Source organism: Dendropsophus ebraccatus, chromosome 1 (genome assembly GCF_027789765.1).
Source record: "Dendropsophus ebraccatus isolate aDenEbr1 chromosome 1, aDenEbr1.pat, whole genome shotgun sequence".
In the NCBI taxonomy this organism is placed as follows: domain Eukaryota; kingdom Metazoa; phylum Chordata; class Amphibia; order Anura; family Hylidae; genus Dendropsophus; species Dendropsophus ebraccatus.
The window spans coordinates 63,548,465-63,620,553 of NC_091454.1; the positions used below are offsets into that span (position 1 = coordinate 63,548,465).

Consider the following 72,089-nt stretch of genomic DNA (forward strand, 5'->3'; position numbering starts at 1 on the left):
AAAAGGGTATCTACAAAGAGTAGGTAGAAGTGGTAGGAACAGTGAACCCTAATGCTTGGCCCACCCAACTGTCCCTACCTGCTTCCCTCAGCTACCCTAAGGCTGCATTCACATGTTCGGTGAAGTTATCCATGCACACGGACAAATTTATAGCCCATTGCTTTGCATTTGGCAATGGACGTGTTCAGTGCTCTCACGGATCTCATATACGTTCCTTTTAGAAATAGGACTTTCATAACTATGAATGGAAGCACGGCATTGATATGGCATCCGTGTTCACCCATGTGATGTAATTAATGTAATTTAAAATGCTCTAATCAGATCCATAAAAACATGGATGTTAAATGAATGTAAACACGGATGGTTATGCGTGGATCCTAACGGACTGTATTCACGGACCAGGAAAAACACTTAACGTGTGACTGCAGCCTACGTGACCTATCACACGGCCCGATGAAGGCCCGAACAATACAGTAAACAAGCTCCAATCGGCTAGATTGGAGCAAGTTCACTGGGCCTATTACACGACATAATAATCGTTTAGCAAGGGCTGCATGGACATAGTTAGCAATGTCTGTGCAGCCCTTGCCAAAAACAGTTAATACTTTACCTCTCCACGCTCCCAGTCTTCTCCTTCGCTCTGTATGCCCCCGGCCAGTGATTGGCTGAGCGTCTGTCACTTAAGAGTATCAGCTCCTGCAAAAGATTTTCTATTGGGCTCAGGTCTGAAGACTGGCTAGATAACTCCAGGACCTTGAAATGCTTCTTATGGAGTCACTCCTTAGTGGCCCTGGCTGTGTGTTTCAGGTCATTGCCATGCTGGAAGACCCAGCCACAACCCATCTTTAATTTTTTTTACTCGAAAGTGTATTGGCAGTCAGCAAAATGGTCACCAAGACCCAGTCATTTGGCGGGATCTAACCTGACATATCTAAGTAAATGACCATAAATTTAGTGAAATGCTCCTTTATCTTTTCTAGTCATTCAACAAAAGAAAAGAGCATTTGAATATATTTATTGTATGAGGGCATGAATCCCTATCTGCATGTTCATTTCTACAGACACTTCTTATTACGATCTGTTCAATTCAATATAATGTCAACATAATAGAAGAATGTCTCTTTATCTACTGCTGTACTTTGGAGCATTAGAGATCCCAGAGGCACAAGCATGATTGCTAGAGGCACAATGAAAGCATCCATGCCTAACACTTCCCTGGTCCATGCTCCCAAATGTCACTGTAATGAGCGCCTGCAAATGCACTTGCTGGCACAAGTTGCATATATTCTGGCTAGATTCCCCTCTGTTTTACTCTCTGTAACAGAACCTGACACTGCTCAGTAAGTTGCACTTGCTGTCTGAACAACAGAGATGTCTTTTATCTCCTGGTCTTTAGAGGGAACGCTAGACGTTATCATGCACCGGAAATAGAGTCATGTGATCTGTTACTTTGGATGCTCCATTATATAAGTACTACTCCATACTGATATAACAGATGTATAAGTCTATTACTGCACCATGTATTAACCCTTAAAGGACCAGGCCAATTTAAATTTTTGAGTTTTCGTTTTTTCCCATAGCCATAGCAGTTGCATTTTTTCACCTAGAAACCCACATGAGCCCTTATTTTTTGCGCCACTAATTGTACTTTGCAATGACAGCCTGAATTTTTTCATAAAGTACACTGCAAAACCAGAAGCAAATTCAATGTGTGGTGAAATTAAAAAAAAAAAAAACGCACTTCTTTTATTTGGAGGGCGTTTTTTTTACGCCGCTCGCCCTGGGGTAAAACTGAATTGTTTTATATGTTCCTCAAGTTGTTACGATTACAACGATATGTAACATCTAAAACCTTTATATTATATGATGGCTTGTAAAAAATTCAAACCATTGTTGAAATATATGTTCCTTAAAATTGCTCTATTCCCAGGCTTATAGCGCTTTTATCCTTTGGTCTATGGGGCTGTGTGAGGTGTCATTTCTTGCGCCATGATGTGTTCTTTCTATCGGTACCTTGATTGCGCATATGCGGCTTTTTGATCACTTTTTATTACAATTTTTCTGGATTTGATGCGACAAAAAATGCACAATTTTGCACTTTGGGATTTTTTTTGCGTTTACGCTGTTTACCATGTGAGATCATGAATGTGATAAATTAATAGTTCAGACAATTACGCATGCGGCGATACCAAACATGTTTATTTATTTTTTTTATTTTTATTTATAACATGGGAAAAGGGGGGTGATTCAAACTTTTTTTTTTTTTTTTTATTAATAATGACACTTTTTTTTTTTTACACTCATACTAGAAGCCCCCCTGGCATTAGGGTAATCCCCCTGGGGGACTTCTAGTATAAGCACACTGATCTCTCATTGAGATCTATGCTGTATAGTTATACAGCATAGATCAATGAGATAGGTACTGAATTGCTTCCGGCTGCTGCAGCAGGAAGCAATCGAGTGCCGAGTCGGGATCAGCGCCATTACGGTGAAGACCCCGGGCCAGGGTGGATTTGATTTAAATCTAACTGATTTAAATCACAATTTAAAACACTAGTCAGTAAGGCTTGATTTAAATCAAAGTTTCTACCTAAACTAGTTCTTGCTATTTTAACATGCAAGTAGATGAAGATTTTTAGAATCACTTTTTATATTACTTTTTTCTCCCCAGTTTAATGGGTTAATCATTCATATTTGGACACCACTGTTCTGTTGTACTTAGGAAGGAGAAAAATAATCCTGACCTTAATAACAATTTAAAGGGGTTGTCCGGCGATAAAAAATTATTCACAGAATAACACACATACAAAGTTATACAACTTTGTAATGTATGTTATGTCTGTGAATGGCCCCCTTCCCCGTGTTTCCCCCCACCCACGCTAGACCCGGAAGTGTGGTGCATTATACTCACCGCATCTCGTGTCGTCCACGGTCTCCGATCCTCAGCAGTGACGTCTTCTTCGGGAGGCCGGTGGATCTTCCCGAGTGCCGGCCGCCCTCTGCAGCGTCATCAGCCGCGATTGGCTGAGCACAGTTATGCTCAGCCAATCGCGGCTGAGCTTCGGATGACGCTGCAGAGGGCGGCCGGCACTCGGGAAGATCCGCCGGCCTCCCGAAGAAGACGTCACTGCTGAGGATCGGAGACCGTGGTCGGCACGTGACAGGTAATGTATAGCGCACCACACTTCCGGGTACACGCGTGGGGGTGGTGGGACACGGGGAAGGGGGCCATTCACATACATAACATACATTACAAAGTTGTATAACTTTGTAATGTGTGTTATTCTGTGAATAATTTTTTATCGCCGGACAACCCCTTTAAATAGATTTATTCAACTGAAACAATAACAACATTACAGCATAAGTTATTTGCTTAAACAAACATCCATGTTTGTTAACTAATTCGGCTAAACAAAATATATATTTTAAGAACACATGAAAAACTTAAATACTACTGTCCCTGCTGTCCTCTGTAGCTCACTTGTCATCTTCATCATCATCTCCTCCTCACACTAGTGGTGCGTTTACACAGACAGATTTATCTGACAGATCTTTGAAGCCAAAACCAGGAACAGACTATAAACAGGGATCAGGTCATAAAGGAAAGACTGGGATCAGTCCTCTTTACAAATCCATTCCTGGCTTTGGCTTCCAAAATCTGTCAGATAAATCTTTCTGTGTAAACGCACCCTTAGATTCACATTCTTCTTGTGTTGTGCAGATCTATTCCACTCCAAGCAATCAGAAACATATTGTCTAACTTCTTGGATTTGGCACTGAAGGGGTTGTTTCTGTATTCATAGGTTTGTAGAACAATAGGATTAAGGTATTTTTCTCAACTCTGTTCATGTTTTAACATTTTTGCTGTGAAGAAGAGGCTGAGACCTCTGCGGAGTCAAATTCAGTTTTGAGAACTGCGTAAGTAAAGCGAGCGTCTGTGATAATATAGGAGAGAAACTGCCCACTAATCCTACAGAAACCTCTGGAAGAGCATGGCATTGTGAATGTTACACATATACAGCCTTTATTCTACTGAGTTAAACAACTCAATCCACCCCACTAGACACCAGGGATGGGCTGCAGTAAGTAATCGGATGCAGCTGTCAACTTTGACAGCTGCATCCAATTACTTAATTAGCGGGCATGGCGATCGGACCATGCCCACTAATAGCCGAGGTCCCGGGCTACAAGCGGCACCCAGGACCGCAGCGGTTCAGAGCGGTATGCCCAGGGTCGCCTAGGGGATGTGCATGGAAGCTGTCTATTCCCAGCAGCCTCTGAGCTTGTTCAGCACTTGCCTCAATGCGCATGTGCTGCTAAGCCAGGAAAAGGTTCTTAAAAAAAACCCTGCCTTTTAGAGCCTTTTTTCTTTACTGTTGTATTGTAATAGCAACTTATTCAGGTATGCCAATGAAAAAAAGGTAATGGCATGTAGCCTAGACCTCCATGATAACCCAAACATTAAAAGAGAAGTCCGGCTAAATATTTTATTAAAGTATTGTATATCCCCCCAAAAGTTATACAAATCGCCAATATACACTTATTATGGGAAATGCACATAAAGTGTTTTTTTCCCTGCACTTACTACTGCATCAAGGCTTCACTTCCTGGATAAAATGGTGTTGTCATGACCCGACTCCCAGAGCTGTGCGGGCTGTGGCTGCTGGAGAGGATGATGGCAGAGGGATGTTCAGTGTCCCTCCAGTGCCCTGTGTCCCTCAGTGTCCCCCTGCCATCATCCTCTCCAGCAGCCACAGCCCTCACAGCTCTGGGAGTCGGGTCGTGACATCACCATTTTATCCAGGAAGTGAAGCCTTGATGCAGTAGTAAGTACAGGGAAAAAAGCACTTTATGTGCATTTCCCATAATAAGTGTATATTGGTAATTTGTATAACTTTTGGGGGGATATACAATACATTAATAAAATATTTCACTGGACTTCTCTTTTAATGTTTGGGTTATCATGGAGGTGTTAGCTACATGCCATTACCTTTTTTTATTGGCATACCTGAACAAGTTGCTATTACAATACAACAGTAAAGAAAAAAGGCTCTAAAAGGCTGTTTTTTTTAAGAACCTTTTCCTTTAAGAACCTTTTCCTGGCTTAGCAGCACATGCGCATTGAGGCAAGTGCTGAACAAGCTCAGAGGCTGCTGGGAATAGACAGCTTCCATGCGCATGCAGCACAATGCCAGGAGAAGGCGCTTACTGAACACTTCCCTACACAAAAAAGAGTGGGCAGTTACAAGGGCTAAACGATACTAAGTGATACTGAGCCCGGGCTCTTGCAGGCCTCTCTCCTGCACATAGCACTAGCAAAGCCTGCCCCACTTACTGGTCACATTGTCACTAGATATAGACTTGGCCTAACAAGAGGCAATGTACAGCAGATCGCAGAGAAATGAATAACTAGTAGCCAAGATTTTAGATGTTTATTTCTAGGGTAAGTAGTAATTTTTTTTGGTGAATGCTATTATTTACAAATACTAGGAATCACATAAAACAGATGACACTGCAGGAATAATAGTGATGTGGTGCATTATATGCAAAAAAATAAAAAGACTAAAAATAAAAGAAATCCGGAAGTGCTTTGTAAACTAGACCTGCCAGCATGGATTTGCAAACCCATGTGAGTCCACGGGCAGATTGGTCATGTGAACAGGATTCTGGGCATACCTTTGGTTGAGTCATTGACCAATCCAATATCGCAATCAGACTGGTTTAAGGCTGCATACACATATCCGCAACTACAGGGCCGGTCTCTGAAGCGACAGGCCGCTCAGCCAAATACTGGCTGCAGCGTAGAAGCAAAAGGACCAGGGAGTGGGCAGAGGTCATGTATGAGTCATCCACTGTCCACTGTAATAGCCACACATTGCTATTACATGTAGTGATGCGCGCCTGGTGGACGATGATTTTAGGTCAGGGCCAAAAGACATGATCAGCCAATGATCACTGTTATCAGCTGATTGTTGTCTTTATTACCCAGAGTGATGATCTGCCAAATTGGTTTGATTCAGCAGATTATCGCTCCATGTAATAGGGCCCTTAGTTGTACTGAGCTGAGCTCTTTTGGCCATGGGAACACCTTCCTGGGCACTTCCATCTAATTTGCACACATATAAAATGGCTAGATGGCAGTGCTGGAGGGGGTCAATGCCCAGAATCCTGTTCACAGGGCCTATCTGCCCGTGGGCTTACTTTAGCATACAAATCTGTCACTTTAAAGAAGCATGCCCAGATATTTAATTTTTTGCATATAATGCACTCACCCCCACTATTCCTGCAGTGTCATCTGTTTCATCCCAGCTTTGATGCAACCATACATTAGTACTGCTGTAGCAGAGTCATGACTGCTGATTAGTCACTATCTGGAATTTCAGATGTCAAATTGTATTTTCTCACTTGGAAATCTGCTACCAATTCTATGATGCATCAGCATAGCATCACATGGGCAGCTAGAGCCAGAGCCACCCCTGCCTTCTGCAAGGACAGTGTGATAACCCTTTTCTAGCTATCTCTGAATACGCTAAGATACTATGCAATTAGTTATGGCGCATTTACATAGACAGATTTATCTGACAGATTTATTTTTTTTTATACTAAAGCCAGGAACAGACTATTTGGGGGGTTGTATTTAGCAGGGTCTGGTGTCTTTATTTGGGGGGTTGTATTTAGGAGGGTCTCGCCTGTGGTCTTTATTTAACAGGGTCTGGTATAAGGTCTTTATTTAGGGGGTCTGTATTTAGTAGGGTCTAGGGTCTTTATTTAAGGGGGGTCTGTATCTAGCAGGGTCTGGGGTCTTTATTTGGGGGTCTGCTCTGTGTTTAGCGGGGTCTGGGGTCTTTATTTAGGGGGGGTCTGTATCTAGCAGGGTCTAGGGTCTTTAGGGGGGGTCTGTATTTAGCACGGTCTAGGGTCTTTATTTGGGGGTCTGCTCTATATTTAGCAGGGTCTAGGGTCTTTATTTAGGGGGGGTCTGTATCTAGCAGGGTCTGGGGTATTTATTTAGGGGGGCTCTGTATTTAGCAGGGTCTGGGGTCTTTATTTGGGGGGGGTCTGTATCTAGCAGGGTCTAGGGTCTTTAGGGGGGTCTGTATTTAGCACGGTCTAGGGTCTTTATTTGGGGGTCTGCTCTATATTTAGCAGGGTCTAGGGTCTAGGGTCTTTATTTAGGGGGGGGTCTGTATCTAGCAGGGTCTGGGGTATTTATTTAGGGGGGCTCTGTATTTAGCAGGGTCTAGGGTCTTTATTTAGGGGGGGTCTGTATCTAGCAGGGTCTGGGGTCTTTATTTAGGGGGGCTCTGTATTTAGCAGGGTCTAGGGTCTTTATTTAGGGGGGTCTGTATCTAGCAGGGTCTGGGGTCTTTATTTGGGGGTCTGCTCTGTATTCATTGATGGATGTGACACGTGGGTCCTAGGTCCTATGCTTTATTTGAAAGCCACGTGCTGCGTTTAGGGGGCGTGTCCTGTGTAAGTGGGCGGGGTATGAGGTCAGACCTGTTGCTTTCTACGTGTCCCTGATATTGATTGTCGCACTTGTTTGCTCAGTGTAGTCCGTGAAGCTGATGTGTACAGAGCCCACCATGAAATAACCGCATACATCAGACGCCATGTACTATCAGCATTCACCATACCTGCAGGGTGATGGAGCCAGTATGGCAGTGCAGGTGGCATAACTCCATGTCAGGACGTATGCGCTGCACAGAACATTAGCGCCAGGCTTGATACACTCTGCCCTCTGCATGTCCCGCACACCTTTCCTCACCTATCATCTTGCATAACGCCGATCTACAAAACACGCAACAAAAGAAGCAAAGGCGGCTTCTGCGCATGCGCTATACAGCCGTCAGCAGAGGGCGCTATATCGCGCACTCATGTGTAACTCGCAGCGCGTATCCTGTCCTTTCTCTCCCGGAAATTGCCGTCCGCTTTAACCCGGAACTTGAAGTGATTGACGTCTGCGTCAGCCAATGGCAGTGGGCGTATGTCAGTCAGGTGGTTTGTCTGTATGTGGGTGGAGAAGCTGTGAGGTTGTCGGTTGTTCCTGTAATGGCGGAACGCGGGGACTCCGATGCCGAGCGATACAATAACGATATTAGGTATGCAGTGCGGGGCGGACCTTGTGTGCTATCAGCCTGCGGCTTGTGGTATACAGCACGTGTATAGGGGCACATGTGTGTATAGTACAGGACTGGCTGTCGTCTGAGCCGGGCACAGGCCGCCACTAACATGCTGTGTGCGGTAATGCAGCCAGTCTGTACTCTGCTCTATGTGCTCGGTGTTATCCAGCTGTCTGTGCAGGGAGTGATGGCGGGTGACATAGGGGACTGTAGATCACTGGAGGCTCCGGGGGAGTGATGGGCAGGCCAGCCTCCTGCAGTCACCCACTGCTTACACTGGGATAGGCCACCCCCATACATGTGCCAGTCATCTCTCTGAGCCATGAAGGACAATGATGGAGATATGTCTGTAATATCCATACAGTCTCAGTGTGGGGGCTGTGCGGAGAGCCCTGCTCATAGCTGCCTGCACAGCCTGGCACAGGTGGCATCCCTACCATAGTGGTCTGCCATGCTGTGTGCCCGCATTTATACATAGTCGTATTCAGTGCAGGTATAAGCAGTGAGCTCCCTCTCTTATTCTTATAGAGGTTGTGCAGCAGCTCAGATGTGTTTAATAACAGACTAGATGGACCATGTGGGCAAAAAAAAAAGATGCCTTAAAGGGGTTATCCAGCGCTACAAAAACATGGCCACTTCCCCCCCCCCCCTTCTCTTGTCTTCAGTTCAGGTGTGGTTTGCAATTAAGTTCCATTTACTTCAATGGAACCAAGTTTCAAACCCCAACATAAAGAATATTGCACACATTAAAGGGGTAGTGCCGCAATAAAGAATTATTGATAGAATAACACACATTACAAAGTTATACAACTTTGTAATGTATGTTATGTCTGTGAATGGCCCCCTTCCCCGTGTTCCACCACCCCCACCCGTGTACCCGGAAGTGTGGTGTGCTATACATTACCTGTCACGTGCCGACACCCGTCTCCGATCTTCAGTCTGCGATGTCGTCTTCGGGCGGCCGGGCCGAATCCCCCCGATCGTCCTGAGTGCCGGCCGCCCTCTTCAGCGTCATCGGCTGCTCAGCCGCGATTGGCTGAGCCAAACTGTGCTCAGCCAATTGCAGCTGAGCATCTGATGACGCTGAAGAGGGCGGCCGGCACTCAGGACGCTCGGAGGGATTCGGCCCGGCCGCCCGAAGACGACATCGCAGACTGAAGATCGGAGACGAGTCGGCACGTGACAGGTATGTATAGCGCACCACACTTCCAGGTACACGGGTGGGGGTGGTGGGACACAGGGAAGGGGGCCATTCACAGACATAACATACATTACAAAGTTGTATAACTTTGTAATGTGTGTTATTCTGTCAATAATTCTTTACCGCCGCACTACCCCTTTAACAGCAAATCCACAATCAAACTGTTTGCTGTAGAAATGCTGTGGGAAAAATGTAGCGTATATGCCCTGTATAGATATATACTATGGCCACATTCACAACTTTGGAACCCCCGGCATCATCATTCATGGAGATGCCATGAGCTCTAAATCTGTTAGATCTCTGCGCTACTGTACTGACTGGAAGTACCCGCTCAGCCAGTCAGTGACTGTATAGTTCTCTCACCACAGTCACTGACTGGCTGAGCGGGCTTTTCTGAGCTGGGTTGTGAAGTCACAGGATCGGGGGACCATGAGCAGTGGTACTGTAGGGGACAGGTAAGTGTCTTTTAATTCTGTTACCACCACCCCCTGCCCTCTGATTCTTTATTTTTATTTTTTTAACCCATTAAAGTGTCAAAGAGGTGTGGCCTAGGGTCTTCTGTGCCTCCTGCTTATTGATATGCAGGCAAGGCTTGACTTACAAACAATCTCTCTCCTATAAGCTGTATTTCTGGCAACACACTTGCAGTGAGTCTGACAAGCTACGCATCTGCTTTATTAGTTCAGCATGCCTACTCTGCTATGGGACACTAGAGCCCGTGTGTGGGGCTTCTACTGGGGTTGGAGTAGGGCTGGGCGATATTGGCCTAAATCAATATCGCGGTTTATCGCACATGTAGTTGCGGTAACGATAATTGGACGATAAATATGACACGCCCCTTTGCAAGCCACACCCACTTAAGGTTAAAAAAAAATGGAACTCACTGAGCAGCAACTCAAGGCAGTGAATTTAGTCTATCATCATTATTATTATTATTTGTCCTTATTAGGGGGTCTCAGCAGAGTTATACAGCTACATACACACAGGAGGGGGACAGATCTCTACATATACACACACACACACACAGGAGGGGGGCAGGTCTCTGTATATACACACAGGAGGGGACAGGTCCCTATATATATATATATATATATATATATATATATAATACACACACACACACACACACGAGGAAGAGGGACAGGCTGCTATATATACACACACAGAGGGGGACAGGTCGCTATATATACACACAGGAGAAAGGGGGACAGGTTGCTATATATACACTATGTACACACAGGATGGGACAGGTCCCCCTTCCTCCTGTGTGTACATAATATATATAAATATATATATATATATATATATATATATATATATATATATATATATATATATGGACCTGTCCTCCATATATATATATGGGCCTGTCCTCCTTCCTCGTGTGTGTGTATAGGGACCTGTCCCCCTTCCTCGTGTGTGTGTATAGGGACCTGTCCCCCTTCCTCCTGTGTGTATAGGGACCTGTCCCCCTTCCTCCTGTGTGTATAGGGACCTGTCCCCCTTCCCCCTGTGTGTATAGGGACCTGTCCCCCTTCCTCCTGTGTGACAGTTCTGCTATTCCAGGTACAGACAGCCTGTGTGCACATGGGGAAACCACTTTCTCCTTTAGCCTCTGCCTGTCAGTGATAAGATCTGGAGCAGCAGAGACGAGTAAGCGGCTCCTCCGTGCAGTAGCTGCCGCTAGTCAGACACTGTCTCTTTCTCTGGCTACAATGCTGCGGCTGCAGAGTGTTGTCTCCTGGAGAGCGGTGCCGGCCAGTTACGGGGGGGGGCTGTGTGAGGCAGAAGCACACAGTAGTAGCTTACCTCCTGAACGCTTCTGCTGTTACACGGAGGGAGATATCTGTGGCAGCGTGACAGTGACTGGAGCCTGGGAACCGCTCTGGCTCCAGGTCACTGCTCTGCGTGCCCTGTTTGAATGGACGGCCCGGCAGTGACTGGAGGGGGAGGGGCAGAGCGGTCACCCCAGCAGAAGCTGTCCGGTCTGTGCTGCGCGCGCTGCCCGGGTAGGGGAGAGCAGGACACCCCGAGGCTGCGGGGCTCAGTGTCTGCCTCTTGGGGGGTCCTGAGAGAGATCAGCCAGATCCCTGGACTGTAGTGTCGGAGCTCAGTGATCCCCCTCCTGTCTGGGGCCTGGGATAAGACTCCTCTCTTCCGCTGCAGCCACGTCCTGCCTGGCTCTGGCATCCCTGCGTCTCTGCACATAAAGCACCCAAAACTGTGAAATACCGCAGATACCGTCCTGGCAAAGTTGAGGTCGGTTAACCGACGCCAGAGACGGTATCGGTATTTTCACGGTATACCGCCCAGCCCTAGGTTGGAGCTTCAAACTGAGTCTTGCTTGCATGTGAGTGAAGGTATCCTGTGCAGATACAGGATGTGAGCACTGAAGAGCACAAGGTTTGAGGTGTCTGCTGCTCTCTGGAAAATTCCTTCAAAGGTATTGTCTGATTGCTGGATGGGCCACTGCAGTAACCCCGAGCCTGACAGCTAAAGGAGTACTGTACTCAGATACCTCTGTCAGTTCCATACAGTTTATAGGGGCAGTGCTGATGCCTGGCATCCTCTCCATTTTAACATTAGACACGGTAGGATGGTGTTTCAAGATTGGTCCCAATGGTGGGGTACACAGCAATCACACTGTACAAAGGTGATGAGTGTTGGTGGGAATTACCATTAAGGCAGGAGCCTTAGGGTTTGTACAAACTACAGAATTTCTGCGGAGAATCCAAATGCATTTCGCCATGCGGCCTCCACTTGAAGTTCCACCCGTCGCATAGACTCAATCATATTTACCAACGAATTCACATGTCAATTCTTTGGGTGGACGGCAGAATCCGCCAGTAAATATCATTGAGTCTAAGGAATGGGCGGAACTTCAAATGGAGGCTGCCAGTTGGAATCCACTTGAAGTCTCCGGAAATTTCATAGTATGCACATACCCTTCCATTATAACCGCTAATAACTGAGAAGAATTCTCTACATACACACTTGCTTCAGCCCTTGCTAAAAAAATATCTGTAGTTGTTGACAAGGATGAGCAGAGACTTTTACATTCATGGTAAAATAGGAGGATTGCAGCAACTTTATTCTTTAGCATCAATATAATAGCTGAAAGAAGGGCTGTACACAGTGCAGTACTTATAAATGTTAGCATCCAGACTATTATAAGGAAGTTAAATATATACAGCTGGTAGCTTTTTAAACATGAAACTGTCAATACTAAATTTACAATGTGTTTTTTCAGGATGGCACAGCAGCAGCCAGCGCTGCGGTTTCGTGGCCCCACACCACCACCTGCTGCTGTTTTGAGGGGTCCTCCTCCTCTTCTGCGCCCACCACCACCTTTTGGCATGATGAGAGGGCCTCCACCGCCTCCACGTCCCCCATTTGGGAGACCTCCCTTTGACCCTAATATGCCACCAATTCCACCACCAGGTGGTATTCCTCCTCCCATGGGGCCTCCGCATCTTCAGGTAAACAAAATCTATAACAATTCATTAAGCAGTTTGAACCAATAAGTAAGTATCTCTGCTTATTGGAAAATAAAAAATAATTTTGATTTTTTTTTTTCACCCAGCGACCCCCCTTTATGCCCCCACATATTGGTGGTATGCCACCACCTGGAATGCTTTTTCCACCTGGAATGCCACCTGTGTCTTCACCTGCCACTGTATCTAATCCCAGTCCAAACACTGCTCCTACGCAAGCCCCAACTTTGCCTCCAACTGAGGAAATATGGGTGGAGAATAAGACACCGGATGGAAAGGTAAGTAAACTAGTTATAATGTTTAAATGGTCAAGTGAATGGAAATGTGGGACTGAGCTGCAGTACAAGGCACAGCAACCACATGATATGTAGAGCTGTGTCTGGTACACATTGTAGATGTGGTGCGGGCTAGAATGTCTTGACTCGATATCATATTCAATTTCATAGTCATAGGAAACCCCTTAAAGTTTATGCCCAGTGTTTTTAGCAGACATGACTCATGCAGCACTCTGCAACACTTTAATTCCTGCATGTTATTTTTAGGCTTATTTCTACAATGCTCGTACCCGTGAATCCGCATGGACAAAGCCTGATGGTGTTAAAGTCATCCAGCAGTCAGAATTGACTCCACTGATGACTGCTCAAGTTCAGACTCAAGCTCAAGTAGTCCAGGCACAAGTGGTTCAAGTGCAAGCAGCTCAAATTCAGGGACAAGGTCAAGTGCAGACCCAGGCTACTCATGCACAGGCTGTCTCAGGTGCCTCTCCAACAACAAGTAGTCCGTCATTAATGGTGTCTTCATCAGCTTCTTCTAGTCAGTCTTCTACAACCAATACTAGCACATCCACTTCCATCTCACAAGTTGTGTCTAGTAAGTATCACTTTAGACTTTTAGGGAGACATTTATCATTCTGTTTGCACTATTTTCTTACTTTGATTTTGAGCATCTCCTAAAAATACACCCGATTTATTAATGGGTTTGCGTTAGTTTTCACCGTTTTTTGTTTTTTTTTTGCACTGGGAGGGGCTGTGGCTTTCTATTAGCTACTTTTTCATTTGATTTATCATCTGTGAATTTTCCCTTTTGTACAAACAATTGCGCAGCAGTACTCTATTTCTACCCTGGTGTAGTTTATTAGCCAAAATGTATCTTTGAGCTGCAGAGTCTTTTTTTTTTTTTAAACTGCACAGAATTTATGATGGCCCGTGCGCCTTTTGATAAATTTTGTGCAGTGTCATACTTCCACCTGTGCAAAATTGTGCAGATGATAATCCCCCCTTAGTTTACTTCTCTTATGGTAGATTTTTATTACAGTATAAAGACACATTTATTTTCAAGTGATTATTCTGAAATGCAGTAGTTGCATACATTTTTCTCAAGAATACAGTACTACTTAATGTGAGCTAAATGGTTTTATTGGGCCAAGTGTTCAGGGCAACTGAACAGGCACAATAATTGTGAAGTGCTAAATGTACTCACTATGAAAGTGTACCACATTGCTTGTGTACATGCTGTTCCATGTGGCCACTATATCACAATAGAGGAATTAACAGTAATGCTAGTATGCATGGTCACCTGTAGGAGGGGGCTCTTTCTGTAGTTGGCTCACAACCAAAGGCTGTTTTAACTTGAGGTCTGTTAGCTGAAGAGAATGGGAAGGCAGATGATGTTTTAGAATAATTCTAAAATAGTTATTGCAGTCTTTACTGACTATTACTAGATGCAAATGAGATTCATTTGTGAAAAGCCAGATCCTAAAAAGTATCCACTCTTTCCTCCATGTAGGTTCTTCAGCAGCTGATCAGTCCCAGAGTATTACTGTGACCTCAACATCCGCTGTCAGTATTGCAGCTTCTCTGCCCACTGTTTCTTCAGTGCAGACTCTTCCTCAGCAGCTGACCCAGACATTGCCACCCACTGTTCCTCATGCTTTGCCACAACCCACAGCAGCAATTCCAGCTTTCCCTCCAGTCATGGTACCCCCGTTTCGTGTTCCTCTTCCTGGCATGCCTATACCACTACCAGGTAATATATTGAATTTGTTTTTATTTAGTGTTAATGTTTGGTGCACTGATCATCTATGTGAACTTCTACGAAGGTAACCTTGTGTCTATTGGAAACTAGGGAAGGAGTGTTAATCAGGAGAGCTTATAATTAAAGCGGTAGTGCGGCGTCTAACTTTTATTTACTAAATAACACACATTACAAAGTTATACAACTTTGTAATGTTTGTTATTTAAGTGAATGGCCCCCTTCCCTGTGTTCCCCCCCCCCCCCCCCCGCCCTGGAAGTGTTGGTGCATTATACTTACGTGTTCGCTGTCGACTCCGTCCCCCATCTTGTGTCGACGACGTCATCTTCAGGAGGCCTGCCGAACCGCTCCAGCCAACCCTCATGCCGGCCCCCCTCTGCCGCGTCATCAGCTGCTCAACCAAGATTGCCTGAGCACAGTTATGCTCAGCCAATCGCGGCTGAGTAGCTGATGACGCGGCAGAGGGCGGCCGGCACTAGGGACGGTCGGAGCGGTTCGGCCGTCCGTCCGAAGATGACATCATTGGCACAAGATGGGGGACGGGGATCGGCAAGAGGCAGGTATGTATAGAGCACTACACTTCCGGGTCTGGTGTGGGTGGGGGGAATCATGGGGAAGGGGGCAATTCACTAACATAACATACATTACAAAGTTGTATAACTTTGTAATATGTGTTATTTAGTGAATAATTGTTTAGCGCCCACTACCCCTTTAACTGTAGGGATATGCAGCATAGGTATACATGGGAAGATAGAAGTAGTCCAGTAGTTAGGGCACAGGTTTAGGGATATAGGCAGTAACAGGAAATTTGACTTGGCATAAAGCAAATCATAAAGATTATGATCAGATATATACTATAGTTTTTCTTCTCAATGTTTTACTGTGGATTGTAGTACTTAAAACATACCTGCAGATGGCAGCGTTGTAAGGTTTGTACTTGCTCAAGAAATCGTGTCCAATATACTGTGGACGTTTCTCTTCACTTTTGTTTTTGACTAGGGGACAGGACCACAGTTGTCTCATCTTAAGGGATCCAAACAGTGTAATCACTGTATTTAGTCCCTTCCTACTAGTGGATATTCCACAATTTTCATTCAGTGAAATATATTGGTGGTTTAATTTAGCCTTCAGTGTATGGACTTATTTGTCTTTAGTATGTCCTTAGTCATACTAGTATGTATGTCCTTAGAGGCAAGTTATCTAGATAGACTGTGAAAAATGATGGATGTTATTCATGTGCATTATGTTCATGTAAAATGGCTCTAGGAAAGTGTTGTTGCCTTTGCATGTGACCCGAGAGTCCATCTCCTTATTGCCTCTTCATAGTTGTTTCTGCCTGGTGGTGTCTGACATAGAAACAATGTGGTCACCTCTTCATATGTTAGTACATCTTGTACATGTAAATGCTGGGAGCTGGAAAAGAGTTCTGAACCTGACTCTTCAGCATGTGAGCTATTGTACTGCAAAACCAAACTAGTCAAGTATATGCTGAAGCTGTCGAGCTGTATATAGCTGTCAGTGAGAGGCATCATTTTTGACCCATGTAGGACTGTATTTCCCTATGGTATCATACAGAATGCTGTTTTTCTATTGCAATAATGCTAAAGCAGTGTCCGCCCCAGTGCTAGCTGACAGTCATAGTCATGTTCAAATCTGTTTACATATCCATTTTACAGGTGTAGCAATGATGCAAATAGTAAGCTGCCCGTATGTAAAGACAGTGGCTACTACCAAAACCGGTAACTTTCTAATACTGTTTCAGTTTGTTCTTGTTTGGCATGGTAGTGAATGCTGCAACATTTTTTTTTATTATTTTTTTTTGATTTCTCACAACCCTTCCCCCATCCAACAGTTGATCAGTATGTTGATTTACAGCCAGATTACACAGACAGATTCATCTGACAGATTTTTGCAGCCAAGGCCAGGAATGGATTTGAAAAGAGGAGAAATCTCAGTCTTTCCTTTATGACCTGTTCTCTGTTTATAGTCTGTTCCTGGCTTTGGCTTCAATGATCTGTCCAATAAATCTGTGTGTGTAATTGGGCCCTTAGGGTCCATTTACACAGAAAGATTATCTGCCAAAGATTTGAAGTCAAAGCCAGGACTGGATTTGAAAAGAGGCGAAATATCAGGCTTTCCTTTATGACCTGTTCCCTGTTTATTGTCTGTTCCTGGCTTTGGCTTCAATTCTTTGGCAGATAATCTGTCAGATAATCTTTCTGTGTAAACGGACCCTTAGTGTGCCTTTACACAGATTATTCTGACAGATCTTTGAAGCCAAAGCCAAGAACAGACTATAAACAGAGAACAGGTCATAAAGAAAAGACTGAGATGTCTCCTCTTTCAAATCCATTCCTGGCTTTGGCTTCAAAAATCTGTCAGATAAATCTGTCTGTGTAAACACACAATTAGATTAGGGGTGTCAAACTCCCAGATCTCCAGCTGTTGCAAAACTAAAATTCCCATTATGTTTGGGCAGCCAAAGCTTGATGGTAATTGTTGTTTTGCAACAGCTGGAGATTTGCGAGTTTCACGCCTGTGACTTAGATCATAGACATTTGTAGATGTTAAAAGGTTCACCTTTTTTAAGCCTTAAGTATTAAAGGTTTAATGTGTATTTGTTATTGCAACACTGCTTAAAGGGGTTATCCAATAAGTGCAGAAAAAATAAAAATGCTCCAAAAGCACGCTTGTGCCCTTGCCAACCCGTCTATTCATGCCCATGTCAGTAATAGATTTTTTTTCCCGCTGCTGCGGTGGGCACAGGTAATATTTTTTTTTTGTCCCAAAAGGAAACTGCAGCTCCCAGCGTTTTAGGCTGCCTACATCACATTCTGGTAACCTCCCTCTCTGCACAGCGTATCTCCTATTGGCTTGAGACCTGTGATGTCAGTGGGGGGCCAGACTTCCTATTACCAAGATATAGCAAGCCATGCTAATTTAGGAGACTTGAGATCACATGTGCCTCATCTCCGATGGGAGGGAGGAACAGAGGAGACTGAGACAAGAGTAGTACTGATGTGGCTGCAGTTCCACAGTATCAGTGGGTGGTTGTCATATGACTGCTTGCAAACGGTGCAGTTATCCTTACTACATCACATCATAAACCAGTGTAATTTGGGATATTAAATTCAGTGCCCCACAATTTTATTTATCTGGATAACCCCTTTAAGTTTTCTTCTAGATTACTTGTAAATGTTGTGGCTTTTCTCCTGCATGTATGTGTTTGTTGACTTAAGAGATCATTCCACTTTCTGAAAGGAATTGAAGATCTGTCATAATCCGGCGAACACTCTATGGTGCCTGGTGGCCACGTGGTCCAATTGCTACCATGGTCTATCCATGAAACTCTTACAACATATGTTGATGGGACAGTCTTACTTATTTTATTTAGAAAGTGGTCTTGACCTTGAGCCAATGTGTCGTTTTATACCTGCCGGCACCATTGTAACTGTAGTAGTAGTCCTGTACAGTGCATTAGTTGTACTAATATTAGTCTGTATATTAACCATGTGTTTTTTCTGTCATACTGGTGTTTTAGTAATGCAGTGACATTGCCATTTATTTAAAAATGCAATCTAGCTACACTTTCATCTTAAAGGAACACTGTCTTTTTATACTTTCTATGTCAAAGTTGAGCCTATATCCTATGATCCAAAAATCAAACAACTGCCACATTTACTTTACGGCTGAGTTTTGTCAGTAAGTCCTTACAGCATTATTACTATACATTGGCATCCAGTCAGAAAGGCATGTCAAAGATAACTATGGCGCACTGCAGTGGGCCCATTTACCTTAATTGTCCTGAAGTGAACCTAGTTAGCAAGTAGGAGAAACAGATTGCTGAACTCAGGGAGACCAGCCAAACGGCAACACTGCCGGCTGCTAGTGAAAGCGCTCAATGCAGTGAAGTCCTAGGTGCATTGCCCCCTTGGAAACATGAGTCTCAAAACACAGGACTAGCCAGATATCCCTCCGGGAAGGACCCAGCCAGGGGGCAGCTCCTGTTAGGAAACCACCAAAACCACCATATTAAGTGGCCCTATAAGTCAGTGTAATGACAAGGGATAAACCCAGGCTAGGTAACCATTCACATACAGCTGTTTCGGGGTGTTGCCCCTCATCAGTGTGGAGCAGGATTCTGGCTAGGTGGGAGGTGTTGTCGTTTGGCTGGTCTCCCTGAGTTCAGCAATCTGTTTTTCTAATGGCTCTACTAGGCATTGCTCCCACCTAGCCAGAATCCTGCTCCACACTGATGAGGGGCAATACCCCGAAACAGCTGTATGTGGATGGTTACCTAGCCTTGGTTTAAAATTGTAACCTGATCAGAACCTTAGATACATGCTACTTATACCTATGTGTGCCGACACTGCATGTTGTTGACATATTCACCACAACTAAGTAACCCAAATATCTCCATGATCCAAATGGCAATAAACTTTTGAGTCAGAGTTGACAATTAAAAGTACTGATTAGATGTGTTACAGGTCATCTTCTCACCCCTTCAGAGGAAACAAAACACCTTTGTTTAGGAGAAAGGGCTAAATAAGTCCCATCCAAATTTGTCAATGTCCCTGCATACTATGTTTTTTCTTTTTGTACAGATGCCTAGCACCAAGTTCACTAACAAAAATCTTGTGTCTACTAATATTTTATATGAAAATTTGCCTAAACTTTTGAAAATATCTCTAGGTGTTTTACCAGGAATTGCCCCTCCAATTGTTCCAATGATTCACCCTCAAGTGGCCCTTGCTGCTTCTCCTGCGACTTTAGCTGGAGCAACCATCGTGTCAGAGTGGTCTGAATATAAAACTGCTGATGGCAAAACGTACTACTATAATAACCGCACTTTGGAATCCACGTGGGACAAACCTCAGGAACTGAAAGAAAAGGGTAAGTGTTGTGATTAAATTTCTCATAAATGGTTAATTGGGTTTAATCCTAACTTATCCTAGTTTGCTTGTTTTCTTTACATAGTGAAATATTCTGCATGTTATATTTGTAGGGTAGAGCAGAGCAAAGCTACAATAAGCTTCACCAAACACACATCTAAAGAATTGATTCCTTAAAAGGGTTATCCAGTGTTAGAAAATCATGGCCACTTTCTTCCCGAGACAGCACCACTCGTCTCCAGTTTGGATGGAGTTTTGCAACTCACTTCCATTAAAGGGAATGGAGCTTAATTGCAAACCAAAGCTGAAGTGGAGACAAGAGTGGGGGTGTCTCGGGAAGAAAGTGGCCGTGTTTTTGTAGCGCTAGATAACCCCTTTAGGGTTTGTTCACACTCACCGGATACGCAGCGTATTTTCTGCTGCGGATCCGCAGCAGATCCGCAGCAGATTTAATTTAAATAACTGAACACAGCATCAAATCTGCACAATCAAATCTGCTGCAGATCTGCTGCGGATCCTGTAGGTGTGAACGCACCCTCAAGGTTATGTTTACACTGAACAAATGGGGCAGAATCCCCACCTACTTCAGTGTCAAATGGCGTCTCTATGGGAGGGCTCGCGTGCCTCAGCTCAAAGAATTGACGTCGAGAGCGGAGGCGCGCGAGCCCTCCCATAGAGACGCTGTTTGACACGGAAGCAGGCGGAGATTTCGCCCCATTTGCTCAGTGTGAACATACCCTTAGACTCAAAAAAAAGTTTCCCCATAGCAGTCTAGAATGTGATTGTGTCTCATTCCCGACTTGTATGGGATTTAGGAATACTAGAAGGAAATTGGTCAGATGTTTTCACATAGTGTAACTTTGCTTAAACCTTGAAGATTTCTGAACTTCTGCTTCTGAATGGGACAATTAGCATTTTATGCAAATGAAAAGCAAGTGCCCATAGGGCGGGGTTGATTACCCCAAATGCCCAGGGTTCCCTACCCGCTATCGCCACTGGCCCCTTTTTCTGCTGCTTTTAGCAATTGCACATTGCCAGTTTATGAACATAATTTACAATAAAGGGAACCAATTGTCTCCAAAGGCTATTAACCTATGTATATACTGTAATAAAGCATGCAGCACTGTAATTGGCCATCGTAATTGGCTTTCCTGGTCTACTCTGTAAGTAAATTTCCTGCACCTTTTGTAAATTACCTTATCTAGGCGTGTGGGCAGTCCTCAGCTCCAAACTAGTCACCGAATCTCTATTCAGGAGTTTGCTGATGGGACCGGTCACAGAAGGACCATCCAGTACATTTCGCTCAGTACCAGTGTCTTCTCTGGGCTGGTACAAGAAACAGCATGCAGAGGCAAATGCACTGTGCATGTCCAGTTCAGAGAATATGCCCAGAGGTGGCATTCCAGATAAATCTTTGTGCCATCGGTGACTACTTGGAAGTTAAGGACTGGCTACATGCCTAGATAAGGATAATTTATATAAGGCAAAGGAAATGTATTAAAGGGGTAGTGCGGCGGTATACAATTATTCACAGAATAACACACATTACAAAGTTATACAACTTTGTAATGTATGTTATGTCTGTGAATGGCCCCCTTCCCCATGTCCCACCACCCCCACCCCTGTACCCGGAAGTGCTCTACGGTGGTGCGCTATACATACCTGTCACGTGCCGACTCGTCTCCGATCTTCAGTCTGCGATGTCGTCTTCGGACGGCCCGGACGCATCCCTCCGAGCGTCCTGAGTACCGGCCGCCCTCTTCAGTGTCATCAGATGCTCAGCCGCGATTGGCTGAGCACAGTTTGGCTCAGCCAATCGCGGCTGAGCAGCTGATGACGCAGCCACGTCATCGGCTGCTCAGCCGCGATTGGCTGAGCACAGTTATGCTCAGCCAATCGCGGCTGAGCAGCCGAAGACGCAGCAGTGGGCGGCCGGCACTCAGGAAGCTCGGAGGGGTTCGGCCGAAGACGACATCGCTGACTGAAGATCGGAGACGAGTCGGCATGTGACAGGTATGTATAGCGCACCACACGGGTGTGGGGGTGGTGGGACATGGGGAAGGGGGCCATTCACAGACATAACATACATTACAAAGTTGTATAACTTTGTAATGTGTGTTATTCTGTGAATAATTGTTTACCGCCGCACTACCCCTTTAAGTTGTTTTTTGGGGTTGATGAGGAAAGCTGATTATGATCACTTTTATGTTTGCAAACCGTGCTACATGCTTTATTACAGTGTATACATGGGTTATGGAGGTGATTGCTTCCCTCTAATATGTTTTTACCTGTGGAGTCTGTGATAAGTTGTTGCAGAACAATATAGATTGATATCCACACTTCATCTATGTCATACGTTTTCTGTAGATAAGGAAGTGGAGAAACTTAAAGAACCTGTTAAGACGGAACCAGCGGCGGAAGAACCCCAACCAATGGAGGCTGAGGAAGAAGTGCCAAAGGAAGAACCTCCCAAGGAAATAAAGGAGGTAAAAGTCTACAACCAAGTCACTTGGTACTGTGCTTTTTAATTACTTTTTGGAGGGGTTGGGGAGTGTGCAGTGTGACTTTCTTGCATGTAGTTGATGTATAGCATTTATATTAGTTGTGGGGTTATCAGCTTAGTGTGCTGTGATCTTTTTCACTTCAGTGTACTGCTTAAGGGGAAACTAACATCAGGTTAGTAGAATAATCTAACCTACCTGCTGGTATGTTCCCTTAGGGCCAAGGATGCTAAGGAAGAAGGTAGTACTCCGTCCTTCATCCTCAGCAACGTTTTCCTGCCAGTTAGGCAGTTCATGTACGTGTGTGGTACTTGACTTGGTGCACCTATCCTCCCGTCCCTCTTTATGAATATTCAGGTGGCTAAAAAGAAGCAACATGAGAAAATATTACTTTACTGAAAGAGTAGTAGATGCTTGAAACAAACTTCCAGCAGTAAATCTACCAACTTAAACATGCCTGGAATAAACGCACATCTATCTTAAAATAATATAAGGGCAGACTAGATGGGCCAGGTGTTCTTTATCTGCCGATAATCTCTTTTTCTGCCGATAATCTGTGGCTCCATGCAGTAATAGGTGACCAGAGTGATGTCACTGCGGAGTTCTGCCCCTATATTCATGAAGAGGGAGCGGATGGGTTGGATCAGTAATTGGGGCGGAGTAATAAAGCATGGAGTTGAAGGAAAACTGTGCTACCTTTGTCATAGCATCCCCGTCTCTATGGGAACATAACAGCAAGTTAAATTCTTTTAACCTCCTGTTAGTTTCCCTTTAAAAAAGCCAAGCAGAAAATGGTATCCTGTGGGCCAAGAACCACAACCACAGTAAGTATGCTTTGTTTACACAAAAATCCTGACTGTAAACACTGCTAACACATCCTGTAGGTGACCTAAGTATTATCTTTGTATCTGTAAAAATCAAGCATTTTTTCAGTCATGTTTTGAATGTTGATAGACACTGGAAATACTGGAAAAAGGGATCATCAAAACCTGTTTAGAATCACAGGATTCACATTCATGAGTAATTAAAGTATCCTCCTGCGCTGGCACCCATATTCTGCTGCCTTAAAGGAGAAGTCCGGCCAAAATTAATTTTTGATATGTTGTTACTTATGGAAAGTTATACAAATTTCTAATGTACATTAATTATGGGAAATGCACATATAGGGCTATTTCCCTTAATTTAGTAGATCAGGAAGTGTTAGAATTCTCTCAGATCCAGTGACGTCACGACGAAAGGTGTAATTCCTATGGAGTGTCCAGCAGGGGGCGCTCTCTATATAGAAGTGTATGGGACTTTATTGTTTCTATGGATTTCAATGTAATGTAGTGTAGTGTACAGTGCTTTATTGAATGAATACATCTATGGAATACTTTGGGGAGCAAGTGTCCCTGCTCCCCAAAGTATTGTATAAATGTATTAATTCAATACATTAGGATATTACAGTAAGCCCGCCGATCCGCCGCATATACACTGAACTACAGCCCCCATCATCTGCTTATAGTATGAACAGGTGATGAGAGCTGTAGCTGGGTAATGGATATCACTTGCCTGCGATGCCACTGCTTATGCCACCGGGCGCAGGGGGGTGCCGTCATTCAGTACACAGGAGCGCTCCTCCTTCTTCCGGGAACCTTCCCCCTATATCACTGCTGACTCCCTGCCTGGCCGTACCGGCTCCCGATGCATCCTGGTGTCCGCACTGAAGCATCGGGAGCCGGTATATGAGAGCGGCGGCCAGGCGGGGAGTCAGCAGTGCTATAGGGGGAAGGTTCCCGGAAGGAGGAGGAGGGGGAAGCGCTCCTGTGTACTGAGCGGCTCCCCCCTGCGCCCGGCGGCATGAGCAGTGGCATCAGCGGCGGCAGGCAAGTCATCCATAACCCAGCTACAGCTCCCATCACCTGTTCATACTATAAGCAGATGATGGGAGCGGTAGTTCAGTGTATATGCGGCGGATCGGCGGGCTTACTGTGATATCCTAATGTATTGAATGAATTCATTTATGCAATACTTTGGGGAGCAGGGACACTTGCTCCCCAAAGTATTCCATAGATGTATTCATTCAATAAAGCACTGTACACTACACTACATTACATTACATAGAAATCCATAGAAACAATAAAGTCCCATAGACTTCTATATAGAGAGCGCCCCCTGCTGGACACTCTATAGGAATTACACCTTTCGTCATGACGTCACTGGATCTGAGAGAATTCTAACACTTCCTGATCTACTAAATTAAGGGAAATAGCCCTATATGTGCATTTCCCATAATTAATGTACATTAGAAATTTGTATAACTTTTCATAAGTAACAACATATCAAAAATTAATTTTGGCCGTACTTCTTTAATATGTGCGTCCGCTTCTCTCTACCACTGAAAGGCTGAGCAGACCTGCTACTTCTCGTCTCAAGGCCAAGAAGCGGTCACACACTGGGGACCGCAATGGCAGAATGCGCATACCAGGGAGATGGATGTTTTTTTTTTTACCTACCTCTTCCCTGAGAATTACCGGAATAGGGGTCCTGGCGGAATACCACTTTTAATGTCTTGAAAAGGATATCTATGATTTATAAAAACTATTTATATTTAATAGTGATATATCAGAAGTTTTGATATGTGAAGATCTGAAGCCGAATCCTTACTGATTGCTAAAATGAATGCACAGAACCCCACCTTGAGCACTGTGCCCACTTACCACCACTCATCTCTCCTCAAAGTGGCACAAGCAACAGAGCTCAAAGTAAAAAAAAAACAGGCACAGAGCTCCGCTTAGCACTTCTGCTCATTTATTTTAGTGACCTCTATAGATCAGAACTTCACATTACTATCAAATATAAAAAGTTGAAAAAAATAACAGGCAAACTGTACTGTATTTTGTAAATGTGTTTACAATGAAAACTTCCCAGAAGGCCACCTCTTTCAGAGGTTTTCTGTGCCCGCCACATCGTTTTTAATCATGGATAACCCCTTTAACGTGTTGAGGAAGGAACCATTAATTACAGATCCTTACTAGAGATGAGCGAACCTCGAGCATGCTCGAGTCCATCCGAACCCGAGCGTTCGGCATTTGATTAGCTGGGGCTGCTGAAGTTGGATAAAGCTCTAAGGTTGTCTGGAAAACATGGATACAGCCAATGACTATATCCATGTTTTCCACATAGCCTTAGGGCTTTATCCAACTTCAGCAGCCACCGCTAATCAAATGCCGAACGTTCGGGTTCTCTCATCTCTAATCCTTACCCTTCAAGCCCTGACCTTGAGAAAACTGTTTATTCCAGGGAATAAGAAAGGGAAGCCGTGCTGGTGTGCCACACTGTAGAGAGCTATGAGGGCAAAAAAGAGTTTTAGCTGTGTCTACAGTATTAACCAGATATATGGAGGATATGGACAATGCCATATGCAAACAGAGTCATTGATGTGACTTAAAGGGGTTATCCAGTTTTAGAAAAATATGGCCACTTTCTTCCAGAGAGCCATAGTATTGTCTACAATTTGGGTGAGGTTTTGCAACTCATTGAAGTTCCGTTGAAGTGAATGGAGGTTAATTGAAAGCCACACCTTAACCCTTAGGGGACACAGCCAGTTTTCATTTTTGCGTTTTCGTTTTTCCCTCCTCGTGTATATAAGGCCATAGCGCCTGCATTTTTCCACCTAGAGACCCAAATGAGCCCTTATTTTTTGCGCAACTAATTGTACTTTGCTAAGGCAGATGTAATTTGTGCCTAAAATGTGCCGGGAAACCAGAAAAAAATTATATGTGTGGTGAAATTGAAAAAAAAAACGCATTTCTTTTATTTGGGGGAAATGTGTTTTTACGCCATTCGCCCTGGGGTAAAACTGACTTGTTATGCATGTTCCTCAAGTCGTTACGATTAAAACGATATGTAACATGTATAACTTATATTGTATCTGATGGCCTGTATAAAATTCAAACCGTTGTTAACCAATATACGTTCCTTAAAATCGCTCCATTCCCGGGCTTATAGCGCTTTTATCCTTTGGTCTATGGGTCTGTGTGAGGTGTCATTTTTTGCGCCATGATGTGATCTTTCTATCGGTACCTTGATTGCGCATATATGACTTTTTGATCGCTTTTTATTACAATTATTCTGGATTTGATGCGACCAAAAATGCGCAATTTTGCAATTTGGGATTTTTTTGTGCTGACGCCGTTTACCGTGTGAGATCAGGAATGTGATTAATTAATAGTTCGGGCGATTACGCACGCGGCGATAGCAAACATGTTTGTTTATTAATTTATTTATTTATTTTTATTTATAAAATGGGGAAAGGGGGGTGATTCAGACTTTTATTAGGGGAGGGGGCTTTGTGTTATTAAAAATACATTTTTCTTTTACTTTACACATATACTAGAAGCCCCCCTGGGGGGCTTCTAGTATATGCACTCTGATCTCTCATAGAGATCCATGCAGTATAGTTATACTGCATGAATCCATGAGATCGGTGTTCTATTACTTTTGGCTGCTGCAGCCAAAAGCAATAGAATGCCGAGCCGGGATCAGCGCCATTACGGAGCAGACCCCGGCCCGGTATGGATGCAGGGATCGCCCCCCCGCAATCGCGCCGCAGGGGAGCGATCCCCCCACTAGACCACCAGGCATGTATAACCGCAAGTATTTAGAAGCAGCTGTCAACTTTGACAGCTGCTTCTAAGTACTTAATTAGCGGGCACGGCGATCGGACCGTGCCCGCTAATAGCCGCGAGCCCGGGCTACTCGCGGCACCCGGGATCGCGGCAGTTCAGAGGGTGGTCGCCGCGCGACCCCCCTCTGAACTCCCATAGCGGCACGAGGACGTTAAATAACGTCCTGGTGCAGCTATGGGTTAACTGAGTGGTATTGTCTGGAAGAAAGTGGCCATGTGTTTCTAATGCTGGATAACATTCCATGATTGCATCAAACAAGCTTTGTGTATTTTATTTTTGTGGTGCAATTTTGGGTGGTCTTCTTTAAGAAGGGTTTCCCTGGCAAAATTAACTTTCCCCTATCCACAGGGTAGGGTACAAGTAAGAGATCCAGGGGGGCCAGACCTCCGTACCCCCCACTGATGTTCATATCAGGCCCCGGCTTCTTTGTTATGAATAGAGCCGCAAGTACAGCATGTGACCTAGGAAGAGCCGTGTAAGCACTTTGGCAGTGCCATAGAAATGAATAAAACCGCAGTTCATGTGCTGTACCCTTGGCTGTATTTGTAACAGGGAAGTAGGGGGCCCCATACGAGGGGGGGGGGGGCTTCAGAGGTCAGACCCCCCTCGATCTCATACTTGTCCCCCTCCTGTGGATAGGGGACAAGTTAATTTTGTGCAGACAACCTCTTTAATGGAAACTCTTAAACTAAAGTCATAAAATTAATACAAATATTAGTATTGCATTAGAACTGCCCAGCAACCATATACAGCTGCAAAATATTCAGTACCTAAAGATGTCCAATTTAGATTTCTAATTCTTTGTCCCATTATTGTTTTAGTATGTGTGATTATGAGAGCTCCTGATTTATAGCCTGTTTTTTATCAATGCTGTTTTGTTTTATATATCAGGAGCCAAAAGAAGAAGAAATGACAGAGGAGGAAAAAGCTGCCCAAAAAGCCCGGCCAGTGGCTACAACCCCAATTCCTGGCACTCCATGGTACTTATGCCCCAAAGCCTGTTTTCTTGCCAATGTTTGCAGGGACTTTTGTGTTAGTCCTGGATTTTACATCTATACAGGCAAGGGCTTTCATTTTGTTACATTATTTGCTTGTTTGGTAAGAAGCTTGTTATATCTGATGGGTAACACCTTTCCTCGGATTCATCAACTTTCATGATATCACTACAAACATATTTATAAAAAAAACTTTTATTGACCTTAAGCTCCATTCACGTCATGTTTCCACACTACATCACTGATGTAAATCTGAATACTGGCAAAAAGGTACTCGACGTATACTGTGGTGCAACCATGGTTGACTTTACTAGATCAGATGTAGTCTGTGAACACATTGCGATAATGCTGTAGATTTTCTGTATAACACCTTCCTTTATATTTCGTATACCTTTTTTTTTTTTCTTTTTCTTTTTTTTTTTTGTGTATGCTCTTTTGGCTTGTTCACAATTTCTGATGTAGATAATCTGTAGCATTTCTGCAACTTGTGTTCTAGCCTGCCACTGATTGTTTTTGGACAGAGATTTCAGGGTACACAACACCTTAGTTCCTACCAATAATTTTACCTGTTGAGTTGCATGCAAACATGCTATATTTTATTGTTGGGTGCAGAAGGAAACAGATTAGTATTAGTAGTGTTGTGGGTCATCTGTACTCTGCACACGTGAGGTGTCCAACCATTATCTGCCATCTCTGCTTTATGGAAAATTCCCCCTGCAGCTACTCCTCTTTGTTTGAGCAAAACAAAGTAAAACTGGCAGTGTGAATTTAATGAACGTCAGACACCAATAGTGTCGGCAGACCTTATTGACCTTTATTGGAGCATTTTCATTAAAACCCGCAATGGGGGCATCTATTGGAACCTCTTCTGCACATGTGAACTTTGCTTTAATTGGAGAAGTATTCTCTTTTTGGAATATAACCAACTGTAGTGTCCACTGCAACAGACTACAAAAGTCTTGGGGTCCTTTTACACACAGATTAATCTGACAGTTTATTGAAGCCAAAGCCATGAACTATAAACAGAGAACAGGCCATAAAAGAAATGCTGAGATTTTACCTCCTTTTTTAATGCTGTCTTTGACAAAAATGTGTATGTACATAGCTTCTGGGTCCTTTTACACACACAGAATTATCTGACAGATTATTGAAGCCAAAACCAGGAATTGATTTGCAAAGAGGAGAAATCTGTCTTTTCTTTATGACCTGTTCTCTTTTTATAGTCTGTTTCTGGCTTTGGCTGAGGGATCAGGTTACACTACTCATAGAAGTCTATGGGGAAGCGAAATTAGGGGAGGGAGTGCAGAAAAAGAGGTGAGAATGCATGAGACACTGTAAGCTGCCTTATCTGACAGTATAGACTGCTCAGGTAGTGGTCTCTAATGTCTTCCAGACTCCACCTTCTTCTGAGGCTTTGCCATAGAATGTTGTTTTTTTCCCATGTATATGTAGTATGGGAGCATTATAGAGCTTATTCTTCAGTAACTCTAAAGCAAAGCTGACACTTGCTGTACACAATATACAGTTGTACGCCATATACACTTTATACAGTGACCAGAAATAGTGCTGCTCCTTATGTACACATACTGGAATGACAGTGACTCTTAAAGGAGAAGTCAAGCAAATTTTTTTTTAAGTATTGTATTGCCCCCCCCAAAAGTTATACAAATCACCAATATACACTTATTATGGGAAATGCACATAAAGTGCTTTTTTCCCTGCCCTTACTACTGCATCAAGTCTTCACTTCCTGGATAACATGGTGATGTCACGACCCGACTCACAGAGCTGTGCGGGCTGTGGCTGCTGTAGAGGATGATGGCAGGGGGACACTGAGGGACACGGCACTGGAGGGACATTGAGAATCCCTCTGCCATTATCCTCTAGCAGCCACAGCCCGCACAGCTCTGGGAGTCAGGTCGTGACATTACCATTTTATCCAGGAAGCCTTGATGCAGTAGTAAGAACAGGAAAAAAAGCACTTTATATGCATTTCCCGTTAAAAGTGTATTTTGGTAATTTGTATAATTTGCAGGGCACCTGCACGTGGTACACAGGGCAATATGGTTTGATCAAATTATATATCAACATCCTGGCATTGGTTTTTAAAATAGGCCTAGCGGCATTAGGATCAGCCATAGGTGGGATGTGCAGCCGCTCCTTTCTCTCCATTTCGTATTGGTAATTTGTATAATTTGTCTATTCTGGGATTAAGGTTTCCTTAAATTAAAAAGAGAGATCATAGTACAGCTTTACAATCGCACAGCTCTGCATTGCAGTCCATAAATTATCTGACCGGTAGTATGCTTCTTAAAGGGCTTATCCCAAGGTTAAAAGTTAGGCTAGGTTCACACTGTATTTTGTGTTTAAATGTTACACGTTCCGTTTCATTATGTTTTAATTAGCTGTACACAAGTATGGCCGACTTAGCTGTTATTTACAGCAAAAAGGTGTTTCACTGCGTTTTTTTTATAATGTAAATCAATGGGAACTAGTTCTTCTGCCTGGTATATGCCAGCGTCTATTAAATGTATACATGTTTTTACTTTTCCAGTTTATCAAAAGTATGTGTTAAATGTAATTACAAATGCGGTGTCAACCTATTTCACAGGATTGGCAATATTCGGCTGATCGATTGGGGGTCTGATTGCTGAGATTGGAGGTCAAATGTCCCCTGAGTATTTCAAATGGAAGCACTCATGTCCGGCGACCATTCAGTGGCCTAGATTTATTAGTTACCTGAGACAAAAACACTGGTTTATCTCTGATACCAACCAGTCACAGCCCATTCTCAGAAAAGAGAGCTGGGCTGTGATTGGTTGTTATCTATCTGAGACAAATGTGTCTGATTTTCGTCTTGACAGGCTGATAAATTTGGGCTACTGTATATGGGACCTCTGCTGAGTGCAAATGTGGAGTAGTTTTAACTTTGGGATAAACCCTTTAAATGAGCCTGGTCTACACCTGGGTGGTCACACTTGACTTTTAAAATGTTTAACTTGCCGCCATTTCTGCATTATTATTGTTCAACTGTTCCTTTTCTGTCTTTAGGTGTGTGGTGTGGACGGGCGATGAGCGAGTCTTCTACTACAATCCCACTACACGTCTCTCTATGTGGGACAGGCCAGAGGATCTAATTGGAAGAGCGGATGTCGATAAAATCATTCAAGAGCCTCCACATAAAAGAGGACTAGAGGATGACAAAAAATACTGTGAGTTAACAAGTAGTGTGTTTTATCCCAGGGATAATGTATGCGAAATGTACACAAACTTTAATTGAAAAAAAATACTTTCTCATGTTTTAATTTACAGTCTGTGTGCAAAAATTGGTCATATATAATAATTCTTTCCCCAGGAATCTTCTACAGAGGAATATGAGAGAACCTGTAGCAATAGCTTTATTTATAGAGCGAGATAAGTGGCTTTCCTGCAAACTTGGTTACAACTTTCAAGTTACTATTTTTTTTTTTTTCCAAGTTACTAACGCATGGCATAGGGCAATTTACTCCACAGTTATGAATGTGAAATAGCTGCAGCCAAAGCCTTATAAGCAAAAAATGCAGCTTGTACATGTCTCTACGTGTAGTGCTCATACTGTCTTATATTTGACAGTTAAAGAAGATCACGAATCAGCAGATGATGCCAATGATGATGAACCCATAAAAGCAAAGAAGAGAAAGTAAGTTTCATAGATGGGAAACAAACTAAGGTTAATGCAGGTTTATAGGATTGATCAGTTAGATCATTGCACTGCTGGTACAGCCTTTCTGAGGTGAGTAAAGATTAGCAGATTACCTTCAGAAGGCCTCCAGCTGCCATGGTAAGCAATCTGCATGTCCGCAGCATATTAAAGGGGTGCTGCTCGGGCACTGGACAGGTGCTTCTCCTATCAGTGCACTTTAGTGCAAATGCTGTGACAGTTATTGATTGAGCCATTTGAGTTGATGACTGGCATTAGTATGATTGTCAGTGAATGATGCTGGCTTCTTGTAGCTATAGCTGTTGCATAACATTCATTTTCGTCATAGTGCTCCAAACTGTTAGATGGTTGTTAGGACAAGGAGACACAGGGTACCTTTCATAAATATGTCTGTATAATGTAGAAAAAAATGCTTCTATTCTCCTGTGCGAGTCAGGGAGGTTTTCCCAAACTCCTAAACTGCTGAGGGCTGCAATAGCTTCTACCTTCAACTCCCATTCCTGACCCTGTTTAGGATTAAGCTTCTAGATGACTTTGTCATGCAGGGTCAGGGATGGGAAGGGGAGTAAGGAGACTATACAGCCCTGAGCACTTCAGGAGCTTATTGAAGCCCCTTTGACACTTTGAGAATAAAAGCATTTTTCTACTTTATGGAAGCACAAACAGATGCATGGAAGGTACCATGTGTCTCTGACATAACAGCTATTCAACAGTGTCAGCAATTTGGAACATGAATTACAGCTGACTGATTCCCCTTAATGTAGATTTTTTTAAATTTGCGCTTGTAAATACAATAATTATTATTATAAAAAATTGAGCTAATTTTGGGTGGAATTGCACAAGCTGGTAGAGGTTAGTGACAGTAGCCAGTATTTCTGCATGTAAACATCAACACTTTGTTTCCCTTTTTTTTTTTTTTTTTAGGAAAGAAGACAACGAGTCTGACAAAGAGACTGCTATGGAGGCTGAGATTAAAGCCGCCCGGGAGCGAGCCATTGTTCCACTGGATGCTCGAATGAAACAGTTTAGAGATATGTTGCTGGAGAGAGGGGTTAGAAAATCATCTTTTGAGATGTATATAAATCTTTTCTGATTTTTGCACACGAGTCACTGAATCCTCACTTGCAGGGTTTTTCCCTAATGGTAACAAATAGCTTTCCTCCACTTAAAGGTTTATTCCCATCATTAAAAGTCATGTAGTTTTGCTAGGCTGTATCACTTTATGATTAATGAGGTCACAATGCTGTTCTATACAGACTTACTCCAAGCCGCCCATTGTGTAAGGATCTTCAGCACAACGCTTTTCTGCCCAGTTTAGAGGAAAGCAGCTTTGCAGTAAAAATGAAGCAGAACCATCACTTGCAACCCCTTCATTCACAACATTGGTAGGGGTCCCAGAACTCAGACCTCCATTGATCACAAAGTGATGGCATATCCTAGTAATATGCTATAACTTTATATGATAGGAAGAACCCTTTTAGTAACCCATGTAGTAAAAGGCATCTGCTTTTGTGTTACTTTTTTTTAGTTCTATTATATAAAAACATATCTCCATCATAAAAGCTCAGAAATGTCTGAACTGTCAGTGTTCGTTCCAAGCTTTATATTTAATAGCCTGTGGTACATGTCTAACTATAAATAAGTGTCACTTTGTGGGAGGGGGGGGGAGTCACCACTTGTAATGATTGAGTAGAACAGGCTCGATCTGTGCTCTGAGGGTGGTAGCCATGCCCCCAATGCTCCAAACGGCCTTACTAGGTGCTGAATTAAAATACAAACTTTATGGAAACGGCACAGAGGTTGAAGTTAAGAAACTTACCTTCTTGCTCTGTGCCCTGTGCGCAATAGGGAGCTGTCAGGGAGCTCATTTTTTGGTGCAAAGGAATGGCAGGAAAACATATGTAAGAAGGAAACCTTAGTCCTTTCTTTATTTCCTAATCCTTTTTAATCCTCTGCTGGCTTTGGCTTGCATTAACTACAGTGCCACATAAGGTAGTTGGCTAGTAAAGTGGGTTTGGCTGACTTTCCTCAGTATAGTCAATCAATATTAACCCCTAGATGACCCTGGATGTCAGTGTATGTCCTGAAAGTCTGTCACCAGACGACCCTGGTCCAGGGTCTCTAGGGAGCTGTAAAGCACACTCCGGAGCGAAGCGCGTTTCGATCGCGCTGCAGCCTGTCATTAACCCCTTAAACGGCGCAACAACGGTGTTTAGGTATAAGCGACAGGAGCAGCTCCTGTCGTTTACAGATTGGGACCCCCGAAGTGTGACTTTCACTGACCACCGGAGGTCTCTTACCTCCCTCTGTGTGGTCCGATTGGCGATCTGCCGATTGAGTCTGCCTTAGGCAGGCTTAATGAGTAGAGCCCCTATTACACTGATCAATGCTATGCCTATGGCATAGCAGTGATCAGTGTATGCAATCTAATAATTGTAAAAAGTGTGTGTGTAAAAAAAAAAAAAAAGTAAAAATGTTTTTTTTTTTTTTTTTTACGATACCCAAAGCCCTTCCCCCAATAAAAGAGGGAGTCACAAAAGGGCTGTTTTATTAACCCCTTAATCACCACGGGCGTATATTTACGCCCTGCGGTCGGTAAGGGAGTTCAGAGCGGGGCCGCGGTCCCGGGTGCCCCTGTAGCCCGGGACCGCGGCTATTAGCGGGCACGGTCCGATCGCTGGGCCCGCTAATCAGGTAATCAGATGCAGCTGTCAAAGTTGACAGCTGCATCAGATTACCTTCTGGAGCCATTCCCTGGTGTCTAGTGGGGTGGATCGCTCCTCCGGGACGTTGTCTCGGGGGAGCAATCTACACACCCTACTACGTCCGGGGTCTGCGCCGTAATGGCGCTGATCCCGGCTCGCCATTCTGTTGCTTCCGGCTGCAGCAGCTGGAAGCAATCGAGTGCCTATATCATCGATCTATGCTGTATATCTATACAGCATAGATCGTAATGAGAGATCAGTGTGCTTATACTAGAAGTCCCCCAGGGGGGCTTCTAGTATAAGTGTTAAAAAAAACTATTAATTTATCACATTCCTGATCTCGCCCGGTAAACGGCGTAAGCGGAAAATCCAGAAAAATTGTAATAAAAAGCGATCAAAAAGTCACATATGCGCAATCAAGGTACCGATAGGAGGAACACATGGCGCAAAAAATGACACCTGACACAGCCCCATAGACCAAAGGATAAAAGCGTTAGAAGCCTGGGAGTGGAGCGATTTTAAGGAACATATCTAGAATTTTTTACAAGCCACTACATAATAAAAAAGTTATACATGTTACATATTGTTGTAATCGTAACGACTTGAGGAACATATAGAACAAGTCAGTTTTACCCCAGGGCTAATGGCGTAAATTCCACCACACATTTATTTTTTTTCCTGCTTTTGAAGTGTTCTTTATGAAAAAATTCAGGCTGTCATTGCAAAGTACAATTAGTGGCGCAAATAATAAGGGCTCATGTAGGTTTCTAGGTGAAAAATTGCAAGTGCTTTGGCCTTTTAAGCACAAGGAGGAAAAAACGAAAATGCAAAAAACAAAATTGGCTCGTCCTTAAGGGGTTAATAACTAATTGCAAAAAAAAAAATTCAATTAGAAAAATAAAAAAATCTGAAAATCTGTGTAAACCTGCATGTGGTTGTGTTTGGACTGACCTATAGAATAATCGTATCATGTCGCTTAAACCGTATAGTGCATTACATAGACACTGGAGCCCCCCCAAACGTTACCATATTGCATTCTTTTTTACAATTTCACCGATTTATATCTTCATAAATAATAATTTGGGGTTCCATCATAGATGTTATAGTAGAATGAAAAGACGCCATTACAAAATACACCTATTACCGGGAAAAAACAAGCCCTTACATGGCCCTGTAGATAAAAATATGAAAGTGTTAGAGATCTTCGAGGGGGAGGAGAAAAAAAAATGAAAACGCAAAAATTTTAATTTGCGTGGTCCACTGGGTCATTTTTGGGCTTGGCCTTCAAAGGGTTAAAGGGGTACTTAAGCCGGGGAAAAAATTCTTGAAATTAACTGGTGTCAGAAAGTGGCAGAGACTTGTAATTAAAAAAAAAAATCTACAGTCTTCCGGTACTTATCAGCTGCCGCATGTCTTGCTGGAAGTGGTGTTTTCTTTTCAGTCTGACACAGTGCTCTCTGCTGCCATCTCTGTTTGTGACATGAACTGTCCAGAGCTGTAGCAAATCTCCATAGAAAACCTCTACTGCTTTTCAGACTGGACAGAATTAACCACTTCCTGCATACAGCAGCTGTAAGTACTGGAAGACTTGAGATTTTATAAAAGAAGTAAGGCCTCATTCACACTATCCGTGTTGCGATCTGAAGGAGGATCGCGGCACGGGTCCCTTAGCAGTGCAGCCCCCCCACCGCCCAGCAGCAGAAATGACAGGAGTGCATCTGACTACTCACCTACTCCCCATGCTGACTGGCTTACACATGCTCACTGGAAGTGGCCTGGACTACACTACTGGGAGAAGAAGGCAGCTTAGTCCTCGCCACTTCTGGTGAACAAGTAAGCTGGCCGGCACAGGGAAGTAGGTGAGCAGTCATATGCCATGACAGGAGCACACATTGTGCGCTCCCATCCGCAACCACGGACAATTTTACGGGACATGTGAATGCAGCCTAAACTACCAATCTATATAACTTTCTGGCACTAGTTGATTTGAAAGAATTTTTAGGGGATAATTTGCAGGAGTTTGACTTTATGCTACATGAGAAGGGTGGTTTAAGAGCAAATGGCATCAGCTGCAGTGTTAAACTCTTATATTAGCCATTCTGAAATGTAGTTAAAAAAAAAATCTGTGATCTAAAATGTTAATGATAGCTTTTTTTATTTATTTATTTTTTTTCTTCAAAATCCATCCAGAATAATTGGTATTACATTTAGAAAGTGTTTTGGCATATGTTTGTAGTGCAAATGTTCTTTTACAACTTTCAGGCGATGGTGACCTGCAATGAATAGACTCACATTGCATGCTTTTTGGGCATTGAAAGGGTTATATGTCTCCAACCTTCACAAGACGCATAATACATCTTCAAGGGTTGCCTTTGAAGCGGCCTGTAAATGTCACTCAGTAGTGGCTATTTTAATGAGTTTTTAGCTCGCTGTCGCCTCTGTATAATTATGGCTATGTGTTTCATGCCAATTAGTGTTGGAAATGCTCGATCCTCACCTCCCGCTGGGCCTCATGTATTAGTGATGGCAGATTTCTGCTCTGGCCTCCTTTTAACAGACATTTTATAGGTTTACATACAGCCCATTTTTCTGAGGCCTCTAACTTTTCACAACTATCTTAAGTAACCCTTATTTTCTGGTTCTCTTTTTGTCTTTGTCTATAAAGGTATCTGCATTCTCCACTTGGGAAAAGGAGCTCCACAAGATTGTATTTGACCCTCGGTATTTGCTTCTTAATCCCAAAGAAAGGAAACAGGTAAAGCAACATGTGGCAAATCCTTTACCTAAAGGGCTTTATGTGTATGGTTTGATGTGATACAAGTGTGTTTGTAGCATGAATAGTTCAAATGTTGGTTGATGTCACAAAGTTTTTATTAGGACAGGTATGCTTTAAAAGGAATGACTCTTTAATGACAGCTACATGCTCTTATTGGCTCTGCTTTACACACGTGCAGCTGTATAAATTGTTCAGGGGGGCCGCAGGCCCTGTGTTTTATTCAGGAAATACTGGTTCCGTAAAGTAATAAATTTAAAAAGTATATTAAAGTATGTTAACACTTAGCATTTACACTGTAGACGTTAGACAAGGAAATTCTCAACTAGGTGACACTGTGCCCCGAGGACTTGTCACTATATAAATGAAATAACCTCACCTAGCTGGCACTACCTCCTTGTTTCCAGCCATTCATGTAGTGACAGGTCCTCTTAAAGGAATGTTATATTGCAGTTCTCCGACATACAGTTGCAGGGTAACCCAAGGTGTACCTTTACTTTAATACAAGTGTATTACAATTTGCTGTGCAGAAACACTTGGGTCATTTGTGAGTCACAGTAATTTGTATTTTTGTAGTCTGTATTGAACATGCTGCTTCTGCCTCCTGTCATGTGTCTCTCTAGGTGTTTGATCAGTATGTTAAAACGAGGGCAGAGGAGGAAAGGAGGGAAAAGAAAAATAAGATTATGCAGTCAAAGGAAGATTTCAAGAAAATGATGGAGGAGGCAAAGATTAACCCAAGGTTTGCTATAATTTTAGTAGATATTCACATCTGACTGTAACATGTTAAATAGTAAAGACCATAAATTCATGAGGAGTTTCCTCTTAAATAGTTTCACCATGTTTGCAGGGTCTTTATAGCAGAATCTCTGTGTCTCTGTTATACACAGCCATAATGACCCCTCTGCCACTGTATGAATATAGAGTTATTCTTCTCTAATACCAGGTAGAAAAATTAGGCCTCCAGATGAAACCTAAAATGCTTGTAAATAAAGATGAGCAAATTTACAGTACAAACTTAGTGTATCGCTTTGTTAGCTCTGCATTCTGCTTGTCAGCCTTCTGCCTTTGAAGCCTGTGCAGCTCTGCCCCGGGTGCTGGGAAAAGCTGGAACCAGTTTCCCAGGACTAGATCCAGCTTTTACAGGCGCCCAGGGTGAAGCTGCATGGACTTAAAAAGCCGCAAGCTTCTGTTACCTGCCGCTAACTTCCTGAGAGTCCATATCTTAGAAAGGAAGTCCTCCGAGATTTGGGCCTAAGTCACAGTCAACACATGTGGGCAAAACTATGCCTGCACACAATGTCCAACTGCTGCACACTACCTCCAATACTGTAGAGACACTGTTCAGCTTTGGACATCACGAGGGCATGTTAACTTGTGTGACCGTCTATTTCTGACATCTTAAACGATAATCTGCCACACGTCTCCCTGTGTAATAGTATATGTGTAGTTAACTGCTGATTAACGCTAGGGCAGCTCAAACAATAAAGTGTTTGTGCAGCCCTGACCACACATTTATTGAACTGTGTAATATTCTTTTTAAACAAGCACCAATCTAGATCATTTAAAGTGTGACATCTTAAAAAAACTTACAAATTGGTGAAGGACTAGTTAGAATGAAGCTCTCCGCAGCCAAAAATAAACTTTGATCCTTATCCGCACTCAATTTACAAATGTAGATTTTCATGCAATTTTTTTAAGCAGAAAGAAGAAGAAATATACTGGACAGGCTTTTCTCTGTTTTTGTATGCGTTACTGTGCCTGGCAGAATAAAATTCATCAAAAGATGCATGTGTGAATGTAGCCTACCCAAGTATTAAAGGTACCCTCTGGTTACACAAGAATACCATGGGCAATCTTCTGCTTTACCTGGTGACTAGGTTTTGTCAGACATTTGTGTGCATTAAAATGGAATAGTTGACACTTTAATTTCTTTACAAAAGCTTACAAACTCTCTCATTGTATATAGGACTACATTTAGTGAATTTGCAACAAAGCATGCCAAAGATCTCCGCTTCAAAGCTATTGAAAAAATGAAAGATCGTGAAACCTTGTTTAATGAATACATGGTTGCTGCCAGAAAGAAGGAGAAAGAGGACTCCAAAAATAAAGGAGAAAAGGTATTAGGTCTTATTCACATAATGTTCCCCGGTTTTGTTCTCAATTTTTTAGCTAAATGGTTACCTGCATCAGCACCTATTAAAGTGAATTTTTTTCCTCCTTCTCCATCTGCAATTATGTTGGCACCACAATGGATCATGTGTTCCACACTTGGCTCCCAAAATGTGCACAAAATCTCCTATGTACTCTTGTTAATACATATTTAAATAGTAAATTTGTTTTTGTTGCATACATTCTTCCATATTGGTAAACTGGACCATTTGCTATTATTATAGCACCGTATAAAGGGGTTATCCAGGGTCAGAAGCAGCAAAACCCCTGTCCTGAAGTTCTGGTTGAAATTACAGCTCTGCTGTAATTCAGTGGAGTTGAGCTGCAGTACAAAATGTGTACAGGGGAGGTGCTGTTTCTGAGGAAAAAGACTGAGTTTTTCTAATCCTGTATCCGGTGGAGAGGTAAAAAATCATTACAGGCAGGGGGTGGGGGGAAAATTAAAAACTACGTATAGTCACCTGTCCCGGTGCCCGCACAGTGCCGCGTCCTGCTCCTGGACCCTGCCGGCTACGATACGATCCAGCTGACTGATGCCTCAGTCAGCCATTCAGAGACTAGAGCGGGACACCACTGCAGTCACAGATTGGCTGAGCCGGCTAAATCCCACCCGTCTGTGATGTAAAACCTGGGTCTTGATGTACCAGGGAAGAAGATGAGAGCCAGTGGGGTACGGGAGCTCCACTCCCACCTGAGTTCTCCTTTTACTAGCCAAATCAGGACAATTTTCTTTGCAGACCATTACCTACATTGTTTTATATTAATGCTTTTTTTTTTTTTTTTTTTTTTATCAGACTGGGTGCAGATACAAGTACTTTATTACTGTACTGGTAAAATATGTGATGCCACAAAGTCCTGTACATTTACCTACTGCTTTGAGAAAAAAAAAAGCTTCTAAAGATTCCTGTTTTCTTGAATAGAATTGTTTGCAATTTGCATTTTTTTTTTAAATAAATATGAGTTGATGCTTATCTGAGCCAAAGGTCACACATAAAAAATGAATGGGCTTAAATGTCACTTACATAAGAGGACAGCAGTGGGGAGCACAGATGGAGATGCCTGGAGATACTGAAATCTGCCAACAGCAAGGGAAACTTTCTAGGAACGTGATGCTTGTTAAATGTTCAGATGAGTCTCATATTTTCAGTGTATTTGAAAGAAGGACACAAAGTTAGGTTAGGTTAGCCAGCTGAAGTGTCACAATTATTCAAGTGTGTTTGCATATTCTAAGATTCATAGGCTATAGGCTCTATTAGGTTGGGTGATGGTGGTTCCTGGTCCCATGACTCTAACACTCATTCAAGTGAATGCAGCTGCATTGTGCCTCAAAAGTGCCTGAGACCCAACAGTCGCAATCAAATATAACTGACTTGATTTTTTGCAATGTGAACTGCATGAAAAGAAAAAGTATTTTCTCAGGAAGTGGGAAGATGGTTGTAATAAACATTGTCATCTTTTTTGCGCTCCATTTGTCATTTTTATTTTATTTTTTTTTTTAGGTGAAGCTTGACTTCTTTGACCTCTTAGCCAATCATCATTTGGATGCACAGTCTCGCTGGAGCAAAGTCAAAGACAAAATAGAGAGTGATCCTCGATACAAGGCAGTAGAAAGCTCATCAGCTAGGGAGGAGCTTTTCAAGCAGTATATTGAGAAGATATTAAAAGTAAGCATACATCTAAGTTTCTTACATTTTCATCTGCCTTCACTTTTTTTTTTACTTCACCTGATTTGTGATAGGTTTTAGGGATGGGAAAACTTTTCAACCACAGGTACACCCACAGTGGCAGAAGTATTCATTTTTAGTAATGAATGGATAAACATTTTGTAAGGTGCTGTTCGCACTTATATTTAAGATCTTTATCAAGGGTTCATTAAGCACATAGCACACACACACAGCCTGCTGCAGCCATAGCGCTCACGCGCATGTTGCTCATAATATATATTGATGAGCAAAACGTATAAACTCCAGCCAAAACTAGCTCCAACTCCGACTCCACAGCTCTGGTTAAAACACTGCTTTAGGGTGAGTTCACACTACAAAATGCAAGCACACTCCATCACTCGCGCCCGCTTGCCAGGAACTAGTCATCTGTGTTGAGAGTCTTTGCCTGTCAGAAGCCTCTTTTCCTGTCAATCATCCTGCAAAACGCACTAACAGGCTAAAGGTTCTAAAGAAGACACAGGACACATGGTGAGGCAGCGTTTTAGCAGATCTACCTGGCACTGCCACTAGCGTTGCCCGGAAAATTTTGGTGAGTGGTTTGGTTTAAAGCTCATGTGTAACTGACTCCACCAAAGCTGCCATAATACAGAGCAAACACAAAGTCTGTCTAATGTATTTTATCTTTCTCCAAGTAGCAGCTAAATGGTAGGAAATGTGTAATGAAGATTGTTTACAAAAATTTGCATTCAGGAAACAAATCAACAATTAAAGAATTAGGGGCAGATGCATCATTGTGTTTAAACTAGAATTTTGGCTAATACTAAGTTAGATTTAGAAAGGCGTTTGCGCTACTTTTGAGCAGTTTGCGCCTGCTGTCCCATTTTTAAAATTTTTTACTCTCTGAGGAAGCATGGTTTATCATTGGCTACTTTGTCAGTAAGTTTTATTATTTGCAATTTTTCAGTTTTAGTACAAAAAAAAAAGCTCAGCTCCACTCCTACCCTCGCATTGTTTTTCTAGCCAAGCCATTTTAGCCAAAAAAAATTGCGCTAGATTTATTAAGGCACTTGCACTGAATGATCATTTTTGCGCAACAACAGTAAAATTTTGGACCATGCCCATAGAAAGTATCACCTGCTCAAAAAAATGATGCAACTGTCGCATAGTGTAAAGTTTTCCATAACCTTTAAAATCCAGTTTTCCTGTTAATTGTAAGATGTGTTTTTTGACAGTAATCTGATATGAGGTGTTAAGGGTCTACTACACAGAAATTATCTTCCACGTCAGGCAGATATCTCCCTGTGTATTAGAGGTAGGGATCAGCAGATGAGCAAGAACACTCGCTCGTCCTCTGATTGCAGTCTATTAACATGTCAGAAAATCTGCCATCATCATCACATATGTGTGTAATAAGAGATGCGTGGCCGGCAGATGATCAAAGCAAAGGACTACATTAACATTAGGCGTTCTAATACAGCTTTTTAGATACCTAAGCCTACCACATTGGACTGCCTTTTAATCCCGAGGGGGGGGGGGGAGATTTACCAAACCTACAGCAGAGTAGTTGCCTATTGCAAAAAATACATTTCAGCTCACATTTCCGGAGGCCTTTGAAAATGAATGAAGCAATCTGATTGTTATGGGCAACTACATTGTTCTTTTGCACAAGGTCTCATACAAGATCTCTTCTGGCTCAGAAATAAAACTGTGCATTTTTAACTCAAGAATTTAGATACAGAGAAAGAAAAGGAACTTGAAAGACAAGCTCGAATTGAGGCCAGTTTACGTGAACGAGAGCGCGAGGTTCAGAAGGCACGATCTGAGCAAACCAAGGAGATTGACAGGGAGCGGGAGCAGCACAAGCGAGAAGAGGCAATCCAGAACTTTAAAGCTCTTCTGTCTGATATGGTAATGATCACCCTTCTATGTCTTAGCAGCCTTTTTCCACTCGAATGATCTTATTGGAATGGTAATTTATACTGTTGTTGCTTATTTCTGTGCTGGTGTTTCGGGAACAAGAGTAGTGCCAGTATCATCTGTAAACATAAAGAAGATCTGCAGTATTTAATCAGGGGGAGAAGCAAATAAAAACACTCTGATTTTACTCTTGATGATTAGCATTTTATTGTAATTGCATAAAATTTCTACTATCACTGTGCAGTATCCACATATAAATGGATTCTGACATATAGGTATTCTTACTTTCAGGTCCGATCATCTGACGTTTCATGGTCTGACACCAGAAGAACGCTTAGAAAAGATCACCGGTGGGAGTCTGGCTCCCTGCTGGAAAGGGAAGAAAAGGAAAAGCTCTTCAATGAACATATTGACGCTCTTACAAAAAAGAAGCGTGAACATTTCAGGCAACTGCTGGATGAAACGTATACTGTAAGTTACCTACAAGTTATCTGCAAGTTTTGAAAGCTTAATCACCTCTGACAACTAAATAACCCAATCTATTTATGCTTAGTGTTAAGGTAGCCATACACAGTTATCTCTCCTGATCCCTACATACAAACGAACACTTTGCTCAAACAGGCATTCATGTAGTTTCATTTGCGGAAAGGCCAGGGGTTTTACTCAGTTAGTTGAGGTTCAGTATTTTTTTTTTTATCTGAGGGAAGATATTGATAGATATTGAGGAAGTGTGTGCCCTTGATAGTCCTTTAGGGTGCCTTCACACATACCGACTCGCAGCAGAAAACTCACTGCGAGTTTCTGCTACGAGCCGAGGTCCTGGAAGGCCCCTATCACTACATACAAGCAGTGGTCTGAAAGACCACTGCGTGTATGTAATGCAGCTGCCCCCTTAACCCCTTCGGCTGCCGCACCGGTCCCGCACCGCTGTCTCCATACATTACCTGGCTCTGGCTGCACAGGGTCCCGGGGTCCTGCTCTGCCGCCCAGCCAATCAGTGGCTGCGGCTGGGCAACACACTGATTGGCTGGGCGGCAGAGCAAGACGCCGGGACCCTGTGCAGCCAGAGCCAGGTAATGTATGGAGACCAGTGCTGGAGCCGAAGGGGTTAAGGGGGCGGCTGCATTACATACACGCAGCGGTCTTTCAGACCACTGCTTGTATGTAGTGATAGGGGCCTTCCAGGACCTCGGCTCGTAGCAGAAACTCGCAGGGAATTTTCTGCTGCGAGTCGGTATGTGTGAAGGCACCCTTAAGTTTGAGAGTTTGCTTCTTCCACCCACCAGCACTAATTTGGTAGTGGTCCTGCCTATACTTTGTATAGACAGACAGCTGACAGTCAGCATCCGGTGGGCAGGGGGAATAGCAAAGTGCTTGTTTTTCTGTAAATCAGGAGAATGTGAATCAGAGGCAGCATAAGTCTGGTGATTGATTCCCTTTAAGCCTGTTTCCATCAGTCAGGCAAGCAAAGATTATTATGATTCGTTTATTTTGCTCTCTCCTAGTGATAAAAAGTTTAATTCCCCCTCCCTCCACCCCTATTACCAAAATTATTGGTGTGTTGTCAAATTCTGCTGCAGTTTTGTTAAGGTTTTAAATGTTTTAGTATTTGTAATTCACGTTACAATACCTAACATGTATCCGTATAATTTTTCAGCCGTTCCTCTAACAAAGATTATTCTTCCGTTTTTTTTTTCTAGATCACTTTAACATCAACATGGAAGGAGGTAAAGAAGATAATTAAAGATGATCCTCGCTTCATAAAGTTTTCTTCCAGTGACCGGGTAAGAAATGTTGTCTCACTGTGTTAGTTTTGTGACTTTGTCAGTATGGTTTTCGACCTAATGTGATTTTATTAGATTGTGATCTAATCACTTTTGTAAGTTTAGGCTTTGCTGCTTTGGAAGAGAAAAGGTTAAAGTTTTTCATGTACACTTTTTTAGGCAAAACATTTTGCAAGCTACCAGTGATTCTCATGCTGGCAGCCAGATCTTATTTTAGGTCACCAACCCTCTGTTTTTTTTTCTGGTCAGTGAGGTGTATACCACCTATAGTTCCTTTGGTAAATCATATAATTTGTGAGGTGTGGCTCTAACCCTGGTGGCTGGTTTGCGCTCTAGCACTCAGTAGTAAAGCTAGGATTTATGGTATGGTCAAAAGTGAAAACATCTTGGAAGTTTTAACTGAGAATTTATAAATGTTGCTAAATAAAAAAAAAAAAATGAAGAGAGATTTATGTATATCTGTTTTTGTCTGTTTATATCTTTTCACAGAAAAGACAGCGGGAATTTGAAGAATACATCAGAGATAAACACATCACTGCCAAAGCTGACTTCAGAACTCTGTTGAAAGAGACAAAATTTATTACATACAGGTTTGTGACATTACAGATGTATAGTTTGCAATACAGTAGTAGTAGTCATCCTTGCTGTGGTACTTATATCACTGTATACAGAGTAAAATTATAGGAATAGGAATTATAGCTATAGGAAAGCAGGCATTATTATTAGAGCCAGGTGTATGACCAATCAAAAATGTTGACATGTCTGTGCGTCTTGTCAAAAGATTTTTGTTTTAATGATAGTAACACTTAAAGGAGGACATGACAATCTCAAACATGACAATCATTGCTTACCACTCCCCGTGCCCACAATGCACTGCGTGAGAGGCTTGGGGTAGTGGTAGTATAGGTTGTACAGAAGAATTCAGTGACCTTAAACAGGGCTTTTGCAAAAGGTATCATCTTTTGTTGCAAGTCAGTTTGTGAAATGCCCAGAGAATCGTTCCTGACAAAATATATAGCACCTATTGCACTATGTGGGGGAGGAGGGTAAGTAATGCCAGGTAGCGGTTATTTCCCTATATAATTGCCAGACCTCCAAAATTTTGTGGAAAGCTTTCCGGGAAGATTGGAGGCTGTTATAGCAACAAAGGTTAGTGGTATTAGTGCCAGTATTTTTGGAATGAGATATCCAACAAGCTCATATAGGTGTCTTGGTCTGGTGACCATTTCCTTTTGGTGAAATTGTGTATTTCTCGTGCGTCTTATTGGGGGACACAGATACCATGGGTGCTGTGTCCCCTAATGAAGACTACGAGAAAGAGATTTTACCGTGAGTAAAAAATCCCCTTTTTACTGTATTAGGGTATTGCACTGAAATTTAAACTTAATTTAATAAGTCTAGTACTTATACAAATGTCTAGTATCTACTAGTTTTCATTTTTCTTTGCAGATCGAAAAAATTAGTTCAAGAATCAGATCAGCACCTCAAGGATGTTGAAAAGATTCTGCAAAACGACAAACGCTATCTAGTACTTGACTGCATTCCTGAAGAACGACGGAAGCTTATTGTATCCTATGTAGATGACCTAGATCGACGTGGTCCCCCTCCCCCACCAACTGCCTCAGAGCCTGCACGAAGATCCACAAAATAGTGGGACATTTCAGAGACTGGTATAATGTCCGTTCATACCAACTGCATGAGCCACCTGCAAGGTTTATATCAAATTACAGTACTGAATCCAAGTCAGCAAAAAGGAAAACCAACTCAAGGAGGAGCAGCAACAGTAGCTTTTCAGCTAAAAATGGTTATCTGTGCAACACTCTAGCAATGTAACCTAGTCCTTGTATCACAGTTGTCATATTTGCTTGACTAGCATTCCCAAACCTGTCTTGTCACCTACAACAGTCTGCCTACTTCAGGTCCAAATGAATCAAAATTGTGGTGTGAGGACACCCCAGTCACATGGTATTTTATGGCATCATGTTTGCATAGTAAGATGAATTGAATACTTTTCAGACTTTTCCTCCCTGATAGGAAAGTGATAATACATTGCTGGAGTCCCAACAAGGGAGCTACTCAGTTACATAGAGGTTTTTTTTTATTTTTTTTTATTTTGCTTCCCAAGCGATGTCGGTAAGATCACAATTTAGAATGAGGCCTTTGTGTTGCTATCAGATACGATAGCAATATTAGCTGTATAAAACAAATTGTTCTATGTCTTTTTCTTTTAGTTTTTTTCCTTTCTAAATTCTTGGTTTGACCTTCATTTCATTTGCAGTAGATGATTACCCATCAAGGTAATTCTTGTAAAGGCTTATGCTCCCATGAAATTTGTGTTTAATTTTGTTGGGTTTGTTCAGTTAATGTATTTGAAGTACAATAAACCTTTTTTTATATATGTGGATTGTAAATTTGTGTATAAATATGTTCAGCCTGCCTTATGTGCCAAGAGACTTCACAGTATATAGCATGATATGACATTAGTAGAGGGATCCTTTTCTCTTCCTGTCTGTTACAACCTGGATGGCAGGTACATTTCCGGAAAAAGCTATAATTGGAGTAGTAAAGTGAACCTGTTTCCTTTTTAAATGCAATCTCTTTGTCAATTGAGTGAATATTTTTAGGTAGTGACATTAAAATCTGTCAGCACCTATTCTGGTTCTGAGGTGCTGACAGTGTGATGAAGGTCTGTCTCTTAGTGCGGTGTGTTACCTTTATTTTTCAGATGGGTGCTGTTCTTTGTCCCCAATCTGTGCTGTAACTTTCTCCACAACTGTCAAAGAGGGGTAGTCGTGATTTGTTTGTGCCGCACTTCGGCCCGCCTCACCACTACCTCCTCCCAGCTTCTCTTGAATATTCATTGAGCTTGTCCTCCGGCCTTCTGGCGACGTCATCTTTAGCTGCCTGGGTCTGTGCATTGTCCGTGCTCTGGCGACCAGATTCGCGCATGTGCTGTAGTGCGTCGGAGCGGCACTGAGCGAAGCCATTGAGGGCAGTGTGCCTGCGCCGGTCCGACACACTACGGCGCATGTGCAAATAAGGCCGCCGGAGCACGGACAATGCACAGACCCAGGCAGCTAAAGATGACTTTGCCAGGAGGCCGGAGGATGGACGCAATGAATATTCAAGAGAAGCTGGGAGGAGGTAGTGGTGAGGCGGGCCGAAGTGCGGCACAAACAAATCACCACTACCCCTCTTTGACAGTTGTGGAGAAAGTCACGGCACAGATTAGGGACAAACTACAGCACCCATCTGAAAAATAAAGGTAACACACCGCACTTAGGTTGGGTTCACACTGCGTTTTTGCAATCCGTTTTTTTTTCATCCGTTTTTTGCAAAAAATGGATGGAAAAAAACGGATGCATTTTGTGTGCATCTGTTTTGATCCGTTTTTCCATTGACTTCCATTGTAAAAAAAAAAAAAAAAAAAAAAAAAGAATCAAAACGGATCAAAAACATAGCTGACACTACTTTTGCGTCCGTTAAAAAAAACTGATCTGTTTTGATCCGTTTTTTTTTTTACAATGGAAGTCAATGCAAAAAACGGATGCACACAAATGCATCCGTTTTTTTTCATCTTTTTTTTTTTTTTTTAAACGGATTGCAAAAACGCAGTGTGAACCCAGCCTAAGAGAGAGACCTTCATCATACTGTCAGCACCTCAGAACCAGAATAGGTGCTGACAGATTCCCTTTAAGTCATATAAAGTGAGTTGTCATGTGACTGCTTCATGTCAGGTAAATAGCAAACTGTTCTACAGTCAATAGAGGTAAAGAAAAAATCCATCCAAACTAAAGTTTTGTGCAGCAATAGAAATGATTCTTTCATATTCATTCTTTTTCTTGCCTGTGTTCGAGTAGATGATAGATCTACCCCACTGGAGATGTGGATCCATTGCATCACAACACCCTAAATCAGACATTGGTAACATGCTTTTTCTGTGTCACACAGGCAGCAGACTTAAAGAGACTCTGTACCCACAATCTGACAACCCTCCCCCAAACCGCTTGTACCTTCAGATAGCTGCTTTCAATCCAAGATCTGTCCTGGGGTCCGTTCGGCAGGTGATGCAGCTATTGTCCTAAAAAAACAACTTTGAAACTGGCAGCCCCGTGCCCAACGGCTGGGGCTTAGATTATGTATGCATTAGGCTGGCACAACCTCTCTGTCCCTCCTCCCCGTCCTCCTCCTCATTAGTAATGCTCCTGGCAGATTGTCTCCTATTCCTCACCTGTGTCAGCACGGCACATGGGTTGGATCGTTAAGGCACCTGTGCAATGTTCAGACAGGAGAAAATGTTCCAGTAGCATTCCTAATAATGAAGAGGGTGGAGAGGAGGGACGGAGGGTTAGTGCAAAGTTAGGGCACAGATACTCCCGTTGGGTACGCGGCTGCAAGTTAAAAATTCTTTTTTTTAGGACAATAACTGCATCACCTGCCGAACGGACCCCAGGACAGATCTTGGATTAAAAGCAGCTATCTGAAGGTACAAGTGGTTTGGGGGGGGCAGATTGTGGGTACAGAGTCGCTTTAATGGATTTTGTAACTTCATGCTGCAGCATGTCAGGCACATGGATTTTTCCTCATAGACTCTTGACTGTGTGGGGCACAAACTCCTGTCATAGTTACTGAGGATGACTACCAGACAGATTTCTGACATAGTACTTGAAGGTTGTATGAAGTTGGTTCTGGAGCTGAGCTTGCTCCATACATGGTGGGTTTCAGTTGTGTATTATAGCTGATGGTGCCTGCAATCACTTACAACTCCAGTCCTGGCTATGTAATCCCTTAGATGATTCACTCAGTGGCAGTTGTGGCATCTACAAGGTGAGACAGCAGAGGAGACCCCTACTTTGCATTCCCTGGGTACAGAGATGGTAGCTAGGAGCTTAGTGAAGGTCCTTAGGCCTCTTAATACAATATAGTAGTTGTTTCTCCCATTTGCGTTATAAAAAAAAAATACACAGTATTGAGGTCTTCAGAAGGTAAATGCCATCAAAGAAAAAACAAATGGACCAATGTCAGAATGGTCATGTCGTCTTGCTTCCCAAAAAATTATCAAAAAGTCCCATATACCCCATGTGCTGTCCTTGAAAAAAAAAATAGTTTTGCTCTATGTGATATGGTAAAAAAAAAGGTACTATCAAAGTACAACTTGTCCTGCTAAAAATAAGCCGTCATATGGCTTATAAAAAGTTATGGCCTTGAAGATGCATGTTGTACTTGTAATTCGTGTTAGCGCGCCTCAACGTACTGGAGTTTAGTTAGTTGTACAATCAATCCATAGGCAAGAGACAGCAATTAAAGCACAAGAAAGGCTTATTAGCCTAAATGTCACATTTGTGTTTAAAGTGCTGTATCATTCCTATGGATGAATGTTGTTACAGACGCAAGACCCTGCCTAACAGCTGTCAGTTCGGGTTATTAGACTCATATTTAGGCCAGATCTTGCATCTGTAATAGACTCAAAAATACACCGGAAATATGGTCATCTGTGGAAGCCTAAAGGAGGCTCCTGGTGTGGATTGACAAACAGTAGCTTCGGTATTAAATATTTCCCCTTTCTGCTTTATACATGTATATACACATATACATGCTTTGTAGTACAGAGACTTGTAAGTACCCAGTAACAGGGCATAAGTGTAGATGACAAGCTTTACATGTTCTGACTCCGCTTTGACAACACACAAGTGTACCCATTTATATATCATATAAGGAGCTATAATAAAAAACACATCTAATATCCTCAAGACCAATCTTTTGATGGGACAAGCTACCTTCTATAGGGCCATTTGACTGAACAGAAGGACAGCCATGAGTAAATCATATCAATCATGAGCTGGGACTTTTTAGGCTATTTATGCTTATCAGAATCAGTGTTTGAAAACCACATCTTTTTATTCAATGTGTTTTCTTTGCAGTTCTCAAATGCTAATGTAGAAATACAGCCTTAGGTTTTGTTCCAACTACGAGAGCCGCCCGCCATTTAACAGCAAAAGGCGGCCATCTTTTCATAATGATGGCCGCAAATAATCAAGTATCTTATTTGCGGCCATCATTTTATGCTAAGGTTCCCTCATGGGAACATAGCCTTGGGTAGCTTCACACATACCGTATCGCAGTGGATTTTGTGCTGCGGATCCGCAGCAGGTTTGACTAAATGAATGAACACTGCAACAATTCTGCCCCATCAAATCTGCTGCGGATGCGCAGCAGATTTTACAGTGCGGTTTTGATGCTGTGTTTGTTCATGTAGTCAAATATGCTGCGGATCTGATCTACTGCAATACGGTACGTGTGAAGCGACCCTTAAAGTTTCAGTCTGTGAAGTAAGTAAATGAATTGCTTTTACAATGCTCCCAGGTCCCATCTGGTGGTTCCTGTGCTGTTGGCCTGTTTTTGCTATTAAGTCTGTTATATCCAGGCAATACACTTGTCTGTAGAAAGCTTAAAGTGTTACTGTCCTTATAACTTTTTAAATCAACAGTAGATATAATATAAAGCAAGTTTGCAATTTACATTCTATATATACAGTGTAATATATAATGTCCTGTGTTTCCAGGGTCATCTGGGCACTCACAGAGAGGGCAGTCATTTAAATGACACATTTAGCTGTGACACTCTGTACAGGCCAAACTTCATGTCACCACCTCAGTTCATGACCTGTTGAGTAATCATGTAGGAGGAGTAATGACCTCACTATAAGAGATGAGCGAACTTACAGTATAAACCAAGCAAAGTGCTTTCTTAGCTTGGCAGTCGGCTTATCCGCCGGCCTCCTTGGAGATCTGCGCCGCTTTTCTTTGGGTGCCTGGAAAAGCTGGTTCCTGAACTGGGAGAAGTTTTCCAGGACTGGATCCAGCTGTTCCAGGCACCCAGAGGGGAGCTGCATGAAGTTCAAAAGCAGCCAACTACCAAGCTAACAAAGCTCTTAGACTGGTTTATACTGTAAGTTCGCTCATCTCTAATCACTTTCCAGCTTCTGCTACTAGTAAGCTCCAGTGGTCCAGGCATCTCTACGTGCTGAACCTCCCTCTGTAAGTCATTTTGTAAGCCTGTCGGAGTTTTTGTAACTAGAGATGATCGAACAGTGCTGATGTTTAGTTTCGTATGAACTCGAACCATCGGTATTTGACTCCCGCAGTCTTCCAGTTCTGTGCAGAAGGTGGAGACAGCCTGAGTCCTGCCTGGAAAACAGAAATACAGCCTGGGCCATAGGCTGTATTCCTGTTTTCCAGGCAGGACTCAGGCTGTCTCCACCTTCCCCACGGAACGGGAAGACTGCGGGAGTCAAATACCAATGGTTCAAGTTCGTACGAACCTGAACATCAGCACTGTTCGATCATCTCTATTTGTAACCAGTGATAACCCTAAAGTGCAAGACCACCTCTTTGAGAAGACCACTTACATATGCAGACCACATTGTGTGATGGCATTTCAATCCACCTTAAAGTATGCAGAATGGCAATGAGAGGTTGTCTCAGAGGTTTCGTTAAACATATAATCTGTGCATAGATATATAGACTGTGAGATGAATGTCACGTTTCTATTACCCTATGGCAGTTGTAACATGCTAGATTATTCAAAGTCAATAGATCCATTAAGATCGGTTCACTATAAATGATCGATCATGCATGGAGCCATGTGACGCTTAGAAGTTTGTATGTTTCCTATACTCATGCTTCAGGCAGTCATTATGATCGTAAGGGTGACCAAATAGAAAATAGAAATGCACACAAGGTACACAGAATATGTACAAATACACAGGCAGGGTTCTCTAAAATGAATACAAATATAACAATAAATCACAAAATGAATAGACTGCTGGAGACTCGGTGATAGTGTAAGAAATCCTGAGTGATCAGTGGCTAAATACATCAGATCATAAAGGGAGAACATAAATAAAGGAAAGACAGACATCTTTTTGTGCTGATCCTTAGCAAATGCATGTTTATCTGTAGCTGATTAATACGTGTAATGTACAATTCATTCCATCCCATTGGTCAATAAGACAAGAACCATGTAGGTTGAAACATGCATCCACAATTGTCTAGTTTAACCTTTTATTAAAAACGGACATAGTTCTAAATCTATAGATTCTTACTATGTAGATTACCTGCTTATTGGTAAATGGTACACTGGTTCTTCAACTTACTTGAGTAGGCATGGGAGATGTACATAGTATTAACTCTACAGGAAGATTAACCCATTATGCAAAACAAAAAGAAATTCTTTGCAATTACATGCTGGGTTGCAATTAGATGAATAGTTTGAGGCTCTAGAGCTTTTTGACAAAAAAAAATGTTTTAATAGGATCATGTTATTGTTCATCTTTACAAGTTCCAGAATAAATTGTCCTTGTACTTTCCATATAGAAATCATTTGATCACAAGTCCACCATAAACTATGGGTAATGGTTACACATATTTACGATTAAACTTGAATACAGCATATAAGAGCACACTGGAGAGGCGAGAACCAGCTATCCATCAGGCTCGATAGTTCACCATAGTTCCTTACATTTTTGCACTGGACTTCTCAGAACCACCTGTAGCGTCATCATGCTCCCATGGAATTGGGTCATTGTTTTGATCAGATGGATTGGCTTCTCTTTCATGCCAGAACTGCTCTACATCTGGCAAAACTGGGTTTTCTTTACTGTCTTGGCTTCCAAAGTTTTGCTGAGAACATGACTGCTCCTCATTGTCATCAGTTATAGGTTGCTCTGGGACAGGATCTGGGGAAGAAACGGAATCTGGTGGGACCTCCTCTGGAGTCAGTGCTCCTTTATCTTTTTCATCGTCTTCATCCTTATCTTTTACGACCAAAGATTTTTTGGAAATTAAACGTTTCCAGACGTCTTTAAATCCTTCTTTAAATTCTTCTGACATGATAAGAAAGATAAAGGGATTTATGCAAGAAAGAGAAAGCATTAATACTTGGGCTAATGTTATGAATGCTTGAGGAGGAGGTGGACCACTCAGGAGTTGATGCCAAAACCAGAGCCAGGAGACCCACTCTGGAAGCCAAAAAATGCAAAATGTGATGGTGACAGTTAATAGCATTATTGTGAGCCTTCTGGACCTCATTTGGTTTCTCAAATTCTGAGTTTTAGTTCCTCTACGTTGACATTGGCCATATGCTCTCCGAAAGTAGAAGAAAGCTATGGTGAAAGGGATAAGGTATACAAAGAACGGATAAAGCTTGACAAAGATGGCCATCATCTCCTGTGCCTGGGGTGGTATGTCCAGGAGGCAAATAACCGAGCTGTCATTTTGCTTTGCACCTGTAAAGAAACACTCTGGCAATGGCAGAACTGAAGCTACCACCCAGGTAGATAGCATAACAGCACAGATGGTCACTTGTGGAATGGTCACTTGCTTGGCAGGATTGCTGGCATATATGAAGCAAGATCTGGCAACTATTGCAATGGTGAAGCTCTTCACTGACATGCAGACATGTGTAAACCAGTCCGCAGTTTTGCACACAAACCAGCCTACTGCTACAATAGATGGTGAGTAGGCTGCTGCCCTGAATGGCACAGAGAACATCAGCAGCAGGAGATCTGAGACACTTAGATTCAGGATCAGAGAGTGGATCAAGGAAGGTTTGGCTTTTCTTGAATTATAAAGAAGGATGGAGATAACACATAGGTTACCAGTAAGTCCCAGTAAACAGATCAACACCAGTATGGTAGGCGTGACAAAAGTCCATTCTCCAAGGTCCAAAGGCTGAAATCCCAAAGCATACAGTGCCTGCATTGGAAAGGAGCTGTCCAAAGTGCTGAAGTTGGTCTCCATGTCCCTTAGAGATCTGCGCAGACTGAAAGAGCTTCAGGATATTCTCACCTGTAACTGATTGTGAGACTAAGCACTAGACAGGCGTATAAGAAAGCGATATGCACCTCCTTCTCTTATATACAGGCTGCATCTCTGATTGACACCTACCAGACACTGCACATTGGATGCTTCATGTTAGCAGATGTCATTACCATCTTATTAGTCAACCCATTTATTAAAGGATTTCCAGATCAATTATTCATAGCTGCATCAGACATTATGCAGGTTGACTTATTCGAGGCTGAGGTAGTGTGCAAATCTTAAAAACTGAGTGCTACCTCTTCTGAGAGTGGATAGGATTTCCTAATGCTCTTTCATGTGGTTTAGTAAATATACAAGCCTTTACCACCCCTCCTCAAAAGGGGAAATGAAGCATTTCCTGATCTTGCTTGTGTGTGAACATTTTTCATACCTTTTATTGAACTATGTAAGGTAGCTGTAGATTTCACATATCAGTTGCTGTACGGAACATTACAGAAATGAGCTTCTTAATGGAGTCTCTCAATGAAAGTAACGCTGAATAGATTTTGAATGCTGCATTGAACTCCATAGAAATTAGCTTTTCCGTGTATTTGCATATATACACAATTTAGGAATGCAAATGGCATTGTATGCTACATTAGATTAAGGGACTAAAATTTTTCATAAATACCATTAGAAAAATATATGACATGAAGGCAAATATGCAAACCATTATATGGCATGAAAAACATGATGTGATTCACATATCGTTTAAGAGTATGACATGACATTTATCCAAGGAATGTGAGGTTTTACCTGGAAAATGTGCATGATTTCTAAGCAAAATATGAATGATTTTTATTTTTCATATAACTGTACACATACAGTAGATGTTATAGTAAGGTTAAATTCTTACGAGCACAGTGATCACATTAATAGGATCAGCTTATTGAATAGGTCATAGCACTTGTGCAAGCACTAGAGATGAGCGAACCTCGAGCATGCTCGAGTCCATCCGATCCCGATCGTTCGGCATTTGATTAGCGGTGGCTGCTGAACTTGGATAAAGCCCTAAGGCTATGTAGAAAACATGGATATAGTCATTGGCTGTATCCATTTTTTCCAAACAACCTTAGGGCTTTATCCAACTTCAGCAGCCACCGCTAATCAAATGCCAAACGCTCGGGTTCGGTTTAACTTGAGCATGCTCGAGGTTCGTTCATCTCTATCAAACACTATAGCCTCTACCAGAGTGTGTTCTTCCATGTACCATACTTTTAATAGCAGAAGCGCAAGAAACTGCTGAGTTGCCCGTTCCCATTCAAGTGAATGGGACACTGCTTAGGTTCAGTGGCGTAGCTACCAGGGTCGCAGTGGTCGCTACTACGACCCGGCCCGCCATGAGGGGGGGCGCGCGAGGCCCCCCCTCACCACTGCACTCTCTTGTGATCGCAAGCATTGTTTTGCTTGCGGTCACAAGAGTCCTGCTCTTACTGTCCCCGGCTGATTTGCGGCTGCCGGGGGTGTCCCGTCCTATCCACGGCAGCACGCGCATCAGTGAACTCCCTGTGCCGCCTCGAGCCCTGACTTCTGGCACAGGAAGCGCACGTCAGAGACGCTCTTGTGCTGGAAGTCCCAGCCCCGGCTCATGGGGAGCTCTTTGATGCGCGCTGCCGGCAGCCGCAGACCAGGAGGCGAGAGGGGGCCAATCTATAAGAAGGGGGGAGAGGGGAGCCATCTATAATAAGGGGGAAAGGAGGGCCAATCTATCAGAAGGGGGAGAGGGGAGCCATCTATAATAAGGGGGAAAGGAGGGCCAATCTATAAGAAGGGGGAGAGGGGGCCAATCTATAAGAAGGGGGGAGAGGGGGGCCATCTATAATGGGGGGAGCATCTATAATGGAGGGGGAGAGGGGGCCATCTATAAAGGGGTATAAGTAAGGGGGGCATCTATAAGGGAAAGGGAGAGGGGGCCATCTATAAGGGGGTATAAGGAAGTTGGGCCATCTCTAAGGGAGGGGGGAGAGGGGGCCATCTCTAAGGGAGGGGGGAGAGGGGGCCATCTATAAGGGTGGTAGGGAAAGAGGGGGCCATCTATAAGGGGGGTATACGTAAGAGGGGGGATAGGGGGCCATCTATAAGGGGACTACATAGGGGGAAAGGGGGCCTATAAGGAGGCTACATAGAGGGGGGCATATACTATAAGGGGGATCACATAGAGTCAGACTACCTACTAAATGAAGGCATAAAGGGGCCGATACAGATGTGCAGTTTGTAGATGAGAATGGTGCCAGAGTGAAGAGCCTAATATGTCTTCCTGGCAGGTTCTGTGGATTCGTGGCTCAGAGAAGTTCTCATAATGGCCCAGGAGAGTTGGAGAAGAAAATGAAAACAACTCCGATCAGAGAAGACGTCCCCTGTAAGTCACTTGATATAACTGCAGTGTAAAGTATATAGTGTATAAAACCTGTGTAGAGCTGGGGCTACCTCTATATGACTGTATGAGGTGATAGTGATCTGTGTACAGTGGATTATTCAGTAGCAGTGGTGGTATTAGTCAGTATGTGGTGGTATTAGTCAGTAGCAGCGGTGGTGTAAGTATGTGGTGGTGTTATTTAGTAGCAGTGGTGGTGTTAGTCAGTATGTGGTGGTAAAATTTGTTACTTTTATCTGGTACTGTGTTTTATTGGTCTCAGTATGGATTTGGTCAGTAACAATATGGTGGTGATGGTAGTGGTTGTGGAGTGGCGGTAATATATCCTTCCTACATACTATACTATAATATATATGATGATAATATTTCCTCCTCCTATATGCTGGTGTTATTGGTAATATCTGTCTTGGTGTATATATATATATATATATATATATATATATATATATACTAGAAAATGTACCCGGCGCTGCCCGGGTATAAAGTGTCAGTGTGTTAATTAGATTTGTTCTAAGGTGCCCAGGAGGCCAAGCTAAAGGTATTGTTTCATCTGAGTTAATCAGTGGAGTTAGTGTATACCTGTAGTGCATAGTTGGAGGGGTTCTGTATACCCACAATGTATAGTTTTTAGGGGTCTCGCATATCTGTAGTGCATAGCTGGGGGGCTTTATACCTATAGTGTATAGTTGAGGGAGGTCCTGTATACCTGCAGTGTACAGTTGGTGAAGGTCCTGTATACCTGTACTGTATAGTTTGGGGGTCCTGTATACCTGTATTATATAGTTGGTGCTGTATACCTGTAATGTATAGTTGGTGGAGGTCTTGTATACCTGTAGTTTATAGTTTGAGGGTCCTGGATACCTGTAGTGTATAATTGGTGGAGGTCTTGTATACCTGTAGTATATAGTTCGGGGGTCCTGTATACCTGTAGTATATAGTTTGGGGGTCCTGTATACCTGTAGTAAATAGTTTGAGGGTCCTGTATAACTATAGTATAGAGTTGGTGGAGGTCCTGTGTACCTGTAGTGTATAGTTTGGGGTCCTATATACCTGTAGTATATAGCTGGTGGAGTTCCTGTATACCTGTAGTATATTTGGGGTCCTGTATACTTGTAGTATAGAGTTGGTGAAGGTGCTGTATACCTGTATTATAGAGTTGGTGTAGGTCCTGTATACCTGTAGTGTATGGTTTTGAGGTCCTGTATACCTGTAGTGTATAGATTGGGGTCCTATATACCTGTAGTGTATAGTTGGTGGAGTTCCTGTATACCTGTAGTGTATAGTTTTTGGGTCCTGTATACCTGTAGTGTATAGTTTGGGGTCCTGTATACCTGTAGTATATAGTTGGTGGAGGACCTGTATACCTGAAGTATATAGTTGGTGGAGGTCCTGTATACCTGTAGTATATAGTTTTGGGGTCCTGTATACCTGTAGTGTAAAGTTTGGGGTCCTGTATACCTGTAGTATATAGTTTTGTGGAGGTCCCGTGCACTTGTAGTGTATAGTTTTGGGGTCCTGTATACTTGTAGTGTCCTGTATACCTGCAGGGTTATATTTACCCGTATGGCAGTGTTATTCAGTCACAGTGTGTCGGTATTGGTCATGTCTGGTATGGGGGTGTTATCCAGTCACAGTATGGCGGTATTGGTCAGGTCTGGTATAGCGGTGTTATCCAGTCACAGTATGGCAGTATTGGTCAGGTCTGATATGATGGTGTTATCCAGTCACCGTATGGTGGTATTGGTCAGGACTGGTGTGGCGGTGTTACCCAGTCACAGTTTGCCAGTATTGGTCAGGTCTGGTATGGCAATGTTATCCAGTCACAGTATGGCGGTATTGGTCAGGTCTGGTGTGGCGGTGTTATCCATTCACAGTATGGCGGTATTGGTCAGGTCTTATATGACAGTGTTATCCAGTCACAGTATGGCTGTATTGGTCAAGTCTGGTATGGCAGTGTTATCCAGTCACAGTATGGCGGTATTGGTCAGGTCTGGTATGACAGTGTTATCCAGTCACAGTATGGCGGTATTGGTCAGGTCTGGTGTGGCAGTGTTATCCATTCACAGTAATGGCGGTATTGGTCAGGTCTGGCAGTGTTATCCAGTCACAGTATGGCGGTATTGGTCAGGTCTGGTGTGGCGGTGTTACCCAGTCACAGTATGGCGGTATTGGTCAGGTCTGGTATGGAGGTGTTATCCAGTCACAGTATGGCGGTATTGGTCAGGTCTGGCAGTGTTATCCAGCACAGTATGGCGGTATTGGTCAGGTCTGGTGTAGCAGTGTTACCCAGTCACAGTTTGGTATACCTGTTGTGCCCTGTATATACATGTACTGTATAGATGGAGTAGGGGGCCCTGTATATACATGTACTGTATGGATGGAGTAGGGGGCCCTGTATATACATGTACTGTATAGATGGAGTAGGGGGTCCTGTATATACATGTACTGTAGAGATGGAGTAGGGGGTCCTGTATACATGTACTGTATAGATGGAGTAGGGGGCCCTGTATATACATGTACTGTATAGATGGAGTAGGGGGTCCTGTATATACATGTACTGTATGGATGGAGTAGGGGGCCCTGTATATACATGTACTGTATGGATGGAGTAGGGGGCCCTGTATATACATGTACTGTATAGATAGAGTAGGGGGTCCTGTATATACATGTACTGTATAGATAGAGTAGGGGGTCCTGTATATACATGTACTGTATAGATGGAGTAGGGGGCCCTGTATATATATGTACTGTATAGATGGAGTAGGGGGCCCTGTATACATGTACTGTATAGATGGAGTAGGGGGTCCTGTATACCTGTACTGTATGGATGGAGTAGGGGGCCCTGTATATACATGTACTGTATAGATGGAGTAGGGGGCCCTGTATATACATGTACTGTATAGATGGAGTAGGGGGCCCTGTATATACATGTACTGTATAGATGGAGTAGGGGGCCCTGTATATACATGTACTGTATAGATGGAGTAGGGGGCCCTGTATATACATATACTGTATAGATGGAGTAGGGGCCCTGTATATACATGTACTGTATAGATGGAGTAGTGGGTCCTGTATATACATGTACTGTATAGATGGAGTAGGGGGCCCTGTATATACATGTACTGTATGGATGGAGTAGGGGGTCCTGTATATACATGTACTGTATAGATGGAGTAGGGGGTGCTGTATACATGTACTGTATAGGTGGAGTAGGGGGTCCTGTATATACATGTCCTGTATAGATGGAGTAGGGGGTCTACCAGTTATTACTGTGGATGTTGTGAGGCAGCTGCCCTAGCAACCATTGCTCCCTGTGAAAATGAAAGCAGTAATCCTATTGGTTGCTAAGGCTCCAACTGCCGTGTCTGCTGCAGCTAATTATATCACCTGTGTTTGCAGTGAGGAGATTTTCCCATTGATCTCTATGGGGCGCCTTTCTTTCCCCTCCCCCTCCCCTCCTGTACATCTGGCGGGGACGGGACCTTCGCAATAACCTTCCCGGGCACCCAATGTATCTGTGTGCCAAATTTGGGGTCAAACGGTTCAGGCGTTTGGAAGTCTATAGAGGACAGACAGACAGACAGAAAGACAGACAGACAGACAGACAGACTTTGATTTTTATGATATAGATATAGGAAGAGATAATCCACAGCACTCGTTGGTAGTAAAAAAAGCTTGTGAATTTATTCCATGTGAAAAATATTCACTCCAAACAAAGTGTGATCAAAAAGCAAGGTGCAGCATACAAAAGAAAAACCGGAGCAACATTTCAGCGAACAACCTTCGCCATTTTCATGCTTGAAAATGGTGAAGGTTGTTCGCTGAAATGTTGCTCCGGTTTTTCTTTTGTATGCTGCACCTTGCTTTTTGATCACACTTTGTTTGGAGTGAATATTTTTCACATGGAATAAATTCACAAGCTTTTTTTTTTACTACCAACGAGTGCTGTGGATTATCTCTTCCTATATTTACTCCAGCCTTTGGTCAAGGCAAGATCCGCTGGCACCACTGCATCCATGGAGTGCTGCTGAATTATCGTTCTGTATATATATACATATATATATATATATATATATATATATATATATATATATATATATAGGTAGTAGATAATCCACAGGCTCCTGGTATTTGTGTGCTGCACTTGATTATTTTTGAAGATTTGATGGAATAAAACAATACTTTTTTTGCACGATATTATTCTGAGTGCTGTGGATTATCTACTACCTACCTATTGCGTCCCTGGTCAGGACTCGATCCGCTGGCACCACGAGCTATTGGAGTGCTGCTGAACTATCTTCTACATACATATATATATATATATATATATATATATATATATATATATATATATATACCAATAGCATCACTTGCTCATGAAAGGAGGGGGGGCCAAGTTAACCTCTTGCACCAGGGCCCAGGAGACATTAGCTACGCCCCTGCTTAGGTTCCTGGACACTTTTCTAACTAATTCTAACATTCTAACATCCACTAATTCTAACATACAAAATCCAGGACATCAGTCTTACCAGTCTGTTTTGGAAATTCATTGGTTCCACTTCCCACATTTTTGTATCAATGAATGATATTCGGGTATTTAAGGGTAAAATTGCTTTTAAGCTATACAGTTTGAGCTGTTTAATTTTGACGGCACAAACATTATTCCCTGCCTTAAAGGGGTACTGCAGAGAGAAAAACATGTTTTTAAATCTACTGGTGTGAGAAAGTTATACAATTATATATTTATTTGTAAATTACTTGTTATTAAAAAAAAAACCTTAAGTCTTCCAGTACTTATCAGCTGCTATATGTCTTGAAGGAAGTGGTGTATTCTTTCCAGTCTGACATGATGCTCCCTGTTGCCACCTCTGTCCTTTACAGGAACTGTCCAGAGTGCACTCGGCTCTGCATTGATGAGCAATCTCTTTAGGTTGTATTCACATTCAGCTTTTAGCTATGCTCTTGCTGTTGTAACACTACAATTCCCATCATGTGGATTAATCACAGTGAGTTCATCAGCAACTTGACCTCAGATGAACCCTTCCAGCATTACAAAGAAGCTATAGACAATTACAAGTATGGAAAGAATTGTTTGGGTCCTATTAGACAAAGCAATTTTTAATGACTAACGATAAAAACGATCACAAACAAGATTGTTTATCGTTAACCTGAAATCATTCACCATATTACACAGAACGATAGATCATTACTGAGATTGTTACTACGATCGTTTACTCCATCTGATTCCAGCAAAACAATGGGCAATGTGCAATTACAGTGAACCAATGCGGAACTTGAGCGAACAAATGTGGAATTACAGCGAACGATTAACAATGATTTTAGGTTCAGATCTAAATCAAAGATTAACGACACACAAACGATTTTTCAATCGTTGGATGCAATTACACAGAACGATTATCATTTAAAGTATTACCAATTTTTTTATACGATAATCGTCCCGTGTAATAGGACCCTTAGTCTCACCATGGGAAGCAACTAGAGATGAGCTAAGCGAATCAAGATTCACTGCAAATTGCGCTGTCAATTCGCTTTGTTCAAATTCCCGCTGATTCATTAAGGAAATTCGCAAAAAAACCAAAAACAAAATGGTGGACGCACATGCTTTCTGGAGCATCATTGGGTGGGTGAAAGGGATTAACCATAATCCTTAGCGCCTGTCCAATCAGCTGCAGACTGTGATGTCAGCACCCCCCCTCACCGTCTATATAAGGCGGTTTGGTAACGGAGATGACCAGTTGCTCTGTGTGGAGGAGAGAGCAGGATGGCAGCAGGCAGTTAAAGCAGAGCAGGGAGAAACTAACAGAGTGATATAGGGACAGAGAGGTGAGGATAGGAGGGCTGATTATGCGTGATGTCAGCACCTCCCCCTCACCCTCTATATAGTGGTCCTTTTACACGTAGCAATAATTAGCCCAATCAAACGATTAATGATTTTGAAATAACTATGTGTTTTTTATAACGATCAGCATTTAGATGGAACAATATATATCATTTGAAAAAAAATCATTATTGCGATCGTTTTAAGATCGCTTAAGCCTATCTCACACATTAGGCAAATCGGTGAAAGACTGTTTAGACGATCTGCGAATTTTTAGTGAACGACCAATGATGATTTGAGAACATGTTGAAAGACCAAGATGAACGATTTCTCACTCATCACTTGATCATTCGCTGTGTTTACACGAGCCGATTATCACTCAAATGCGATTGTTATTGTGAAAATTCGAACAATAATCATTCCGTGTAAAAGGACCACAAGGTGGTTCGTTAACAAAGGTGGCCAGAGTTATATAGGGACAGAGAGGAGAGGAATGGCAGAAATTGGATGATTGACTGGCTGATCCACATTCTTTTTAAATTGTGATTTTCTGACAACAACATGCTGTAACACATAGTCCCAGTATTGTAGCTACTATAGTTTTGGTTGTTTTAATTAAATTTGTTAAGATTCGATTTGCGAATCTTAATGAGTTTGAACGAAAATTTGTGAGGCTTGCGAAACGAATTTCCGGCTGCTTTGCTCATCTCTAGCAGCAACATATGAAAAGTTATGTTTGAGTGGAAAACCCCTTTAAACTTACCACCATATATGCAAGACTGCTATAGGTCCTCTCTCTCTCAAAGTCAAGTCTTTAAACTCAGCTATTAGTATGTATGCACTCAGCTTTACAGTATATGGCTGGGTTCACACTGCGTATATTTCAGTCAGTATATTTCAGTCAGTATTGCAACCAAAACCAGGAGTGGATTAAAAACACAGAAAGGATCTGCTCACACAATGTTGAAATTGAGTGGATGGCCGCCATATAACAGCAAATAACAGCCATTATTTCAATATAACAGACGTTGTTTTAAAATAACAGCAAATATTTGCCATTAAATGACGGCCATCCACTCAATTTCAACATTGTGTGAACAGATCCTTTCTGTGTTTTTAATCCACTCCTGGTTTTGGTTGCAATACTGACTGAAGTATACTGAGTGAAATATACATATACTGACTGGAATATATACGTAGTGTGAATCAGTGTATGATCTCTTTAGTCTAAATAGCTAAGGTTGAAGCAGTAAACAGTAGCCCTATATTGTAGCAGATATTCATATTGCTGTATAGTCCATGCAATGCTAAACATTAAAATTATTTCAAATGTAACCCCCAACATTTCACTGGTGACCTTGTATCATCAGGGAAAAATATGGCTATTGTTAAGGGGGTACTCCGTAGTATCCCTAGCAGTAGCAAATCCCCATAGAAAATCTTTCCTGCTCTGGAAAGTTCCTGTCACAGATGGAGGTGTCAGCAGAGAGCACTATGTCAAACTAAAAGAAAACACCACTTTCTACAAGGCATACAGCGGACTCTAATTAGTGAAAGAAAATTTAGGTGACACCTGAGGATGAATGTCAGCTTTTCTGTCATGTTTGTTTAAAGGGAAACTAACTGCTAGTTAGACCAACCTGCTAATCTTTTGCCGTTAAGCAGGGAACACTGAGAATAAAGGTAATGTTTCTGGCTTCTTCCTCAATGCCATTTAAATTCTGTGTTTTATTTATATGTTTATTAGGCAGTTTGATGCACTAGGGGAGGTGGCACAGCCCTCGGTGCACCGATCTATCCTGCCCCTCTCTTCTTATGGATATTTATCTGTAAAAAATGAGGAGGCAGCTGTAGTGTCCCACTACATGTTTTTCTTCTTTTCTTACACCCAGGTAAACTGTCTCTATCAGGTGTCCAGTAAGTGTAGTTAACTGCTGCACCCTACTCCAACCACTAGGTGTCACACTCTCCCAGAGCACAGCTGCAGTCAAAGTCAGGTTTAGCTACACGCACACCCCCTCTCTGTACACACCACTTCAGTTTCTTAGTTAGTGCCTGGCTTAAGGCCAGGCAGGACATGTATAACCTTTTCTCTACAGCTAGTAACCCCAACCTAGAGGTTGGGTGTTGCGCGACCCAAGCCCCAGGGTAGCCGGAGATAAGGGAGCCACCCCCATTGCCTATGCTGTGCATCCTTAACTTCAGGACAGTCACTCCCCCCCCCCCCCACAAAGTAGGATAGATAAAAGGGACTGTACCACAGTAGAGCACAGTGCAAGATAGCCACTCTCTACTGACTTTTTCTCGGCTGCGTAGGAAGGATACTAATAGCTAGCTCAACCCAGAGAAAAAGGCCTGGGACCTGTACTACCCGTCAGGATGGAAACTCGACACTGAGTGGCAGAAGGCGGTCAGATGAGATAACTGAAACTCTATACGTGAGTACGAGGAGTTCTTCAAGACACTATAGATATACACTTCACCACATCCTGACACTCACTACATTAAGCATCTGGTCCCTGACACCTGCTACTGTTCCATTCTTCTATCTACTCTTTCTCTAGTTATTACTAGATATTACTTCTGTTATTGATTTTTGTACTAAGTACTTAAGCACTGTTACTTTAATTACACTGAATATATAATTTTTTCTAAGTAAAGTTGAATACTGCTTAAAGTGGGACTCTGTTATCTATACCATCACACCTGCACCTACACTCCACACCTCACATCAGTTCTAACTAAGGTCCGGTTACCATGTGGGTGTTACCACTCCTGGCCACCGTGACAAGTAGCCCCCAAAACACCAGAGCCCACCAGCAGGTTCAATACCAGTCCCAGCAACCCGGGTCACGGCACAGCAAGCAGACATGGCAGATTGGTGCAATGAGTGTGGTTGTGCCACCCCAGTGCAGCAGACCCCTAACTTACATATCAATAAACACAGGATTGGATAAAAATGTCATGAATTAAAATGATTGTAAGAAATATAGATCAGCATCCCCTGCTCTATCAAAGAGTACATAAACTAACACTTAGCTTCCACTTTAAACCATTTAACAGGCACTACATTTTAAACGAACTCTGCATAAGTCAATAGTGCAAGCAAATATCTTTCTCTCTTATCAGTTTATTTTCCCCACCCCTTCTTTATAAACTTATTATTTACTAAAATAAAAAAAAATCTTGAGATGGACCAGCTCATGGGGGAAGTAGGCCCATAGAAGTCTATGGAAAAGGGAGCGGGAGAAGGGGGATTGGCTGGAGAGAGACAGAGGAAGAAAGAGAGACAAACACATAGGGGGGAATTTCAGAAGACTGGTGTACCCATATGCAAGCCTTAAATAAAACCCTGCCCCATGCACCCCACTAAATTTACTAAGAGGGACCTGCCACATAGGCATGTAAGGCACCATATGTGCTGCAACATCTGGGTTAATTTTGTATGTTAATTTTTTTGTATGTTATGCCCTGATAAAGGGAAATGCACCAGGATGCAGGCACAGTTTTATAGGGCTTACTAGGGACCCTGGGGTCAGGGTGGCGGAGTCAACCTTTCAAGGGCGGGGGCTCTGTCTGGAGGGTCAGTATTGCTGAGGGTGCAACAGGATGTTGACAGGCACCGGCTGCCCCGATACTACTGTGATTACCTTCCTCAGCTTTCTATACCACATTTCCCATCATAAGAGCCTATACGTTACGGGTAGAACAATACCTTCAATAAAAGAAACCTTAGGAAGACAGTTATGGATATTCCACACTCTCTATTAAAGTGTTACTGTTGTTAAAAAAAACTTTTGACATGTCCTAGAGACATGTCAAAAGTTTAAATCGGTCTGGGTCTTGTCTGTCTATGTCTATTAGAGATGAGCGATCCTCGTGCATGCTCGAGTCCATCCGAACCCGAACTTTTGGCATTTGATTAGCGGCGGCTGCTGAAGTTGGATAAAGCACTAAGGCTATGTGGAAAACATGGATATAGTCATTGGCTGTATCCATGTTTTCCAGACAACCTTAGAGCTTTATCCAACTTCAGCAGCCCCCGCTTATCAAATGCCAATCGTTCGGGTTCGGATGGACTCGAACCCGAACCTCGAACCGGTTCGCTCATCTCTAATGTCTATCAATAGACATCAGCAGGCACACATATTGGACTTAGTTCTAATTTGCTCAGTTTGTCTGCTGTTATCTAAAGATACTGCCTCATACCTGTTTGCCCTGTGCCAACACCTCTTCTGCAAAAAATTTTTGTTATTTTACTTTGAATTTAACAGTTGCAGGTAATTCAAGATAGATATAACTGTAAAGAACATGAAAATCATAATACAAAAAACAAAACAAAAAAAAACTACGATTCCAGGGGTCTTTCTAAGCTGCTCACCTGATCTTCTATAAGAGGTGCTGCTGGGCTTACTGCACTGTGTTTGACAGCACAGGAGAACATAGTGTTCTAAATGTCCCGCACACACTTCCTGTATTTTGTCCCTGTAGCTGTCATAGACAAATATGTATTAATACGGTTCAGGGATACGCCTGCGGGGGTTGTGGTCGCTGACTGGCACAGTGTGGACTTAGTGTAGGGACCCATGTGTATCAGATACCTGCTCGCGGTACATGGGGAAGTGTGGCTTGATCAATTCACATACAGAATTCTGATGTTTTTTATGCAGCCGAGAGGTACTAGTATCAGCCATAGGTGTGAGGTGCAGCACTCTTTTTCTTCCCTGAACCGTATTTTGTTTCTCTCTTTTCTCCGTGTTTTGCACTCCTCCTGGTGAGACCCACATGACTGCAATTAGCAGGAGACACCTGAGTGCACATGGTTTTAATCCCTCCTGTCTGTCCCATTCTATCTTTGATAGCTATGGTGAGTGCAATACCTTATCCAGACTTGTGCTGTTTGGGGGCAGCTTCCTCCGCCGGTGGTGCTGGCTGGGTTTTGGTGCGGCATTTTTGGGTCTGGTCCTGTGGCATGGGGGTTGCAGGGCCGTTCCATGGCCTCCCTTCCCTGACTGTGCACGCCTGCGGGGGTGGTGGTCGCTGACTGGCACAGTGTGGACTTAGTGTAGGGACCCATGTGTATCAGATACCTGCACGCGGTACATGGGGCAGTGTGGCTTGATCAATTCACATACAGAATTCTGATGTTTTTTATGTAGCCGAGAGGTACTAGTATCAGCCGTAGGTGTGAGGTGCAGCACTCTTTTTCTTCCCTGAAAAATATGTATTAACAACAGGCAGAGGAGCAGAAGCAGTGACACCCAATGGTCAATGTTATAACTTATACACACAATTTTTTTTTTTTTTTTTTTTATAAAGTTGATTAGGCAGGTTCACACTGCATTTTTACAGTCCATTTAACATATATGTTTTATGGAAAAAAAATGGATGCAAAAATGGATGTAATTGTGTCCAATCTGTTTGGATCCGATTGACTTCCATTATAAAAAAAGGGATTAAAACTTTTTTTTTTTTTTTTCAAAAAAGGGGTTGAAAATTGTTTTTAATTACAGTGCCAATTTCAGTGCTGCAACATCGATAAAAAGGAGTTTGGAAGCAAAGGTATAAAACAGCTTCAAAGTAAAATAAAATAAAATATTCATGAGTTTCCCAACCTGTGACTCTCCAGCTGTTGCAGAACTACAACTACCATCATGTCTTGACAGTTTTATAATTTAGGGGAAAAAAAATGAAGGCAAGAACAAGGGGAATGAGAAGTTAGTTTGGGGAAAGATAAGAAGCAACATAAGAAAATATTACTTTACTGAAAGAGTAGTAGATGCTTGAAGCAAACTTCCAGCAGATATGGTAGGTAAATCTACATTAAAGGAGAAGTCCGGCCAAAATTTATTTTTTATATGTTATTACTGATGAAAAGTTATACAATTTTCTAATGTACATTAATTATGGGAAATGCTCATATACTGCTATTTCCCTTAATTTAGTGTATCAGGAAGTGTTAGAATTATCTCTAAAGCAGTGACGTCACGACGAAAGGTGTAATTCCTATGGAGTGTCCAGCAGGGGGCGCTCTATATATAGAAGTCAATGAGTACCATTGACTTCTATATATAGTGCGCCCCTGGTGGACACTCCATTGGAATTACAATGGATGTGTATGTAAATGTAGTATACAGTGTTTTTGATTGAATACATTTATGAAATACTTTGGGGAGCAAGTGTCCTTACTCCCCAAAGTATTCCATAAATGTAAGCAATCAGTACAAAACAGTAAGCCCGCCGAACCGCCGCCGCCCGCCCGCCGCTACCGAACGCCCTCCGCTCTGGACTACTGAACTACTACTCTCCCCACCTGCTCATAGCATGAGCAGGTGATGGGAGAGTAGTAGCTGGGTTATATCTCCGAGATCGCCGATGCCGCGCAGGGGAGCCGCTAATCACTGCAGCCATCATCCCCATCCTGCTGCTTTACTCAGAGATATAATCCAGCTACTACTCTCCCATCACCTGTGCATGCTATGAGCAGGTGGGGAGAGTAGTAGTTCATCACTGCAGCCATCATCCCCCTCCGCTCCCCCCTCCTGCTGCTTCCTTACACTCCTTCCTTCCTGATGGCTGACTCCCCGCCTGGCCGCCGGCACGTGTGATCGGAGAGCGGCAGCGGGCGGGGAGTCAGCCATCAGAGTAAGGAAGCAGCAGGAGGGGGGAGCGGAGGGGGCTGGCTGCAGTGATGTGCGGCTCCCCTGCACGGCAGCATTAGTGGCGGCGGGGGCGAACTACTACTCTCCCCACCTGCTCATAGCATGCGCAGGTGATGGGAGAGCAGTAGCTGGATTATATCTCTGAGTAAAGCAGCAGGATGGGGATGATGGCTGCAGTGATTAGCGGCTCCCCTGCGCGGCATCGGTGGCGGCGGCCATCTCGGAGATATAACCCAGCTACTACTCTCCCATCACCTGCTTATGCTATGAGCAGGTGGGGAGAGTAATAGTTCAGTAGTCCAGAGCGGCGGGCGTTCGGTAGCGGCGGGGGCGGTTCGGTGGGTTACTGTTATGTACTGATTGCTTACATTTATGGAATACTTTGGGGAGCAAGGACACTTGCTCCCCAAAGTATTTCATAAATGTATTCAATCAAAAACACTGTATACTACATTTACATACACATCCATTGTAATTCCAATGGAGTGTCCAGCAGGGGCGCACTATATATAGAAGTCAATGGTACTCATTGACTTCTATATATATAGTGCGCCCCCTGCTGGGCACTCCATAGGAATTACACCTTTCGTCGTGACGTCACTGCTTCAGAGATAATTCTAACACTTCCTGATACACTAAATTAAGGGAAATTAAATTCCCTTAATTTAAGCAGTATATGAGCAGTATAATTAAGCAGTATATGAGCATTTCCCATAATTAATGTACATTAGTAAATTGTATAACTTTCCATCAGTAATAACATATAAAAAATAAATTTTGGCCGGACTTCTCCTTTAACTAAATTTCAACATACCTGGAATAAACATATACTGTATCTATGGATGTATCTGTGGAGCCTCGGTTGCGAGTATTGCGAGTATAAATAGGGAAACAACAGGGTGGCCCCTTTTGTGTCAAGTCAAAGGCTAGGGATATCTGGCTATTCCCATGTTTTGAGACTCCCAACCGAGGCTCTACGGACTCCTTTTTTGCATATTCAAATTTTGGGGGGCATCAGTGGAGACTTTATTTGAATTTTTTCACTGATCCTTGAGTTCAGTGATTACTGTGTTTTGTTGGTTGATTTGTCATTGCCCCAACTATCCAGAATCCTGCTCCACACTGACGAGGGGCAAATACCCTGAAACAGGTGTATAGCATTGTATCTTAAAAAAAAAGTGCTATACACCCAATTTCTATACTTGGACCCTTCTGATTGAAAGTATGTATATCACATCTGTCTTATCCTGAGAGACTAAAATACCTGGTTCAAGTGTATAGCATTGTATCTTAAAAAAAGTGCTATATATAAATATATATATATATATATATATATATATATATATATATATATATATATATATACACCCAATTTCCATACTTGGACCCATCTGATTGAAAGTGTGTAAATCACATACGTCTTATAATGAGAGACTAAAATACCTAGTTCAGGTGTATAGCATTGTATCTTAAAAAAAAGTGCTATATACCCAATTTCTATACTTGGACCCTTCTGATTGAAAGTGTGTATATCACATCCGTCTTATACTGAGAGACTAAAATACCCGGTTCAGGTGTATAGCATTATATCTTAAAAAAAGTGCTATTAATATATATATATATATATATATATATATATATATATATATATATATATATATATATACTGTTGCTCCTGCCTGGCCTCCATGTTGGCTACTGCTGCTCATGTTAAATATTGTTAAATATTGTTTTAATAGTAACGACTTGAGGTACATGCATAACAAGTCAGTTTTGCCCCAGGGCGAATGGCGTAATAGCAAATACCCCCCAAATAAAAGAAATGCATTTTTTTGTTTAATTTCACCACACATTGAATTTTCTCCTGGTTTCGCTGTGTACTTTATGCAAAAATTCAGCCTGTCATTGCAAAGTACAATTAGTGACGCAAAAAATAAGGGCTCATGTGGGTCTTTAGGTGGAAAAATGCAAGTGCTATGGCCTTTTAAACACAAGGAGGAAAACTAAAACGCAAAAACAAAAAGTGGCTTCGTCCTTAAGGGGTTAAACTATGAAATCCGAAGAAATCAGAAATTCGATCGGACCGAACTTTCCAAAAAAATCTGAAAGTCCGGTCGGACCGAACTTTTGAAAAGTTCGCTCATCTCTAGTCATAGACTTCCCATCTAGGACCTGTCTTTAGCCCAATGGTTCTGGTGCAGGGTTCTCCTTAATTTTGTCCATAGCCAGACCATTCTTTGGCATTGATTTATTAATTTATTTGTTTAATATCAATACCATGTCCATCTGTCCTACCAGCTTACATGGGCAGAATAATCCATGTGTGCTGCTGGTAGGCTGAAAGGGAATACTATTTTACCCAATATAAGCCAATTATAGTAGATGCTGGTGCAGTTGAAAACATGGCATCATAAGCAAAAGCGAGAGGGTAGGAAGGTGGAGTAAAGGAAATATGGTTTTAAAAATTACACTGTGTGATATGCTAAGCATAGTGAACAGTAACTCCATACAGACATAGCCACATCACTGTAAGCATGATGAATGTCCTGTAGAGGGAGCAATATCCTCACATTTTGAGTTCAGATGATCTGTTACTGTTTTCTTATATAAAGTTGAATTTAGCCTTATGATACAAAATACTATTGATTATTGTTTTTCCTGTTACTCTTCTTGCTTTGAGGATTTAAAGACCTGATTAAAAATAAATTACACAATTTATGTACTAGATAAT

At 42.6% G+C, this 72,089-nt stretch overlaps 2 protein-coding genes across 3 annotated transcripts; one reads left to right on the top strand and one right to left on the bottom strand.

The window, feature by feature from the left end:
* The first annotated feature begins 7,698 nt into the window (after positions 1-7,698).
* On the top strand, positions 7,699-47,021 carry TCERG1 (transcription elongation regulator 1). 2 transcript variants are annotated; one of them, XM_069972056.1, is made up of 21 exons: positions 7,699-8,102; positions 12,575-12,803; positions 12,908-13,096; positions 13,361-13,688; positions 14,604-14,843; positions 16,527-16,589; positions 19,543-19,743; positions 22,110-22,228; positions 27,805-27,893; positions 30,960-31,120; positions 31,521-31,587; positions 32,533-32,659; positions 36,979-37,068; positions 37,710-37,828; positions 39,056-39,206; positions 40,758-40,922; positions 42,648-42,830; positions 43,131-43,310; positions 44,540-44,623; positions 45,113-45,213; positions 46,073-47,021. In XM_069972056.1, the coding sequence occupies exons 1-21, from the start codon at positions 7,834-7,836 to the stop codon at positions 46,272-46,274; spliced, it is 3,357 nt and encodes a 1,118-aa protein (XP_069828157.1). In that variant the 5' UTR covers positions 7,699-7,833; the 3' UTR covers positions 46,275-47,021. The 2 variants fall into 2 exon arrangements, with proteins under 2 accessions (XP_069828157.1, XP_069828164.1); XM_069972063.1 differs by lacking the exon at positions 16,527-16,589.
* A 6,118-nt stretch (positions 47,022-53,139) lies between these two features.
* On the bottom strand, positions 53,140-54,423 carry GPR151 (G protein-coupled receptor 151). The gene has a single exon (XM_069956826.1). The coding sequence runs from the start codon at positions 54,421-54,423 to the stop codon at positions 53,140-53,142; it is 1,284 nt and encodes a 427-aa protein (XP_069812927.1).
* Positions 54,424-72,089: the final 17,666 nt, after the last annotated feature.

What these genes read in the sequence shown, in the direction of transcription:
- GPR151 (XM_069956826.1), bottom strand. Translation starts at nt 54,423, where the DNA reads ATGGAGACCAACTTCAGCACTTTGGACAGCTCCTTTCCAATGCAGGCA.
- TCERG1 (XM_069972056.1), top strand. Translation starts at nt 7,834, where the DNA reads ATGCGCTATACAGCCGTCAGCAGAGGGCGCTATATCGCGCACTCATGT. An exon ending in TCAGGAACTGAAAGAAAAGG is followed by an intron (nt 19,744 to 22,109) that starts GTAAGTGTTGTG and finishes CGTTTTCTGTAG; the next exon opens with ATAAGGAAGTGGAGAAACTT. An exon ending in AAGCTCTTCTGTCTGATATG is followed by an intron (nt 42,831 to 43,130) that starts GTAATGATCACC and finishes TCTTACTTTCAG; the next exon opens with GTCCGATCATCTGACGTTTC.